Source organism: Pogona vitticeps, chromosome 3, assembly GCF_051106095.1.
Source record: "Pogona vitticeps strain Pit_001003342236 chromosome 3, PviZW2.1, whole genome shotgun sequence".
Lineage (NCBI taxonomy): Eukaryota > Metazoa > Chordata > Lepidosauria > Squamata > Agamidae > Pogona > Pogona vitticeps.
The window spans coordinates 150,660,977-150,733,065 of record NC_135785.1 but is presented as its reverse complement, the minus strand read 5'-3'; positions in this window follow the sequence as shown (position 1 = coordinate 150,733,065).

The following is a 72,089-nucleotide window of genomic DNA, read 5'->3' as shown; positions in this document are numbered from 1 at the left end:
TTCACAATTGCCAGCAGCGGTTTTGATTGGAACTGACCTCTCTGAGCATGTAAAGAGGGTTTTAGTTCTGACTCGTTCCCAACAAGAGAATGCAGGGACAGCTGAGGAAGGAAATGAAAGTCATATGAAGGGAATGACTGACAGTAATGATTCAGCCGAGCTAATTCAACTTAATAGTCCCCAAAGAAATACATTCACTCAGGAACAAAAAGCAGATTCCACGCTGAAACGCTGCTTTGAGAACATTTCTGAAGAACAGTTAACCCCTGAAAGACCTGAAAGGTCTCTTATTGAGAAGGACTCATTGTACAGGGAGTCTTTGGTAAACCCCAGGAAAGGAGGGGAAAATGTGCAAAAACAGTTAGTGGTTCCTTTGAAACATCACCAGAAAATAATAGAAAGGGGACACTCAGATGTATTTTCTGCTCATCTAGGCATTTCCAAAACCAAACAAAGAATATCACAGAATTTCTACTGGCCTGAGATGGGAAAGCAGATAAAAGATTTCTGTCAAAGTTGTGATGTTTGTCAAAGGCAGGGGAATAGCAATGATAAAACTAAAGCCAAGCTATGCCCTTTACCAATTATTTCCTTCCCATTCCAACGCATTGGTATGGATATTATAGGACCATTGCCTAGAGTCACCCAAAGGGGGAACAGATTTCTTCTGACCATTATTGATCATGACACGCGATACCCAGAGGCCATTCCTCTGAGGAATATTGAGACTCATACTGTGGCTGATACCTTGCTGAGTTATATGAGCCATATGGGCTTCACGTCTGAAATAGTAACTGACTTAGGATCATCCTTTACCTCAAACCTCATGCAGAGACTGTAGCAAATATGTGGGATCAAACATTTAACTACTGCCCCATATCATCCTCAAACTAATGGCCTTACAGAGAAATTTAATGGTACTCCTATGTGCATGATTAGGGCTTATTCTGCTGAGAATCCTTACAATTGGGATAAGAAATTACAACTTCTGTTATATGCGTATAGGTTTGTACCCCAAGAAAGTACAGGATTTAGTCCTTTTGAGTTGCTGTTTGGGAGAAAAGTGAGAGGACCCCTTGACTTACTCAGACAAAGTTGGGAGAAAATGCAAGAATTTGGTCCTGAGAATGTGATATCATATTTAGACAACCTGATGAACACTTTGAAAAGAAATTTAGAACTGGCAGCTGAAAATTTACAAGGGCAGCAAAATAAGCAAAAAGTCTGGTATGATAAGAAAGCCAGAGAAAGAAATTTCAATTGTGGAGATGAGGTACTTGTGCTAAGACCTCTCAAAGGGAACAAATTACAACTAAATTGGGCAGGACCTTTCAGAATAATTGCCAAAATGAATGAAATTAATTATACCATTAAGGAAGATGGAGAACCAGGCAGGTCCATGCAAATATGATCAAACCCTATTATAGGGAGGAGAACAGAGTGTTGTTTGCCATGAAGGAAGCAGACAATGAGAAACATGACTTACTATATTGGGAAGGGAGGGGGAAAGCTAGATATAACCCTGAAGGTGTCAAAATTAGCCCTTTACTTTCCCATGAGCAACAAAGTGAATTGAGGGCCTTGGTTATGAAGTACCAACAGGTTTTCTCTAGCAAACCAGGGTTAGCCAAGGGAATGGTGCACAAGATTGATACCGGAGATGCACCCCCACAAGCAGTTACTCCTTCTAGAGTTACTGGGCCATATGTTGATAAGGTGCGCAAGGAGCTAGATGATATGTTGAAAGAAAACATCATTGTTCCTTCATTCAGCCCTTGGGCTGCTCCTATAGTTTTGGTTGATAAGCCGGATGGCAGCATTCGATTTTGTGTGGACTATAGGAAGCTGAACCATGTAACCAAGCCGGATGCATATCCAATGCCCAGATTAGACAACCTAATAGAGACCATAGGGGGATGTCAATACATATCCTGCCTAGATCTAACAAAAGGGTTTTGGCAAATGAGAATTGACCCCAAAGATCAGGAGAAGACAGCCTTCTGTAGCCCTTTTGGTTTATACGAGTTCTGTGTCCTGAGTTTTGGATTAAGAAACTCACCAGCAACATTCCAGAGACTTATGGACAAAACTTTACAAGGGCATAGCAACTTCACAGTGGCGGGATCTTTAGTCACTCCTGGAAAGATCACCTTTATCACTTAGAGAGAGTGCTGCAAAGAGTGAAAGCAGCTGGGCTAACAGTGAAAGTGTGCAAATGCCAGCTGGTTAGCCCTGAGCTGAAGTATTTTGGTCATGTAGTAGGGGGAGGTAGAATCAAACCCCTAGCAGCCAAAGTGGAAGCTATTAGTAACTGGCCAAACCCACCACCAAGAAAAAGGTCAGATCTTTTCTAGGGTTAGTTGGCTATTATAGACAGTTTATTCCCAGATTCAGTGAAATAGCCGCTCCCTTATCTGACTTAACACGCAAGAAAAGTGCGGATAGTATCCAGTGGACCAGCAGCTGTGAGGAGGCGTTCGGGAAGCTGAAGGAGGCGTTGATGACCAACCCAGTCTTAAGACCTCCGGATTTCCAGCATGAGTTTACCATCTTCACCGATGCACCCAACACCGGGTTAGGTGCCATGCTGTGCCAGAGTGACGACAACAGAGAACTTCATCCAGTGGCGTACCTGAGTAAAAAGCTGCAGGCAGGTGAGAGACATCTTTCTACCATCGAAAAAGAGTGTCTTGCTATCGTGTACACTGTTCAGAAACTTAAGCCATATGTTTGGGGAAGACATTTTGTCTTGTGTACTGACCATTCCCCATTATTATGGTTAAGAACTATCAAAGCTAACAACAGCAATCTGATGAGATGGGCCTTGATCCTGCAGGACTTTGATTTTGAGGTTCGAGTAATTAAAGGGACTCAGAATGGTGCTGCGGATGCCCTCTCAAGAAGACCAGGAGACTAGAGAAGAAATGAATGGACTCATATAATGGTGAAAGTAATAAAAGGTTAATGTGCACATTAAGAAATGTTATATGTTGTGTATTCAAAAGAAATTATATGTATTTTTCAGTGTTATAGTTTGTTATGTATGCGCCTGAATAAACATTTGAAGTGTTAATGTATGTAATGGATCTGGCAAACAGAGTGTAAGGTTGAAATATAACATGCAGGTAAGATGTGTAATTAATGTTTATGTAAATGTTTGGTAAGTGTGAAGGTATTGTTGGGATAATGTAATTTTGTCAAGCTCCTCGTTGTTCATGAGAGGAAAGCACTATAGCTTTTCCCCATGAAACAACTTCTTAAGGGGGGGAGGTATGTAGCATTTAGCCTTGCCCTCACCTGTCCGTCACAGCTGGGCAGTGGAACATCAGCCAATGAGGGGACGGAAGGTGGTGCAGAAGTGGGAGGAGCTGGAATATATAAATGGGTGTATGATGTAAAAAAGAGGAGAGAGAGAGATTTTGGGGGAGAGTGAGTGATGAGTGTGTCTATGGGCCTGTGAGCCAAATAGTCAGTGAGGAAAGAGTCTGTGTGTGTCAGTGAGTGAGAGACCTTGATTAACATCTTGTGATTTACTTATTTTATTTTGTTAAACCAATAAACAAGTTTTTGTTTTGAAACAACACTTGTCTTTTTTAAAATATTGGATAAAATTGGTGGCAGCAACTGAAGAAGAGTGAGCACTCCTGGAGGCCTGAGTTGGTAGAGGCTTCAGCATGTTCGCTACAACATTTGATCAGACACTTGTATTGTGAATGCAAACAAAACTTATTTATTATAGTGAAGTCTATTTAATAAATACAGAAATTCTTCAGATGTACGTACTATTCTCTTGCCATATAATTCTCTTGCCACCTTCTCTATCTATCTTAACCAGTCTCTAACTCAATCTCTATCACCTCTGCCTCTGCCCCTGCCTCTGCCTCTGCCTAATTTACTGACTTACTCCTGACTGACTGACTCCTCCTCTCAGGCTCCACCTTTTAACCTTTCTCTCAGCTCAGCCTCTCCAACACATTTGCATAGAACATGAAGAATACATGACTTATACCTAACAAAGGGTGAACACTACAGTGATTCACTAAATATTTGCTCTCCACTATACATCCAGCTTCCTCTCGCCCATGTCGGGAGACCAGATTATCTTTATCTTTCTGATCATCCATAGGACCGCTGGGTATTCATCATTGCTAGGTGCACTGTTGTACCTTCCAGCTTGGTGCAGGACAGATTTAGTGGATGACCCACAGAGCTAAGAGTGTGCCCTTGTGGCCAGGGAGCAGTTGAATCATTGCAGCACATGCTGTTTTATTGTACGTATGTGGTATCAAGATATCTGCCTGCAATACTTGAGCCCCTTCCTTTTCTCCCACTCTGGCTGGGGTGACCCGGATAAAATCTGGCACCTGCTGAGTGGCACTAATAAGGAATTTACCCAGACAACAGCCAGATATATCCATTCCATGATGCAGAGGCGTCACATTATGCTGTCACACACCATTGAGCCCTAACAACGTCATCTGGGTACCCCCTGGCATATATGGCATATATGTTTTTAACATACCATATCCTACTCTCTTGTACTGTATGCTAAACAAAGGTTCTGAAACTGAAAAGTACTAAACTTTGCAAATGTCTATATATTTAGTATTTTAAAAAATTAAATGTGGGAGCTACATGGTGATGATTTAATTTAATTTAATTTAATTTAATTTAATTTAATTTAATTTAATTTAATTTAATCCAGAGAGTTCCAGAAAAATATCTACTTCTCCTTCATTGACTATGCAAAAGCCTTTGACTGTGTGGATGCCTGCTTCTTGGGAGGAAAGCAATGACAAACCTTGACAGTATCTTAAAAAGCAGAGACATCACCTTGCCAACAAAAATCCGAATAATCAAAGCTATGGTTTTTCCTGTAGTGATGTATGGAAGTGAGAGCTGGACCATAAAGAAAGCTGACCGCCAAAGAATTGTTTCCTTTGAATTATGGTGATGGAGGAGGCTCTTGAGAGTCCCCTGGACTGCAAGGAGAACAAACCTATCCATTCTAAAGGAAATCAAACCTGAGTGCTCACTGGAAGGACAGATCCTGAAGCTGAGGCTCCAGTACTTTGGCCATCTCATGAGAAGAGAAGACTCCTTGGAAAAGACCTTGATGTTGAGAAAGTGTGAAGGCAAGAGGAGAAGGCGATGACAGAGGATGAGATGGTTGGACAGTGTCATCGAAGCAACCAATATGAATTTGACCCAACTCCGGGAGGCAGTGGAAGATAGGAGGGCCTGGCGTGCTTTGGTCCATGGGGTCATGAAGAGTCAGACACGACTAAACGATGACATGCTGGTGATGTGCTGAGTTATATCATGTGTGTTGTTTCATGCCAATGTACATGGGACGGAAATATATGCAGGAACAGGTACTTTTATTTTTCCCCTTTGGTGATAAAAAAATTCAGCATCAGAGGTCTGAAACTGGTGTAAAGCTGTTCCATTGGCAAATTTAATATCCATGAACTGAATGGTTTAGATGGAGTATAAGTGCCCACATTCCCTATGTTGCCCGTGTCCTGCCCATATGTTCACCCTATTTTAATTATATTACAAGCATACTTGTGGTGTTCTGCTGATGTACTTTTTGAGTGATTTTGGTGTACATTGCCCTAAATGGAATGGTTAGTTATTAGTATAAGATGCCTTGATTAATTAAATTTGGTAAACCAATATGTCTATTAGTTTTGATATATTTTAATTGGGCCTAACAACTGAATGTACATCTTTGTATTTGACTTCCATGTGGGAGCTTCTGCCAATTTCCATTGTTGGGATAATAGGGCAAAAAATGTAAATCTACTGTAAACCAAGAATTTATTTAAGGAAAAAAGTTTTAGAAGCAGCAACCATGTTTGTGCTAGCACATCAGGCAAAAAGAAAAGATTAATAATAAAAAAAGACAAAATGTTGTGGCAGACTAACTACTATATTTTAATGTGAACTTTTGTGGACACATAGACTTCCTCAGAGATCATTTAAAGAAAAAGATGCTATACTTCCTCAGAGTTAGTTTTGCAGTAGAAAAATCATGCACTGGGGGGGGGAAATCATGCACTAGGGAAAAAAATCATGCACTAGAAAATTTCTTAACCCAATTTAAGAAAGAAAGAAAGAAAGAAAGAAAGAAAGAAAGAAAGAAAGAAAGAAAGAAAGAAAGAAAGAAAGAAAGAAAGAAAGAAAGAGAGAGAGAGAGAGAGAGAGAGAAAGAAATAGTATTTTAGCTTCTGCAAGCTACACTTTCATTCTATCCCATGTCTGGGACCTTGAAATAATAGTTGTGTTCTTGCACTTCCCCCTGTTAGATTTCCCAAGAACAAGTATTCAAAGCAGCCCATTAGCAAAACAAGTAAGACATCCTTTTACTGCTTTTCAAGGGGGGTGCTTTGAAGAAAATATCCCAAAAACCTCCCTCTGAATTCTGCTCAGAGCAGCAAGCCTTTACTCCCACCTTTTGTGGTCTTCAGAGTCTTTTTTTTAAAAAAAACCCTGGCTTGTCTTTTGTGATATATGTGAATGCTGAAGAAGATCTCAAAGAAACTGCTTGATTTATAGATGGAAGAACAGATGCTTCACACTCAGTTTTAACGAGATTTAAATAAAATTATTGGGAATACAGGGACGTGGTGGCGCTGTGGGCTAAACCGCAGAAGCTGCGCTGCAGGGTCAGAAGACCAGCAGTTGTAAGATCAAATCCATGTGACAGAGTGAGCTCCCGTCACTTGTCCCAGCTCCTGCCAACCTAGCGGTTCGAAAGCATGCAAATGCAAGTAGATAAATAGGGACCACCTCAGTGGGAAGGTAAACAGTGTTCCATGTCTAAGTTGCACTGGCCATGTGACCACGGAAAGATTGTCTTCGGACAAACGCTGGCTCTATGGCTTGGAAACGGGGATGAGCACCGCCCCCTAGAGTCAAACATGACTGGACAAAAATTGTCAAGGGGAACCTTTACTTTTATCTATTGGGAATTCTGCTTAATGGTCAGGACATGCCTCTCCTTCCCCTGTTTGTCTTTTGGTGTCATAATCAGCAAATCCTTGATAATACTGGATTCTTATGTCATCATCCAAACAATCAGAGAGAAGCTGGGCGTCATCATTCAGCCTTGTAAAAACCTCTTCCTAAAGAAGAACTAATGTGACTCTTTGAAAGAGCAGGAGGCAAATGATATCTCCCAAATGGTCCATAACACTTCAAGAATCTCCACACGTCTTCTCTAATAATAGAGAAAATGCATCTAGACTTACTTTGTAGCCTTCATTCATTCTCTTCATTCTTGATTAAGTAATAGTGTTTTTTTAAAGATCCTTTATATATTGCCATTAAGTAACATGGCTGAATATTTTTTTTACTCCAAGTCAAATGTATCCTTGCATCTCATCCAAATATATTCTGCCTCTCCCATTTCTGTTGTCATGGTTTCACACTCAAGCCAAAGAAAAGAAACTTACCTTTCTATATAACAGATTTACCTTAGATCATGCTACATTTCTATTCATTTCCTTAGTTTTATTGTGCATAATCTATTTTTATTAAAATCATCCATATCCCCAAAGAGAAATGTTACCAACTGAACGGAAGTTTAGAGATTTGAAATATAAAATCTATAAAATAACTCACTTCTCTTTTACACATTTGCAAGTTTATTTTCTCTTTATGCTCCCCTCTGCTTCAACATCTTAATATTGCCTGCAATTCAAAGCCCCTGACTATTAAACCACATTAAATTTATATAAAAAGATATGGCTTCAACACAATGCAGGGTGATTTAGCCATGTGCCTCTCATTATAGATAATAGAAGTTTCACAGCGTTTTTGGATATTGTGCTGAACATGGATCCCTGAGGGTCTAAAATTATGTCAACCTGGAGAAACTAGCTAGGAGATTTGACATTAAAATGGTGAGTATCTCTTCAGTATGTACGTATTATTTTGGTAGAATACAGGGAGAAACATTCAATGAAACTTCAGCAAATTACTTTTACACACTATTTCTCTGCCCTACAATAATAACTTGTGTAGTATAAAGTTACAAAACTAGTATGATTGAAAGTAGGGAATCTGGGTTTTATGTGTCATGCTGCAGTGGTTAAACTGTAGTACTGCAGTGAAGATTCTGCTCATGCCCTGAGTTTGATCCCAAGCTTGAGGTTCATTCAACCTTCCATCCTTCTGAAGTCGGAACTAAGCTCATTCGAGGGGCAATGTGTAGCCTGCATAATTAAACTGTAAACGACCCAGAGACTGCTTTAAACAATATGGGGCAACATATAAGCAGCAACAGAGCTATATGCCAAATTTGGCATTAGAACTAAAAAAAAAGGAATGTGTAAAAGGAAAAAAAGAAAAGGAGGGAAGATAAGTAGGGCTGGGTGGATGTTGTCCTCCTTCATGTCATCTACCTTTTTCCCCCAATGGATTTCTAGGGAGAGAGGTTTGAAGACATTTGCCCATTCCTTTATTTTATCTATACTTCAGTTGTCTCCCAGTAAAAAGCATGTAAAGGCCAAATGCTGACAATAAGTTATAGTGAAGTACAATAAATTACAGCTTTAAAAACAGATTTATTAGCCAAACTCCCATTCCTGCAAATTTATGCCATGCAGGCTGAATGATGTAATCATAGGATGATGTGGATATTTAATTTCAAGTAACTGAAAGCTTCCTATTCCCACTTTTCATGTTCCAAGACTCCGCAGGGCTCCATTTTCCTCAGTCACTGTTGTGTCATGTTATCATGCTCATGTGACCATAAAAGGGAGCTCAGATTTGTGGAATTAACAGATTTGTGCAAATTAGATCTTAACCATGCAGATAAGATAGGGCTCCTCCCCATTTACTTTAATGATCTTTAAGGAATATGGCAATTAATAAGCAATCAAACTGATCCTTGATTCTATTTCCAGTTACTACCATTGGTATCCTTGTAATATAAAGAGCCATGCATTTCACATACAGTGGTGCCTCGCATAGCGAGGCTAATCCGTTCCGGATTAACCTTCGCTATGTGAAAACTTCGTTAAACGGAAAGTAAAAAGCCATTCCAAATTGGCTGAAAACTCACAGCGGAGTTTCCTGGGTCCGGCAGCCATTTTTGTGCCCTCGGTAAGCGAGGGGAGGGGGCGAAAACACTGCGCACGGCCATTTTGGGCATCCAGCGGCCATTTTGGAGCCACTGAACAGCTGATTTTTGGGCGTTGCAAAGCAAAGATCAGTAAGCGAAACACTTACCGATCTTCGCTACGCGAGTTTCGCCCATTGGGGGCGACGCGATGCCTCCGCATTAGCGATCCCGGAAAGGGGATCGCTATGCGGATTCGTCGCTATATGAGGGGCTCGTTATGCGAGGCACCACTGTATATTACATTGACGGGCTTCTTTCTTTTCTTTACTTCTTGTGTGTATTTATTTTTAAGCAGTTTGGTTTGGTTTGGCTTTTCCTTCAGAAGATGACATGTTCAGTTAGTGGAACAGCCTGTTTTCCCGTTCCAGTGAGTAATGTTTTGTGCTTTTTGAAACATTCAGACAATTCATGTCATTTTTATTTATTTTTTTCACAAAAATGTTATTTGTAGCCTCTCACTAATAACAGAGATGTCGTGCATGTGAAGAGGCTGGGAGGATAATAACAGCTAACATCATTTTTGGAACAATTCCAAGCTAGTGATGTTCTTTCCTCTGAGGTTTTATAATTGATTATAGTGGCTGGTGTTTGAAAGATTTAGTTGAGGCTATTTGTTAAGCCCTAACACTCTGATTACTTTCCACTGATTTCTAAAAACACAACACAAGTGGCTATGGTAGCTGCACCAACTCGACTTCTTATTGCAGATTGTTTTAAGATACTTTGGTCTATGGAACTAAGCAGCTTTAGCTGCAGCTGTATTCAGAGAAATCAAAGCACTAAATACAGAGCAACATATACATTACTTCATTTGATGCTTACCTGCAATTTTCATAGGCAATCTTTCTCTTTGGATACAGTGCTATAGTTGGATTCAGAGGGGGATAAGACCCAGTATGTCTTGTAGCTTTCAAGAATATAAATAACTATGGATCAAAAGAACCTCAGTTTCTCCATCTAATTTAATCTTTCAAGTTATTTTTAGAGAGATATGCATACGTTTAATGCATGTACATATCCTAACATTCATGTATTTGCCAGTTTGACATTTATTATACTGGAACTGCATTGTCTGTCTCTTTTTTTCCTTTTGTCATTGTTAACATCACATTGTACTTATGACTTAGTTCATTGCTTTCCTCTTTCGTTCACGCAAATGAGATGTTCTAGTTCTATTTGTTTACAGTGCAACATTGCCACACAAGGGGAAATATAGGCTCTGGTTAATCTAGAGTAGAATGAGAAAAATAAGTCTGTCATCGAAGAGCAAGTCAATTGTCCAAACAGTAATTCCTACTCAGAACAAAAATACAAAATTTCAAACCATGACAATGTGGGAAAAAAGGGTATAAAGGAGTAGATATAGGAAATCAAATGGCTTTAGGTTTATCTGAAGTTTGGAAGATTTGGACAGTTAGTTGTTTCTCGGTGATGTCCACAACTTTGAAAGCATAATTATAACAGCAAGAATGCAAGAATGCAAGAGTAGACTTTGTCTAGAGGGGCGGGGTATAAGTCTAAATAAAGTGAAAGTAAATAAAGTTGAGGCGCCAAGAGAAACAGCAGGAAATGAGGTGATAAGCTATATGATAACTTATTTTTAGGAATGAGAAAAAGATCTATCAAATGTGGAGTGGTGTCTGCACATTGTAGCAAGTAAATGGCTCTTCAGCTAGCTTCATCCAGAGACTTGAGATAGTATGAATTATGGAAACTTACTTCTTAAATATCTCATTTACTATAAAAATCCTATTAGGATCAGTGTAAGTGACTACCAACTTAACAGCACATAATAAGACTGGTACTTATGGTTCACAATTAGCTCTGTTAGATGCTAACTACACGGGCATTTAGTCCACTGTTGTGTCTGCTCCAGGAATGGGCTTGTTCACGCCTGAAGATGACAAACAGGCTTAATAAAGCCACATGAGGATATTGACTAATTAAACACTTCCTCTGCTGTTTAATGGAGGGGCAGAGGAAGTGAAATTTCTTTTTTATTTTCCATTAGAGCAGTGAAAATGAGATGCATCGGTTATTATTATTTTTTTTTTAAAAAAGAAACATTTTCCTTGTCTTAAAGAGTTGGTTGAGAAACTATCTCCAACTGAATCCACTGCCATGGCGGTTTCTCAACCAGACGTTTAAGGAAGGAAAAGAAGTGCATTTGTGTATTAGGTATGTGTAGTGAGTATGACCTCTTTAGGAGAGACCTTCTATTAAACATCCAGCTGAGAGCCTGCCGCAGGAAAGTTGGGAGTATTCCTGTGGCAGACTCTTGACCAGACTTTTAAGAGAATTGTATTATGTTCTTTTAAAGATCACTCATAATACACCTATCAAACACCCATACACTTCTAAAACGTGGATCAAATAGGGTTGCTTGAGGTCCGTGTGTCATTCAGATGTGAAGATTGCACCAAATGGCATACTGGACCTCTACCAGATCCCAAGTTTGGACATTGTCACTTAGGGGTGTACCCACTTTTGTTGCCAGCAATTTAGACATTAATGGCTGTGTGTTGTGTTATTTTGAAGGGACAGAAAAATTACACTGTTATACAAATGGTATACTCATTGCTTTACATTGTAGCCAAGTGTCATTTCTTCAATGTTGTCACATGAAACAATATACTAAAATATTTATGAAATGTGAGGAGGTGTACTCACTTCTGTGATATCCTGTATATATATTCCCAAAGGGAATATCCAGTGGAATAAAAATGAGAATTTTTTGTTGTGAAAATAATCAGGTGTCCTCTAGCATGTTATTTACTGTATTATAGCAGATGCTTTCACGTTATTTACTGTATTATAGCAGATGCTTTCATGTACTAAACCTCACTTCATCTCATGAGGAGGGTCAAACAATTCTGGAAACTCAAGCTACAATAAATATCTGTGTCTTTATGATACCATATGTGGTGTTCACCCTTGTGGCCCCTATTTTATTTGTCCTCACAAGGCTTATGCTCTTTCCTCCTCCTCACGCTGCCACCAGATGTTATCTCTGTAACATCAATTAAGTACTGGGCACTTATGCTGCCAAACACAATCAGTTTATTGAACAGGGTAGGGGTAATAATCAGTTGGAATTTGCAGTGTAAATCACAGGAAGCGAATCACATATATTAAACAAGGTTTTATTCATTCAAATCACTCTTTTATCTCTCTCTCTATCTCTATCTCTGACCCTCCTGGTCCAATTCCCAATCCTACAGCTCTCTAACTCTTTCCAAAACTGCTTCCAAGCTGCTCAACTGTCAAAAACTCTCATCACCGGTCTTTTCTTCTCCTCTCTCCGCCTCTGGCTCTGCCTTCCGCTCTCTCTATTGGCTCTCCCATCAAGGTTCCTCTGTAACGGGCAGGTGATGTCAGGGCTGTTTGCTACATCATAAAACTCTGGTAACTGTTGGACTGTTACCCCCATATGGGCTGTATTATTCATACGGCTGACTAGGCTGAAGCCTAGGGACCCTGCAGGGACTAGGGTCCCATCCATTGACCAGGCTATCAGCTTTAGTGAGGTAAAAGACTGAAGTGCCAGAAGGGGCTGAAATACCTAAAAGCTTTTGGGGCCAACCATGAATTAATATGACCACCAGCTCGCATCATTCCTCACCATTGGCTATGGTGGTTCAGGTTGATGGGAGTTGCAGTTCAACAGCAGTTGGAAAACTACATCTTTGTGTTCCTAAATTAAACACTTCTTTCAACTTCACTGTCAGATAATACAGTGATAAATATAACAAGTGCTAAAATGTTGGAATGGCCTTTGGAAAATCCAGATTCAAATCCCCACCATGGCATAAAACACACTGGCTGAACTTGGGCCAGTTATGGAACCCCAGCCTGACATATATCAGAGAGTTATTCTGAGAATAAACTGAGAAAGAGGAGAACTACATACATTACTCAGCTCAATGGAGAAAAGATAGGATAGAAATGTGACTAACAAACCATTAGGAAAACAAACACCACAAATGAATGCAATGCAGACCATTTTGCTGCAACAGCTGTATGAGTAGAAACACCACGCAGAATATGTGTTAATGCATCCATTTGAATGGGCAACTGGATCTTTATAATGGACTTACCCTGAAGAAGTGTATTTAGGCTAAGGCTCCTTTGCTATATACTAAAAGACTATGGAACCATTTGTACATGTCTGCAGAATCAAGGATGGATATCAGCAGGGCTGAGGAACTAATGGAACCTGCCAGTCCTGTCAGAAATGGTAAAAGCTGTTGCCAAGTCTGTGCCCAGGAGGAGACTGAATGAGATGAAGAATGAGTGAAATAGATGGCAATCCAGAGAGATAGAGTTCATTCAATTGTCCTGCTTTTTTGTCCTCCTATTGTCTCTCTTTGTTTTTCTCCAAGAAGTGATCAGAAGGGTGGTAAATGACATGAATGTTGGGAGGAGCTCTCTAATTAAATTTGAAAGGGGTTACCTAATGGCGCTTTCAATCTCCCTTGTTGGTTAGAAAATTAAGGCTACACAGTACAATCACTCCAAAGAATGCTCAACTGAATGAAGTAGGATTAGTCTCTCAGAAACTTAAGATTTTGCAGCAAAGGTAGAAAGGGACACATCTATCTCAAAGCCATGTGAATGTTTTTTCATAACTATGTCAATCAAAATTACTCATAATGATTAACCAATAATAATAATAATAATAATAATAATAATAATAATAATAATAAGAAGAAGAAGAAGAAGAAGAAGAAGAAGAAGAAGAAGAAGAAGAAGAAGAAGAAGAAGAAGAAGAAGAAGAAGAAGAAGAAGAAGAAGAAGAAGAAGAAGAAGAAGAAGAAGAAGAAGAAGAAGAAGAAGAAAATTTATTCTGAACATCAAGGTCTTATACGTACACTATATATGTTATGTTATGAAAGATACAAGAAAGACAAGTTGAACATCTGGAGTTTTGGGAAATTTTAGAGAGTGGTCAGATGGACATTGGTCCCACACTTTGGTCCATTGCAGTTCACTTCTTTTTCTAGTGATCACATAATACAATTGCTAGAGTGTACCAGTCTGTCCCCTTCTATTTTTTTGGTGCAGGTACCATTGCTCCAATGTGGTTTATTTCCAGCACATGCAATTTCAGGAAATGAACCAAAGTGAACTTGCAGATGTCAATTTGCCCTCTACTGGCAATGTGCCAGTATCATGAAGTGACTTAAGTGACTTAAGAAGAATGCTTAGCCACTCCATGATACTGAGAAATTACACACTTCCTCTGATCCATGGAGAGGCAGGGGGCTTTTATTTTAAGCAACCTGTATCATGTCAGTGCTGTTGCACTGCATCACTTTGAAAAGATATAAAAGAAAAAGAAAAATATAAAATTTCCTCCTGGAAGCAGAAGGAGACAAGTGTGAAGAAACTGAGAAATTGAGGGACATAGGATATGGGCACTTCTGGAAAATGCAGAGTATTTTTGTCTGTATCTGGGAACAGATGGCTAGGAAAAGTGGGGGGTCAGTCTCTGCCAGTAACAAGAAGGGAGTAACACCTGCAGTTTATCTTTTCCCAGTGTAGCCTTCAAGGCTTGTATGTATATATATTAAGACTATTACATCAACTCCTCTAGTGTGCGTCTAGTGTGGCCTCCTCAGCCACACTAGACACTGCACCAAGTCCCCCATACAGAGCACATTACCATAGTCTTTCGAGACTGAAGGATGCTTAACTAACATCAACTCTGCAAAGTAAAACTGCCACCGTACCCACAAACCCTCTTAGCCAAGAACCCAGATATAGATGTGTGTGTATGTGTGGGGGGGGGGCATGTGTGTATTCTTGGCTAAGAGGGTTTGTGTTACTTAAAACCAGGTCTTGCCTTGACCAGCCACTGGGAGCTTTGATAGTTTGTGGGTGTGGTGGCAGTTTTACTTTGCAGAGTTGATGTAATAGTCTTAAGCACTCAACCTTGTGGATTTTTGGGAACTCCCTGCTTAGTTTATAGACAGACTGAACTGTTGGGAGGCACCAGGACCAGGCAGGTTCACTACCCATAACCACATTGTACTCTCCTCAGTTCATCCACTCCAGGATCAACAGTGTAGTGTGGCTGAGTGGTCAGAGAGGGACTGCCTTAACTTCTTCTCATATACTGACAGAACAGGATGAGACAAGGAGGAAGACTTTTGACAGAGTAACATAACACATGCTAAAAAGGCAACAGAGCCGGGGGAGGAGGAAATGTGTTTTTTTAACTAATTAGAACAGTGTTGATGTTCTGGATCATTTAAACAAAATAAATTTTTAACATGAAATCTGCCTCCTGGAAGTGGGAGGAGACAGGAGTGGGCATGGACAGAGATTTTTAAAGCCTTTTTAAGAAGCCAGACCAAATAGGGCTGCTTGAGGTGTTTATACCATTTGGATGCAAGTCTTGTTGAAAATGGCATAGCAGCCCACTACAAAAAGCCCATGTAGGTAAGCCCTTAGACTCTGGATTTCATTTTCTTATAGAGGGGATATTCCACTGACTTCTAAATGGAATGCCAAATTTGCTGCCTTTGGGGATCCTCCTGCTGATGCAGCTCCTGGATATCTTTCCCTAGTAGTGCCAGATGGCACCACTACATTTGCTGTGATGGTACCATGACTGTAATTACTGAAGAGCTGACTCCTCAAGCTCATGTAGATTTCATTTTCAGAAGCTATTATACATTAAGCACTTGAGTACTAGACTTCCTTAGATCAGTAAAAGATGTCTCATTTTATTATTTCCCACTTTGCCTCCAATTTTCTACACAATGACTCTTACATCTCTTAAGTGGTAACCTTATTAACTTTACCCATGAAAAAGCCCATGATTATCAGAGCTTGGAAGTAACTACTTGGAAACAAGAATGAATCACTTGTCATTCATTGGACAAATCCACTTACCTATTTATCCTAGTATACTACACATGGTGTAACTTTTGGAAGCTAATTGGCCCAAGTTCAGAAGTCAGGATAGACCTTATTAGTTGTATACTGAATTGTATGACTCAGTGTACAACTGACACTGTCTACACAGATTTCTTAACCTGGGCCAATTTTCCTCCAGAGTTACATTTGAATAGCTATACTGGAGGATTTTAGCCTCTGTGTGTGTGTGTGTGTGTGTGTGTGTGTGTGTGTGTGTGTGTTAACAGCAAAAGGTAGAATGTTACAATACAAAACCCTACACTTTAATGCTAGCAAATTGCAAAACTACTTTAAATTTCTACACATACAAAATAAACCACTTAAAGTATAATAAAATGTGAATATGGAAAAAAATGGGATCTTGTTTTTCTTTGTTTTCAACTATAGTGAATAATTAACAGTCACTGGAGAAAGAAGGAGGATTAATTCACATAAGCTATTGTCCTGGTCAATCACTAAGGTCTTCAGTGTTTTAAGTCTCAGTGTATAATGAATTCTGATTGAGTACAGTATTGCAGATTGCATTTTTGTAAGCAAATGTTTATTAGTCCTACCTGCTGGAATAGACAATTTCAAAACTGAATGGTTTTTCTATATGATTAACAATTGCTTTGAGGGGGTTGGTAGGAGGCATGGGGGAAATGATGCATTGCCTAGTTGGTGGGGGTAAGAGGTATTGTGACTAGTAACTGGAAAACATTGTTATAACCTCCTACTCTAAAGTGAGAGAAACATTAAGGAGAAAAATAGCAAATGAAAATCAAACACAGATTACATAAGGGGAACCCCCCTTTGGAGTTTGTTTCATAATTTGTGAGCCATGCAGCAGTTCTTCAACATGATGACAACTGGATGGCAATTACATTTTCCTGCACTCTTTAGCTTTCTTCCTGGGCTTATATTTTAAAACTGAAATAATAATAATTTTAAAAAACCATTTCCCCCTCCAGTATAATGCCAATACGGTTAGGCCAGGATATATATGCAGTCACATAATGCAAGACCTCACTAAAGTTAAGCAAGTGTGGAACAGATTGGTACCTAGCTGAAGACTCCTTGGGGATTATTTCTACACCATCTTTAGATTTACAGAAAAAAGATTTTCTGGCAGCGTGTTGAATTCTGGTTAAAACCCTTTAGCTATGCAGCAGAAAGTGCAGAGACCTACCAAACGAACGTAGTTTCAAGTCTCCTCAGAGCAGATCACCCATGCTGATTGTCACATCAACTGCTAATTTCAGTCTCAGTAACTCATTCTGAGACATTGGTAAGAGAAAGAATAAAAGGCTCAATTTACTCAAATGTCAGAACAGACCAAAACCCAGCATATTGTAGAAAATGAATATGAACAGGCCTTAACTGATCCATAACTGCATATTGACCAACTGCATAACTAACTGACTAAGAAGAGATGGAGAAATTTTTTTTTGTGAGACAGAACTTCTTTGAAAATGCAAACAAGCCAGGAAGATGGTTAGCATATAGAATAAAAAAAAGAGAGAGAAAAAACAAGAATTACGGAAATACTAGATAAGCAAGAGAAGGAAATCTACACACAAAAGGAGATTGAAAAAGAAACAGCAAAATTCTATGCTGGCCTCTATAAGAAAAGAGAAGTAGAGCAGGAGAAGCAAATGGAGTACTTGAACAAAACTCCAAAATGGAAGCTTGACTCCCAACAACTTGAGAAATTAAACAAATCAATTACAATGGAGGAGACTCAAGAGGCTTGGAAAAAACAGAAAAGTGGGAAATCCCCTGGACCAGATGGACTACCAGCTGAATATTATAAGGCGTTTGAAGAAATCTTAAGTCCTCAATTTCAGAAGTTAACCGAAGATATCGAGTCTAAGGGGGTAATACCAAATACATGGAAAGAGGCACATATCACATTAATACATAAAGAGGGGACTGAAAAGAATAAAATCAAGAACTACAGACCAATCTCTCTTCTAAATGTTGATTATAAGATCTTCACAACCATCTGGGCTTCAAGACTAAAGGAAATATTGGGATAATACATAAAGACCAAACAGGTTTCCTCCCCCAAAAGAAATTGTCATCAAACATAAGGACAATAATAGACATTTTAGAATATTATGAATTACATCCAGAAAAGCAGATGATGCTAATCTTTTTAGACACAGAGAAAGCCTTTGATAATGTCAACTTGGAATTTCTGATGCTACAACTAAAGAAAATGGGAGTGGAAGGAAAATTTCTACAAATAATCAAAGCAATATACTCTAAGCAGGAAGCCAAGATTAAGGTCAATGGGAATTTAACAGAGAGCATATTGATTGAACAAGGCACAAGACAGGGTTGTCTGCTATCCCCTCTTTTATTTATACTAACTTTGGAAATCCTAAATAGGCAAATAAGAGGTAATGAAAGAGTTAAAGAACCAAAAATTAGAGGTGAAGAATTAAAGGTGCAAGCTTATGCAGACGATCTGGTGATACTACTTGAAAATCCTCAGGGAGACCTAGAGGAAGTATTGAGAATCATAGAAGATTATGGACAAGTGGCAGGTCTTAAAATTAATTATCAAAAAACAAAAGTTATGATTAAAAACATAAAGAAAGAATAAGTTGGAAAACTGGTGAGGGAAAATTATTTCGAAGTAGTACAAAAATCAAATATTTAGGAGTCATCATCACCAAAAAATCCAGCAACTTAATGAAAGAGAACTATCTTAGAATACAGAAGGAAACTCAGAAAAACCTGGAAGAATGGAGTAAGCTACAACTGTCATTGATGGGAAGAATTGCAATGATAAAAATGATGATCTTGCCTAAACTTTTATTCCTCTTTCAAAATCTACCAATATTACTAAATTTCAAATACTTCAAAGAATTGGATTGCCTGACAACAAAATTTGTATGGAAGACTAAGAAACCAAGAATAAAACTTAAGCTATTACAGGATTTGAAAGAAGGGGGGGGGTGAAGGACTACCAAAGTGGTTATTATATTATAAGGCGTGTGCTATGACATGGATAAAGGTGTGGATAACTCTAGTAAACCAAAGATTACTGAAACTAGAAGGGCATGACTTAAGCATGGGCTGGCACGCATATGTGTGGTATGGGAAATATAAGGAACAATCACACTTTACAGAATATATTGTAAGGAAAGCATTGGGTCTAGTGTGGCATAAATTTCAAGCACAAACATACAAGAAAATTCCATTATGGGTAGCTCCTATAGAAGCTTTTACGTTGAAAGTATTAATTCAGAAAGGAATGTTACTAACTTATAAAGGTTTATTTGACAGAGAACAAAATATATAAAAATAAGCAAGAATTAGAGGAACTAGGGGTGGCGACAGATTGGTTGTCATTGAATAAACTAGAATCAAGATATAGAAAAGATAGCTTTTTTGAGGGTGAAGTCCAGGTGGACAAACTGTGGATTTACACTGATGAGAAAATAATAAAGAAAATATATACATTCTTACTGGAATATGATCTGGAGGATGAGAGGGTAAAGGAGACAATGATAAAATGGGCAAGTAATTTTGGTTGTAATATTGATATTGATCACTGCACAATGATGTGGAAAGACTGTTATAAAATGATTAAGCCAGTAAATCTAAGAAAAAATATCCTCAAAATGTTTTACAGATGGCACTACACTCCTGCAAAACTGGCAAAAATGTCAAAAGGTAGCAGCAATATCTGTTGGAAATGTAAAAAAAAAAAAAAAAAGGAACTTATTATCATATGTGGTGGACATGTGAAAAAGCCAGGGGTTATTGGCTACAGTTGTGGGAAATAATAAAAGGAATCACTCAAAAGAAATTAAATTTCAAACCTGAAATAGCACTGTTAAATATTATGCCAGAAATTACTGACAAGAAAATTAAATATTGTTTGATGTGGCTAGGTTGCTCTGGGCCCAAAAATGGAAAAGTGAAGACATACCTACAATGGAGGAGTTCCTGAAGAAGCTGTTGGACATTACAGAATTAGATACACTTTCAGAAGCACTTCGAGAACAACCAAGAGACTATGCAAAACAAAGTTGGAACTTAATATATATTTGGGCCCAGGGACAGATCTAAGGAAATGGCAAAATGATTCATGTGCTTTGTTTTTCCTCTTTCGCTTTCAGTGCTCTCTGGAAACTCGGGAAATTTGGGATTCAATGAGGTCTGAATCTCTGTCCTCAAAGGGGGGGGGAGGGCTTTGTTTTTTTTCTTTCCTTTTTTTGTTCTCATTTCTTTTTCTTTTTTTCTATTGTATCTTATATTGCACATTTGTTTGTAGTTGATAGAATTAATAAAAATGATTTAAAAAAAAGAAATACAGTAAACTTAAGATACTGCTGTCATGAAGGCTGTATGAACACCCAGGGTTAACTCGATAAGCACAAGGAATATTAGGTGGTGCCATACAGGGAAGCTTGGTTGTTTTGTGCTGGAAAATAAAGTAATTTTACCTCAAAAAAAGAAAATGAATATGAACAGGCCTTAACTGATCCATAACTGCATATTGACCAACTGCATAACTAACTGACTAATGGATAGTAGACAAAAAGGAGAGCAAAATACTCTTAAGCAGGGTGGTGTGGCTCTCTGCAAAACTAAAGGCAGAGAGGGAACAATTGGTTACTGCTAGACTGATTTGCAGCCAACCCAGCCCAAAAAGGTTCCTCCCAGCCAAACCTCCCAAAGGCAGCATACAAAGATTGCTAAAACTCCAACATTTGGGGCCCTATTCAGCCATTTTTGGGATGAAGGGGAGCAATTTTTCCTAAACTAGAAATTGCTTTTGTTTTGAAAAGGGCCTCTTCTTGGCCTGGAACAGCTTACAGCTTATGCAGAAACATGCTGGGATTTGTCCTTCCAGCCACTGGAGCATGGGAGGGGACTTTCCTGTTTGTTAAAAAATGGGTGGTGGGTTTAGGGTGCAGAAAGGGCTCTGGCTCTCCAAGAACCAGTAGTAGATAGGTGAAGCTTCTGGAACTCTAGAGGTTGCTCACCTCCCCTTTAATTATATGTAAATATAGATATTAAACATATCTTAAACAGCATATTAGACTCCTTTTTAGAGGACAGCAATTGTCAGGCTTTTAAAATTGCAGGTACTTTAAGTATTTTAGCTACTTCCAATTTTGCTGCCACCAGTACTTCTACTCTCAGTGCTGAGGTTGCATATGCCATTGCTTTTCTAGGCAAAATGATAACACTGGAGGGAAATATCTGTAGGCTTGGGAAATCTATGAGTACACAGAAGCATAAATTTTTTAGAGGAAAATACTTAAGGGATGGTGGGAAGGATTTCCTGAACAGTGAGCATGTTCAGTGACCACAGAATATTAGCTGGCTGCTGGAATGGAAAATCAAGGGAAGAGAGAATGGAATAGATTGGCTGAAATTCTGGGGAGGACTTTATATTGAAGCATTGGTTCCACTTGTTTTCTATTGTATTATTTACTGGCAGCTTCCCATCTGAAGATGGCACAACAGCATTTCCTCAGTGCCTTTAATATTCAGAAGCGCAACACCATCCTTTGAGATATTCAAGCTGCACTTGAATTATCATCTTAGTTCAAATTGCTTAATTTTTTGTTGTTAATTTAAGAAAGCTACTTGTGTACGTTTCATGATATACATCCAGAATTTCACAGCAGATCGGTAGCAGTGTTTTTTTTAATGACACCAGCTGCCTTTTAACAACCTCTTTTCTGCCATAAAAGATAGCTATGGCTCATAACATTGTTAACAAATTAAAAAGATTTAAGCACAACTTTACGGAATTCACATTATTGCCTCATTGTCTTCTTCTTCCTTTTCTTTTCCAGATCACCTTATTCATACGAGCCCTGAGTATATGGCAATTTGCAGTGATCCAGATTTTGAGGTGTAACAGTAATACCAAACTGTCTCCACAAAGGTATTATTAGTTGAGATAATTATGTTTCTAGTTTTTTGTTTCCACAAAATTACACTTTCTTGCTGAGCTAGAGATTGCAGAGAGGAGAGGGAACACAAAGCATTTAGATGGCCTTAATATATATATAGGGAGGAGCCTTTACCTCTTTATGTTTTGCAATATATGTGAAAAGCTATGGGAAATCTTAACATATCTGCTGAAAATACTGAAGAAATGAGAAGAATTGGACAGAAAATGTTCTCAGTGGAAAAGATAATGATACTGAGAACAAACTATTCTATGAACCTTAGAGGTGCTTAGTCCCATAAGGTTCAGCAGATTAAAGTATTATAAACTATCTATTTTAAGCCAGCATTTATCCATAAACAATTTCCATGGTCACATGGCCAATGCGACTTAGACATGGAATGCTGTTACCTTCCCACAGTGGTGGTACCTATTTATCTACTTGCATTTGCATGCTTTTGAACTGCTAGGTTGGCAGAAGCTGGGACAAGCAACGGAAGCTCACTCCGTCTCGTGGATTCGATTTTACAACTGCTGGTCTTCCGACCTTGCAGCACAGAGGCTTCTGTGGTTTAACCCGCAGTGTCACCATGTCCCCTTGTAGTACTGAAAGTACCCGAAGCCAAATAAAGAGCCCTGGAATTTCTCTAGGGCTACAAAGTCCATAATACTAATTCTAAAATCTAACATAACTTTCCCAGGCCTATCTCAATGTGAACAATTGCTTTTGTTTATTACTTTTACAGGAATTAGAATGAAGACAAGAGATGCTATGAGAGAAGGAGAAAAAGGAGAGTGACCTTGCTGCTTCCATGCCCTTTACTGATGCTTCTGAATCACCATAAATTGGGGGGGGGGGGGGGATTAATAAGGAATAGAAGGAGGAAGCTTGACAATACTGGTAGTGGATGGTTAACATCACCCAAAATGGCCTGAATTTGCAAATGGCGGAATTCACTGCATTTTAGCAAGTGACAGTCAGTTTGACCAACTCTATAGTCTTTCTCCTGCCTTTCAATACATGAAAACTACAAGGATGTAGGATCAAGCTTGCCTCCCTTTCCCCTCCCTCACTTCCGTAACATCTTGTATAACAAAGGTATTGATGGTCTCAAAAGCTTATACAATGTTTTGGTCCTTTCTGGTTGGCCTCATATAAATCATATTATGATACCTTTCAGCTGGAGCCTATATTTGAAACTGGCCAAATTAAAACTTTGTCCCATCCCTAGCTACAATCAAAGAGTGTCACAATCTTGATGGGATGGCAGTTCCTGTTGGGACTTTATATTGCTATCTGGAAACAAAACAAAATAGAATTTTAGGATTTCAGCCCAAACTTCCCTCTTAAGATGCAGAATCATCACTTAAAAAAAAAAAAAAACAGCTTCAAGGCCCAAGAAAAGGAATCTTATCTGTACTGAGTGATAGCTTTTACAGTTGCCTGCTTTAAATTTCTTTGATTATGTGAAGTCTTGACAGGTCACATCCCAGTTGTCTGCAGGCTGAGGGCAACCCAGATACTATTATTCTGCCCTCAGGGAACTAACCATAGTCATCTATAGTGAAACTGAGAGAATCAATTAAGTTCACATCAACTTATGTTCACTGATTTTCTTGAAACAAACCTTATCTGGAACTACACTGCATACTTCTCTCTCTTTTTACAAGCTTAGAATGAACTTTGTGAGTCATCCTCATGTCTGATCATATCTTTTATAAAGAAGGATGACAAGCAGCACATAGACAGAAACACAGACTGCTTGTTGGATTTTAAAATATTAGTGTGAATAAATGGGCTTATATCCAAGACAGAAGAAGTTTGTTTATAATGAACTAAAGCTCTTAGCATTTTGGTCTCCAATTGGTCCATATTACTACCTCACAACTGTGGTTCCATGATGGCTGAAATCCTGTTGTTCAGCTCTCCCTGTGCAAAAGGAAAGATATCATAATCACCAGCAAATCACCGCTTATTAAAGCTTCCTTTGGCAATTTCAGGGTATGCATGAGTTCATTGCATTGTGTACAAGTCTCACACATGCCCAAATCAGCAATGGAAGCCTTTAATCAGCAGTGATTTGCACCTGTTCATGACAACATTCCTGTTCCACAGAGCTATGCGACAGGATTTCAACTGATAAGCATATGTTCTAAGCATAAATGCTCCCATATAAATTCCAAAAATCAAAGAAAATTAACGTGTGTGCAATGTATACTCTGACATATGAAATTTTGACTTCTGCTAATTGTGAGCTACAGTGAGGAGCTATAAAACCCAACAAAGACCTGCTCAAAACTATTGAAATCATTTTTCAGCCCCTTCTTTTGAAAGAGTGGTGGACTAATAACAACAAAATTATTCTCCTCATCCACAAAGAGGGCAAGATATTTTGTGGCAGTCTTAACAAGAGAAAAGAACAAGAATGAGAACAATTCTTTAATGCAAACTAATAACATTTTAAGACAAATAATAGCTTAAAACTCACTGTTTTCCATTCCATAGTCTGGGAACTAGTAGCAGAAACACTAGAAATGTTGCTTCTGTCTTTTTTTCCTTTTCCTTTTTAATGGGAGTGAAGCAGGCTGAAGGCACAATCCTAGTTTGAAGCCCCAAGGTGGAATGCCCAGTTTCTTAATCGCAAGGAGGTCTCCACTTGATTAAGTAGTCTCTTTTTGGATGGACCCTTCCCCTAACAGCTTTTGCCTTGTTTCTGAATCTCTTGTTCTGGACTGCCTGGACGTTTGATGTCTGCTTCTTGGACTATGAACTGAAATTTCCCTGCATGAGTGTCTACTTGGTGAGTTTTACAGTTTTATAGCTCATGCTTCTCCCGTTTCATCCTTTCCTGGGACAAACAGAAAGATAAGGGGGAGGGAAATAGCATTTTAATGCATTCCTCCTAAATACACACCTTTGTATACATTTAATCATTGAACACCCTTCTAATATGCATTTTAACATACCACATAGCACAGTAAGCAAAATAGTTGAAGAGGAGCAAAGATGACTTCAGGATTCAGCCCATTTGGAACTAAGAATGACTACCTGGCCAAACTTTCCATTTTGTAGAGAAATCACATCTATGGTTCTCTCTAAGAAAATAAGAATACTTGCTTTTATTAGAGAAATACATTTAAGATTTAAAAACATGTGGAAACCCTACTTTTATCCAACTAAATTAGAGATGGGAGAAACTATGGCTGCACTTTTCATCTTTCGAGGACAAATATGTGTTTCTTCAGAGGCACAGAAAGAAAGGTGCATGAGAAGCAGAAAAAATGCACCAACAATTGTAAATATATCAATCTAATGTGAAAAAAAGTCAGCACTGGTCAGATCAGGCAAATGACAGTCTTGAAAACTTAAGAAAGTCCTCTCTCCTCTTCTCCATGCAAAAACATGTATCTGCAAAAAGTCAAGTGATTGATCCACAATTTGAACGAAAGGCTGGTTTCCTTAAATATGCAGACTGAATGAAATCTTTGAACATCTAAATATAATACTATATCCTGCATTTCCTCACCATTTTTGTAGGATACACACTTAAATAAAGTGATAGTGAAATGTTGCAGAATTAACTGAGGTACCATCAGGGTCATGAAGGACATATAGAAGACAGAAGGTAGTTGAGCCAATGGCTTTACCACTATCAACAGGATGTGGTGAGGTATATAAACTAGGAATCAAATTGCAAGGCCTACCCAAAATGGCACAAGAATATTCGAGGAAGAGGTTTGACTGGGCAAATCATTAAGTAAATAGTAAGGGTATATCTCAACCACAAACATTCATTAATTCATTCTAGTGATGGGGACACCAGTTTTATATGGTCCAGCATTTGAATTTTTACCAGTGTTTTCCATTCTTAACATGTGAGTTGTGTTTGCCTGCATCAAATTCTAAAAACATAGCTGTTCTCACCATAGAGAGAACTCTACTGTACTTCCCTGCTGCAAAGGTGTTAAAGATGAGAAACCCTTCATAATAAAAGCAGCAATCCTAATTTGGCTCCAACATAGCTGAAAACAGAGATTCAAGTCATCATTTAAGTGTTAAAACACACAAACCTTGAGACCTTTTAATTTCTTTCCAGCATGAGCACAAATAATTTTGCATTTTTTTGTAACCTCATGAAAACATAAATCTCACACACACCCTATGGTGAAATCTTGCTTTTTAGAAATATTGACAAAGAGCATTTAACTGAGTGATTCCTTTTGTATAACTTCTATACCTCATGGAATATGCTGGTCTCTTTATAAAAACAAGGAATAATACTGTCAGTAATTTGCCTGGTCTTTACATTTGCACTCCAGGTTACTAGCCATGCAAAAGGTGTTTCATACCAGCTTATCTGTATGTACTGAAAAGTCCCTCTGGCTCAATTACTGTGACTAAAGATGGCTCAGTCACTCCAGGCATCACTGTCCATCCTCTGTCAGTGCACATCAGCCTCCGACAAGGCACTTACCACCTTCCTACTAATATGGCAGCTGATGGAGCTCTATTACTTCCCCTGGGAAGATGTTTCACAACCTAATAAATCTCCCTCTTTTCCTCTCATATTCTCTTTTCCCTTTATACTCCAATGGCGCAGCCTGGAAATGGAGCATCCAAAAGGAGGGATCTGCTGTCCCTCATTTTAAACAAAAGGAGACTGGAAAGATATTAGGGCTGTAAGTTGTAGCCAAGAGGCAAAACCTTGCTCAAGAAGGAGACAAATTAATCTGGAAACAACTATCAGCATTGAAGCAAATGCTACTTAGATTTATATAACTTTGCTTCAACCCTAAGGGCAGTTGTACTTCCCAGAGCAGTGTGAGTATGCTGTGTACTGCAGTTGGTTCCTTGAGTGTTATTTTCAGCCTGCAGCAGTATATTTTTTACTCTTTAAAACTTGCTCCCAACAGAACATTTTTTTTATCGTTGTTGCTGTTTGAGGTCACATTGAAAGTGGAAAATGAAAGGCCCTCCAGACATCTAGGTCGTCTGGCCTGCTGTTCACATTAGCAATGGTGAGGCGATGGAGGGGATGGCAATCCAAGACAATCTAGAGAACCATACTACCCCTGTCCCTTTCTGACATGCATCTCATTGTCTGGTGAAGAAGATATACCTACAGTATCCCCCAACCATCTGTTAAGGGGTATGTGGAGGCTTGCCCCAGGCATGAGGTTTGGTGTTCCATTAAATGTGCCATTAAATTGTTAAAATGTCTTTACATTTTTATCACCAATAGTGTAGGGGTGAACAATGAGGGTTTTGTCTGAAGGTGCCTCTTTCTCCAATCAACAATATGTCTTGAACTTTCACTGTGGGCAGAAAACTGGTTTTATGGTGCATTGGGTATCATATTTAGGTGGTTGTCATCAATGGAACTAAAGCCTTTCTGAAAACAAGTGTCTCTCTCCTCAAAATGTCCTGCAAAGCTATCACAGCAAACCTTCATAGCTGAATTAGGGTCACATTTGCTGGGGTAGCTAATAATTAAAAACCTCCATGCCATGGAACACTGTGAAATGTACATGTTTTACAGCCCCTTTTGTCATGCAGTAGGTGGAATTTGCACTTTAACAGCTGTTCAGTTGGCCTCATATATCCATCTTACACCACTATTGTTTCTCCATCATTGATTGCACAAAGCCCTCCAGAAAAACAGGGGACAATCAGGGCTTCATAGCATTGGAAAAGATGCTCAGAAATAATAATATAAAGACTTGCCATTTCTTGGATTTCCATAGCAAAACGGTTTAGGACCTCGATATTTGGTGGAACACCTCCTCCCACCAAGGTCTACCTGGATCACCCATACGTGTCAGGAGGTGAGGCTGAGGAGCCTGATGCCGAAAGAGGCTCAGAAGGAGAAAACACGAAACCGAGCCTTCTCGGCGGTGGCTCCTCGCCTCTGGAACAATCTCCCTCTGGAGATTCGCGCGGCCCCCACGCTGGGCACCTTTAAAACCCAACTAAAAACATAGTTATTTATCCAGGCCTTCCCTCCAGCCAATTCTTGATTTCTCCCTTACTTTTCCTTCTTTATTTTACTGGTGTTGCTGTTTGATTATTATGTATTTGTCTATGTTTTTATTATCTGATTTTATATTGGAAGCCGCCTGGTCCGGTGGGCCAGATAGGCGGGGTATAAATAAATAAATAAATAAATAAATAAATAAATAAATAAATAAATAAATAAATAAATAAATAAATAAATAAATAAATAAAACTAAACCATTGCCCTAAAAACATCAGCCTGCACCACATGATCCTCTCAGGTCCTGCTCCTACAGGTGCCACATTGAGGGAGACCAGGAAGATAACTACTAGAAACTGGTCTTTCTCAACAGTGCCCCCATCCCTATGGAATGGGCTTCCAGTGGAGCTACACCTCACCCCCTCTTTCTACCTTCAAGAGGATGCTCAAAACAAGGCAGTTCACTGAAGCTTTTGAGAGTACTCTCTCTTAATGTGTCATGAACTGGCTATTTTGATGTTTCCTGTTTTGCCATTTTTTCCTTTTTTTATTTATTAGCTGATCGTTCATTCGATTATATGTGATGAAATTTCAGTATATTATTTTAATTTTTCTTTATGTTAATAATACTTTGGATGTTAATCAATCAATCAATCAATCCCCTAGTAAATGGGGGAACATTCCAGCTGTATAGTTCCAAGATGATGATGATGAAAACCAAATTTCATGAGGAAGAACCTGAACATGCCAATGGGGTTACTTTAACTCCTCTTAAGTCCAAACTATTTTTTCCATGTCATGATTCGAACATCAGACCAAATATACTATCTGTCCTATGGATTTAGTTAATGAACAACTGAGAAAACTCTCATGGAATCCACGAAACCTTAAACATTGTTCCACTCCTTGTGGCTGCAGAGTAACGCACAATTCTCTTGGAGTTCTCCAGCATCATGTTCGAGCACGCTTCAGCTACCTCAGCCAGAAATTCTATTAGGCAGCAGGACAGGTCATATACAAATGCCACCAATCTGTCTCTCTGACTCAACCTGAGTTAGGGATGGTGCATAGCTGGCCTAAGGGAGTATAAACTGCATACATGACACGGAATGGTAAAAGCAATCACAGGAAACTTCTGTTTGTATTATGTAATTCTGATGTCAGGAATAAAGCAAAATCACTGATATGTCAGCCATTTCTCATTTATTTTACTTTTTTGTCCTTGATGTTAAATGTGGACACTAGAGTAATACACTGAGACAGTTTTCGAATCTGATTGAATCATATAACATAAATTTGCTGGAAAACATTATGAATAACTCTTTCCCCTGAATTAAAGCCAAGACCCTGAACAAAGTATCTATGTGACACCAGCTGCTGTTTGTTTGCATATCAGCACCATGCAATAAAGAGGCGCATGTGCATGATCAGAGCCCAACACACACGAGAGATGCAATCTAAACATGTACATGCATCATCCAGTGTCTGGTTGTCCAATGTGCTGAATTCCCTGCATTATTTAGAATGGATCCCAAAGGATTGGAAAGGACTGCAGTCCTTGGTCTACAACCACTGATACTTTTGGAATGAGCTTTAGACAAACTTCAGAATAAACTCCGCACTTTAAAACAAACAGTCCTAACATTGAAACATCATTTTTAAATATCTCACAGTCACACATACATTCAGCATTACTATGCAACATTTTTGTTTCTTCTTTAATTGTTGCTTTTGAACTGCTGCATTATTCAGGTTATATTGTTCAAATGACTTCCACATCCAGAAAGAAATGAGGATGGGGTGTGTTTGTGTGCTTCTGGCAACTGAGACTTGAACAACAATTCCAAATAGCAACAGACTCCCAGTATAAGTGCAAGAGCTGGCAATGTTGTTAATTCCTTGCCACAAGACAGATGGCTACCAGCAGGATCAGCACCTGGCAGGTTCATTAAGCATGCACCAACATATGGGGAAATGATAGCTAGGCCACCGTCAAAAATCTTGTGTCTTCACTGGCACTTTAATCAGGCAGAGCAGGCGGTGGGGGGGAGCAGAAGCAGCAGTTTCCCAACAGAAAGGACAAGATCAAGTGCCTTGATCTCAAGCTCAAAGAAAATGGTGAATGCAAATGCTTTCCCTTTGAAAAGTTGGGGTTGCAGGGGATTTTGGATTGATGTTACCTCTCCTTCATTGTTTGCTCAGCAGCTGTCATGCTGTGTAGAACCCGAGGCCATGTCTGAGGAGTAATGTGCAATGATTGGTGCAGTATTTGGTAGGGACTAAATTAGCAACACATTTGTGGAATTCCAGGATCTGCAATATATGCACACAGGTCAAGCTGTCCTGGATTATAGCTGCATGGTACTGCAGCTATATAATTGTACAACCACACAAACTGACAATGGAAACTGTCTTTGGACAAGCGCTGGCTTTATGGCTTGAAAAATGGGATGAGCATCGCCCCCTAGAGTCGGACACGACTGGACTAAAAATGTCAAGGGAAACCTTTACCTTTACCTTTACAGATCAACATCCAAATTCTAAAAATGGGGGCAGCCCAAACAAAAATTAGAACATTGAAACAGGGCTTTGAATCATCACTAGATTTGACGTAGGTGTAGCAGACAGTCTGCTGTTTCTCTGTGCCAAACATGGGGATATTTGGGCAAAAGTGCTTTGAGTTATGATTTTTAAAATAATAAAATTGTTTCACTTCTTCCCCTCCAGTCCACATATAGGTGACACTAAATTTCTCCAGATTTAAAATAGCTCATATAAATTGAAAAGACCAGTCTTGTTTATATTAAAAAAGAATTGTTGGCCCTAACCCCCCCCCCCTGTATTTTTTAAAGGTTTGGAAACAGCCCAGGCTTAAGGGGTTGAAACATTGGTCCTCAAAAAAGCCCTTTGAAAAGGGAAAAGTAAGCACTTTGTGATAAGATTGAGCATGCATGGAACAAGCTTACCAGGAGGAGCCTTCCAAAGTAGATACATTGCTGCAGCTTTGTGAGTTGGGAAAGGAGATGTTTGTCATGCATACAGTCAAAAAGACCAGGCTTGCTTTAAAAAAAAGTAATGGAATGGCAGTCCCCTAGAAAAGGGAATATTTTGCCACATATCTCCAGGGAATTGGTATATAAATTTTTAAGGTCTGACCAGCCTCAACCTAGGTTTGCCACTTTTCAAAATAACTTTCCATTAAAGGGCTTGACCTCAGCCATTAACTACACTAGACCCAGTGATTCAAGAATGAAAAATGGAATTTTCTTTATAATAAGGTAACAACAACAGAACAGAACTGGGCTTCAATATTTCTTCAATTATAGCCCAACAGCCCAAAACACGCCCTCCTTTGTCCATTACACTTTTCTCCTCCTCCCCCTCATTCCAGCCCTCCAGGTCCCCTCCTCCTTTGGACTCCCCCACATAGGTTGGCCACATGCATCCAGCAGCCAATCATGTTTTCCTGTAACCAGGCAGATTGGACACAGTTTCCATCAGATGAAGCATCTTCAAATATTTCTGCATTACAAAAGCATAGTGCAATTGTGTCTGTCCGAGCTTTAAATGCTTTCAGCAAACCTTCTCTCAAGATTTCTGAGACCAGACTCCTGATACAAGTATTCAAATCAGCTCCAGGTCTCAGGCAATCTAAATATTTTACCATGTCAGTCAGGATCCAATTAACTGACTCCCAGGAATCATGACATCAGTGAATTAGCACCCCCCCCACACACACTTCATGTTCCTTAAATGTTTGTATTCAGAGGAATACTGACTCTCATCTTGAAGATATTCTATAGCCAGGTGCATAGCAAGCATTCACCACCATGTGATCTATGAATATATGTGTCTATGAAAACCATTCAAGCTGGCAGCTATCACTACATCATGTGGTATTGAAAACCAGAGCGTAATTACTCTCTATGGGTTGAGGGAGGGTGCTTATTTTGTGTCCTGAATCTCCTATCACCATTTGTTATTAGTGGATAACCTTAGACAGAGAAAGAATTCTCCCTACCAAGCTTCTCCATGCCATGCATAACTTTGGACTTCACCATCATGTTTGCCTCTTTGTCACATTTTTCCCTAAATTAAAAAGCAGTCTAGTGCAATTTAACTTTTCACTTCATATATTCATATACAAAAACATAAACACAAGTTAGTCTCTCAGACAAATCGGCCAAAGTTTGTGTCAATGGAATAACACTGCCAGATATAATCCCCATTATAGCGCTCTTCAGGTATAAGCACAAAGCTAGTGGTTGTGATCAAACCCTAAACCCATCATTCCACGTCTTGCCATATTTCTGGGAAAGGTCTGAAAAAATTATGTAATGTCACTGCAGCTATTGCTGTTACAGAGCTCCACACAATTGAAAGCCTTTCCTTGTCAGACTTCTACTTGTGTGGAACCCCATAATTGGATTCAATGATTATGGCTCCTTTTCAGACTTTCTGACACAAAATGGGGTGGGTGGATCAGAAGGGGACAGTTTGGAGGGCATTCACCCTTCTTAGTAAAGGTAAAGGTTCCCCTTGACAAATTTTGTCCAGTCGTGTTCGACTCTAGGGGGCGGTGCTCATCCCCATTTCCAAGCCATAGAGCTGGCGTTTGCCCGAAGACAATCTTCCGTGGTCACATGGCCAGTGCGACTTAGACACGGAACGCTGTTACCTTCCCACCGAGGTGGTCCCTATTTATCTACTTGCATTTGCATGCTTTCGAACCGCTAGGTTGGCCTTCTTAGCTCTCTATATATGCTTACACAAACATCTGAGCAGGGCTCATGAGACAGAGCTTCTGAGAGCTCCTGAGAGATCAGCTTGTTTCCGTCTCTGAACCGGCCTATAGAATAAAGGGTGAGTAAGCAAGAGGCATATTCTCTTATGGGTCATCTTTAGCTGTGGAAAAGTTTGAAGTCAGCTATGGCTGTGGGCAGAGGAAAACTCTGGCCAGCAGATCTTTTCACCTCCACCTTCCTTCCCACCTCACAAGCAGCTGGGGAGGCAAGACATCACACCCTGCAAGGACTGTACTGATCATCCAGATCCACAAGCTGCTCACTCCTGTAGTAGAATATATGGACCCAATGAATACAGAAAGTGGGCATCCCTATTCTGTATCCCTGAATGAACTAAGAAAAGGGATTTCCTTATCTCTCTGGAATTACTAAGGAGGATTATTGACCTTGCTTTCTTTCCACCAGCACAAGCAGCCTTTCCTTTCTTTTTACTCAAAAAAGGAGCTTTGTGCACATGTTTGCCAATAGAAATTAAGTCTGTGTGAGTATCAGGTTACCTGCTTTCTTGTTCTTTGGGACCCACTGGGCAATTATATTCTATAGCAAACATAATATTCCACACAGCAGCCATTAGCAATGAGCACAGCTTATGGGAAACACACGCACTATGCTCTCTGGGAAGCCGTTCTGAATAAACAGGCAGCTGCATTTTAAATTAACTTGCTTCCTGTGTGATCCTGCAGTCCCCAATATATCTAGCACGAGTGCCAGAGATTCAGATAACAATAGCAAGGCAACGTTTGCATTCAAAAAGATATACCAACTATGTAAAAATAACCCAGCCAATTATTCACAGTTTTTTGGGGGGAGAACACAGCACCTGCTTTGATTAGTCTAAAGAAGAGCTGGTTCCACCATTACCACATGCTCCCTCCACACAGCAGGCTAAACTTGTAAGTGGCACCACTGAAACAAAGAGGATCAGTTCTTCAGTGTAAACTGCACTTTGGCTCCTATATGTCACAGGACTAACCAAATTGTCTCTTAAAATATTCTTCCTTCACCTAGTTCTCTCAGTCACACATGAGCGCGCGCACACACTTGATGCAGTTCAGTAAATATTTCAGCCCATTCAGAGAGCTTCTACAATAAAACATTGCTACAGCCATAATAATATGAAACAAATTTCTGACATAAATCAAAGTAGGCACTTCCTTTAAACAAGATTGCTGCTCCTGTCTATGCATTTAATGCTACTACAGTAGTGCCTCACAAGATGATTTTAATTCGTTCCAGGAAAATTGTCATCTTGTGAAAAAAAATTGTCTTGCGAGGTTCCCTATGCATAGGTCTCAAAAAAAAATCTTGCAAAGCATCAGTCTAAAAAAAAAAAGTCTTGTGAAGCATCGGTCTCAAAAAATGCATCTTGCAAAGCACAGTCATAGAAAAAAAATCTTGCGAGGCACCATAGTGATCGCAAAAAACAATCGTCTTGTGGGTTTTTCATCCCACAAGGCAATCGTCTAGCAAGGCACCACTATATGTTTATAAATTGCTGCGGTCTTATGGATATTTGTGGAAGGCAGTAAAATAGGCCCAGTGTCCCAGTAGGGTGTAGAGTGATGGACTACAATTCAGGAGGCTTGAGTTCAAATCTCTGCTCGGCTACAGAAACTCACAGGGGGTGTGGATCTGGTAAAATCACTAATTAAATATCCCACTTGCCCTGAAAGCTCTATCACAGTCACTATAAGTTGGTTTCAACGTAATGGCAGAGGACGACAACAGTAAAATAGGATATCTAAACTCTGTCATGTGGTACACATGCAGTCCTGAATCAGGAATGTCTGAAAGTGGAACTTAGATGTGGAACTGTAGGGTTTTGATTACCCTTTTGCATACTTGATTTAGAATTGGGTTGAAGGAATTGTCAGTTGCATCCAGGAAGACTTCTATATGCTTGCAGAATTATTGATAGAAAGAACTCAGCTGAACATATATTTCACATGGTGAAACTCCCAGCCAGGTTCAATCTCTGGCATCTCTAGCTAATTCTGGACTAATTGAGCTAAATGGACTCAAGGTGTGTCTATTTGCAAAGAATCTCTTCAGGACTGATTGATTTTTGCATGGCCATTCCAGAAACCTATAGAATAAGCTGCATTTCAGCACCATCTCCCATGACCTACTATACTATTGTTATCCAACAAATTATGCCAATTCTTTTAAAGTTAAGAGTTTTATCACAAACGGTTGAATGGATCCTCGAGGGTGCTTACCAGTCTGCCCTTCAAATCTCTAGGTTGTTTAGGCACAAACGTTGGTTGTCCAGACATGTAGGAATATTAAAAAAAGAGGTGCCAGTGTTTATTTGATGAAGGGTACCAGAAGTTTTATTTATGCCTTGAGTATTAATGGATCAGATCTCATTAAATTTCTAGTGTTGGGCTTCAGTCTTCAACATACTTGAAACTTCAAAAACTCTAAGGGATTCAAAAAGAGTCACATATGCCTGATAACTTTTTGCCTCCACAATAAAAGATCTAATTGATAGCTTGCAGGTATGACTCATTTAGGGAATAATTAATCCAACAGGGCAATTTCCAAGAAATTAATGATATAATTCAAACCTATGACATGATTAACAATTACATATACTTGGGGTTTTAGAGGGGGAAATCACAGAAGAGTTCAAAGGCTGGACACCTGATTTTGCAGGACACTAAGCTAATAGCTTCCATTTAAAAGAAGATGTTTCCTTTTGATATGTTTGTCAAGATATTAGCCTCACACAAAATGAAGTTACTTTCAAACAAGAGAGAGCAGCTATATGTCCCCCTTTAAAAAAATCTCTCTATGGTTGTTAAACTGAGAAACCAAATGGTATTAGCCATAGCATGGAGCACAGGGCCTTTCTTATTAACCAAACAGTCTGGGGACTATGCAGTACATCCTCATAACAGGGCTCATTAACTGGAATATGTGGCAATAAATGTCCCCTGTCATAAGACCCTTGCATAAAAGATTCTTTCCCAGCTGTCTGAGAGCTTCTGCCCATTTCTGCAGACCTATTGTGAGCAATTTGTGTTGTGAGGCAAGCACTTTTGTAGAATTCTGAGACCTTCAGAGCAGGATAAATCTTTAATTATAAGACTTTTGTGACTTCATGTATTAGCTGTGATCCTAGTCAGAAGAGCAAGGAGAACCAAGTTAGAATGATGAGATCCTTAATAGATTTCATTTTGTAAAGAAAAGAAAAGAAAAGGAGAATGGAAGGAAGAGGTGGAATAACCACGTACACCTAAGAATGGATTCAAACACTTGTTAAATTCTATATACTGTATGTGATAATAATTTTTTCATGACTGAGCATCCCTTAGATAGGAATATACAGAACCATAAAAGGAAAAAGAAAGGCTAAGGGTGACCTGGATCTCTATCAATTTTGACTACAGAATGTTGCTGTTCAGAAAAGATAGAAGTGTCTACTGAAAAGGTAAGTGTCCTATGTATTTGTCCGTAAATGTGTTTGTGTGCGTGGGAGAAATTTAAAACTCTATTACGGTGGTTGAGGATCAGATCTTTTATCCTAAAGTTTTGAAATCCCTTGTTTCCCAGCCCTTGCACAGTTGCATAGGGACAATAAGACAGACTGAAGGAAAAACAAGCAGATTGTTTTTCTAGTTTGCAATGAAAGGTGTGCAAAGAGCTTTTGGCCTCTAGCCACAAGTCAATGAAATGTTGTGAAGAGCCCAGGTAAGTTAAAACTATTTAATAGAATTTATTTTGAAAGTTCTATAAAATGCCAGCATATCGTAGTTTCGGGCAGGTTTAGAAGAGATCTTGTAAATATTGTTGTTGTTGCTGTTGCTGTTGTTGTTATGGAACTTCAACTCCAAGAATACTGCAGCCAGCATGGCCACAGGCTTACATTTTGGGGTGGAGGTAGGGGAGATTATGGGTAAATACAGAATTGGCATAGTCCCCCATACCAACTTGACAGCCTTTTGACAGCTTTTGATGAATGAAACCCAAAACTAACCAGGAAATTTGTGAAAAATCACCATTCATTGCTTTGGATCAATTCGTAAACCGGAGAACCCAGACTTTTCCTTTGGGATTATTTATGAACCTCCTAGAAAAGCCCCTGATGTTGGAAAAGTGTGAAGGCAAGAGGAGAAGGGGCTGACAGAGGATGAGATGGTTGGAAAGTGTCATCAAAGCTACCAACATGAATTTGATCCAACTCCGGGAGGCAGTGGAGGGCAGGAGGGCCTGGTGTGCTCTGGTCCATGGGGTCACGAAGAGTCAGATGCGACTTAATGACTAAACAACAATATGACCCTTCTTGTTTTGTTGCCCCCCAGCCTCTACCATTCCTTCCCACTCCCCCTGCTCCTTTCCCACTGCCCCCATCACCCCCTAACCTTGTCCTTGTCCACCACTGCCACCACCATTGTGGCCGCCGCCACCACTGTCACCTTTGCAAACAATGGCTAGCTTTCCCTCTGGCAACCCTACTTGCCCCATCTGCTGAGCAGCTTGTGGATCTGGATGATCAGCTAATTGGTGGGCCATAGGCATACAGGGCAGGCTAGGCTGTTTGAAGGAAAACTTGAGAGGCAATGGAGGTAGTGGGAAGGGGGCAGGCTGTGTAGGCAGGAGGGTGTTCAACTTGGTTTTGTTTGTTTTTTAAGATGGCCACAGACTGTCTAAAAAAAGCAATGATGAACCGATTTGTGGTTCGTTGGTAAAGCATCTTTAAATTTGTGATTCATAGGTTGTCGCCCATGACAAACCACAAACCAAGATGAACCACCAATTTGGGCAGTTCTTGCTCATCTCTACTTGTCACTGGAGATGGGCACATATCAGAAAAATGGTGATTCATTTTGATTAATGATTCATTAAAGTAAAAGGAATCACGAATTACAAATTTAATTTGTGATTCCTTTTACCTTTTTTTATGATAACTTTTGAATTTACTCATCAATTTGTTTTTCACTTTAAAACCCTATACAACAGCATGTTTCAGACATCCAAGTTATACATCCACAAATTAGGTCTCCCTGGAAAAATTTCCTTTAGGAGATGGCTTGGGAAAACCCAATATTTACCAAGCCTGGAAGAATTGTAGCGGAAAGTCAAGGGGAGCATCTCTATGATTTTTGTGTTTCTAGGCACCTGGGGAGAACTTTCCTCATGTGGCCCTCTTTGTGAGTGTATAATCCAAAACCCAATAATCACCAAGGATAGAGGATTTGTAGAGGATAGTCAGGGGAAGCTTCCCTGCAATGTTGGTGTCTCTAGTTGCTTGGGGGAGCATTTAATAGTCCAATGATTCAATGAATTAAAAAATCACTAAAAATTCTTTGATTTGTATTTATTGGGGGCATTAGTTTGTACAAATATGAATTCACAAATTAGTGGTTTTTGAACAAATTTGGTGATTCATTTTTTCATTCATGTTCATCTTTACTTGTTAACCTATGGATGGCTTTGAGTATGATAATCTTGAACAACTGTGTTCCCTTCTTTCCTGTGGTGATGCTGCATCTTACTGTCTGGAAGGAGACAATGCATGATTCACACATGTCATATGAAACTTTCTTGTTCTTAACTAAACCTACACTTATGGTACACATTGATCACATCCCAGGTTAGTAAGTGCTTTTAGAGATGTGTCTATCCCCAAAGATCTTCAGCAGTGAACTGTTAGAAGGTTGTTATAAAAATAAACTGAGGTAATGAATCTTGATCTCATAGGACAGCATAAGATGGAAATGTGAAAATATGAACTGTAGCTGCTAAGCGTTATTAGTCATCATCATTATATCATCATGTTAAACAAAGTCATAACTAGCTTTGATCAATAGGTTAAAATGTCTAAATGATCACAAGCAGTCTCACCACACCTATCTAAAACTAGTAAAATTGATTTCAGAAATGCCTTCATTAAAAAATAGTAATTTATTTTCATAGCAACAGATAGCAGTTGTCACACAGATGGAACTGGCAATTCCAAATGACCCAAATTAATCTCAAAGAGCAAGAAAATCAGGATCCCTCAAGATATTATGTATATCTAGCCATGTTATAATCAACTTCACCATCCCCCACAAAGCTGAATAAGTAACAGTTTAATATATCTCAGCAGGAAGATGTTGGAGTGTTTTTAAATAACATTTGCAAGTATGTTGAGACCAGAATGAATACTTGCAGCAGTCACTATCTCCATCTAAGGTAATTTCAGAATAACTCCTACACAGTGTTTTGATATAAATGATGCCTTTGGGACCAGTCAAAAATATTGATGACATTTCCCTATATTTTGTGAAATGTGTACATATCCTCCCCACCATCCTTATATGTTAGGTCTTTAAGAAGAAGAAATGTAATTAACAATTGGTTAGTGCAGGTGGAGTTATTTAGTCACTGCATACATGACAAGAAGGACACAACCATGTGGAATTAACTCCCATGAAATGAACCACTAATTTGATTGGTTAGAGGTAGTATAAATTAAGAGGCTGGTTAGTATGCCTTTCACAGTTCTATTTTGACTGTCATGCTTATGTTCTGTCCATTTGACCACTGAATACCTATGTTTATATTCCTGTGAGCACTATGTAAATATGTAGAGCAAGTAAATATTCTCTGCACTTATTCCTGGTGTCTTCTTGCGTGCCCTACTATGCTGGAGCTTCTGGTCCAAACCTTTGTAAGGAGAAAATCTTCTGCTGTGGTTTTAAACTGCTAAACAGTATAGAGTTCCTGTCCATTATGATGTACTCTTCCAAACAGTAAATAACCTTCAAGGTAGAAAATAAATATATAGCAGCCATGTCAAGAGAGACTGAAGAGGTTATATCAGCTGTAAGATGTCAAATGCACACTAAAATAACTTGTGCTCCCTTCCTATAAAACCCACTTAACTGAAACAGCTTTGCTAGTTTCAGAGCTAACATTTAAACAGTTGCACCCAAGACTATGGGGGTAGTTTACTATTTATATAAATATATATACACAGTAGGGGCTTTTGATACAGACATGTTAGTCCCTGTTCCCTTCAGAAATGCTGTCATTGTGGTTTTTAAGTATCTACCATTTTAATTAATCCACTTTATATTTTTAACTGCATTCATTCTATTCAATTTTATTGTTGGCCATTATGAATTTTGCTTGGAGAAAAGCATACAAACCTGATTATATTATTAATAATGTGCTGTACAGTCAGTCCTGCTTTATGGTGATGTCTTTTGGGATTTTCTAGGTAGAAAATATTCAGAAGCATTTTTCCAGGGGTGCGCTTCTAGGATTCCATTATTTTTTTAACAATATATTGCAGTAGTGAAGGGTTTAATCTGCTAACATTGAGAAGTATCAGAAGGGCTGCAGATGACCCCAACTCTCTCAGCAAGTAGACGTATCTTGTTTTTGTCATGGTGACCATTATCCTGTAAGAGAAAGCTCAGATAAAGGCAAGAGGGAGAGAGAGCTCAATTTGTTATAATCATCCTAATGGGTCAAAAATAAGGTTGTTACCAACCAGAGGTAGAAGCATCATGGTGAAGAAAGTTATAGCCTTATTCAAGTATGACTGAAGTGTTAATTCAAGTGTAGATCAAAACAGAAGAGCTGTGTATGAAGAGCAGACATTATTTTATCTATTGAAAGCCTCCATATGAACAAGAACATGTCGCAGGGGAACACGTGGAGGCCCTCCATGGTTAGAACAGGGTGTCCTCTTCAGACACATTACTTCTGTTAGCAAAGTCATCATGGAGACATGGGACTAGCATGTTCCTTTTATTGCGTGTTTAATCAGCACACTTCAAACAAGCCTTTGAAGGGTTTTTGACTCATGATACTCTATCTGGGCATATGCCACCCAAATTCTGCCACAGCTTCCACTGTTCTCTATAGCAAAAGTAGACTGGACGAGTAAAAAGTACAGGGCGCAGGTGCAGCAATGTATTTCCAGAACTCGAGATACAGAGCTTCAAGGTCAACATTGTTTACATCTCATTAAGGTGAAAGCTAGATTGTTTTACTGATATATACAATACTTTATTGTATATAATATTTTGGCTGTCTGGTTTCATTTCTTCATTCCTTTTGGATATATGTTCATTGTTGTTGTCTAAAAACACTTCTTAAATTGAAACTATATGTAAAATAGATGCCATAGTCCTGTGGATTGTCTCCCCCCATTTCACTGAATATTCATTAGAAGAAAAATTATGGAGATGATGATGATAACAATAACAACAAAATTAATGCTAAACAATAATAAACAAATTATGTGCTTACATTAACAGCTTAAAACACTTGAAATATTTAAAACTTAAAAATGAAAAAGTAAAAGCCAGACTATGAAAAATATATGACCTAGAAAGGAAAACAGTTGTTGAAATTACAGAAGAATTAAAACAACGGGTAACAGCTACAGCAAAGAAAATTGAAAGATATGATGGATGCTGGAAACAATGTAGGGGAAAATGAGATTTCAAAATAACCAGAGATTATTCTATAAATTGCTTGGAGAAAATAGAGAGCAAAAGAAATTAGGCCAATGTAAAGATGATGTTCTAAAATTTCGGAAAGAAATTTGGGAAAGCCCAACCGGACATAACAAAAATGCCTCATGGATTAAAGACATTTGAAAAAAAAAACCCTCAAGGAAAACATATGGATGATATTCTAATAACAATTGAAATGACTGAGAGGCAAGTAAAGGCTGTGAAAAACTGGAGTGCACCTGGTCCAGATGAGCTTCATGAATTTTGGTTAAATATTTAACAAATTTCCATCAACATACAGCAGTGCAATTTAATCACTTACTTTGAAATTCTAACTGAAAATTGAATTATAATAAAAATAAAAACAATAAAATAAAATAAAATAAAATTGAATGATAATAAAAATAATAAAAATACAATATAATAAATATAAAATATAATAAAATATAACCAAACGGTCAATGAACCTAGTAATTATTTACAAATTAAATGCCTTCCAGCAATGCTTAATCTTCTCAAAGGAGTATTTGCAAGATCAATATATAATTGAAATCTCTCCTATACCCACCTGAAACAAACTGAACAGAAATGGAACTTCAAAAGGTCAAGCCGCACAAAAGACAAGCTGCTTATTAATATAATGATACTAAACAACACAACAAGACAAAAACCAAATCTTAATATGGTCTGGACAGACTATAAAAAGATATTTCACTCATTGCCACACAGCTGGATTAACACCTGCCTAAAATTATTTGGGATTAGTAAAAATATTCAGAAGTTTCTCAAGGAAAACATGGAAAATGGAAAACAGTCTTAATGGTCCATGGTGAAGAAACTGGGGAAGTTAGCATCAAAAGAAGAATGTTCCAAGGGGATTCTTTGTCACCAATGTTGTTTAACATCTCATTAATCACCATGTCTACAATTTCGAATAAAACTGGATTGGCATACCATATTTCAGAACAAGCAGGAAAAAAAGCAATAATCTGTTATACATGGATGATAGAAAACTATATGCAAAAAATTCCACTGAGATAGAATCACAGCTAAACAATGCAAATATTTAGTGAAGATATTCAAATAAATTTGGAATTGACAAATGTGCAGCTCTGTCTATACAATGTGGCAAGATCCAAATGCTGGATAAAGTAGAGTTAAAAATGGCAATATTATAAAATCATTATCAAGTAATGAAAATTATAAATACCTTGGAATACTAAAAGCAAGATAACATCCTGCACACAAAAGTTATAGAACTGACAGAAAGGGGATGCAACAAGTGACTGTGGAAAATCTTAAAATCAAAATTAAATGGTTGAAATACCAACAAAGCCATAAATACATGGGCAGTTCCAGTAATTAGATATGCAGCTGGAATAATAGATTGGACTCAAAATGAATTAGAAGAACTGGATCGAAAAACATGGAAACTAATGAACATACACCATGCGTTGTGGATTACTGCAAAGCAGTAGGTAGTAGAGGAGGAAAAAAGAAGCCTAAATGACTATAGAAGTACAAGTAGAGAAAAATTACTTAAGGTGGTGAAAAGGCATAATATTCTGAAAACAGAAACAACGTCTCAATATAAGAAACAACCATTTGAAAATAAATTAAACAGTTAAAAATAAACTACTACATAGACAACACCTGAGAAATACTGATGGAAAGCATGATAATAATTCAATATGGGCATGGCTAAAACTGGGACTATTAAGAATGAAACTGAAGGCTTGATTTTTTCTGCACAAGAACAAGTACTCCAAACCAATGTGTTGAAAGCTAAAATACAAGGAATTAGTGCTAACAGCAAATGTCAACTCTGTCAAGAAGATGAAACTGTGTCACACCTTATCAGTGAATGTCCAAAGACTGCAGAAACAGATTATAAAATTAGACAGTCAGGATATCTAAAATCTGCCATGTAACACAAATCTAGTCCTGAATCAGGAATGTCTCAAAGTGGAACACTTCCACATGTTTTTCTGTTTTACAGTAGAATGAATTACAGCTCAAAAGGTAGATATGCTTCCAAATTAGTTAGAAAGATAGCATATTTCTTAAAGTTTTGTATCTGAAAACTGAATTTTTGAGAAACGGTAGAGTGGCAAAATTAGTGTATTGGTCATTATGCAAAAAAACATAACTTGACCGCCTCCAAAAACCATGGGAACAGCAGGTATAGAAGGTGTCAGAAAATGAGGAAGTCAAGATCTTCTGGGATTTCTGGATCCAAATTAATAGATACCTTGAACATAACAGACCAGATGAAGTAATAATAGAATGAAGAATGTCTGGATCATAGTACTTGGTGAAGTTTCTTGATACTGTTCCCACAGCCCCAATGACTACAGGGACCACTGAAGTCCAGAGGCGAGATGTTTCGATTGCCAGTTCTCTGTACTTCGTTAGTTTTCCCAGTTCTTTATTTTCAACTCTGGCATCCCCTGGAATTGCAGTGTCAATGCAATAGAGAAAATAATCACTCAATTTCATTGTGTTCAGTTTCTGTCAATGAAAATATTATTCATTTAGTTTTCATGTTGAATATTTCTGTTAAATCTGAGATTACATAGTTGAACAGTGTTAACCAACTGACAAAGCAATAATTGTAAATGAATGATGAGTATAATACACAGTTCTCTGGGTTGAAACACAAATATCATTTTTATAAAGCCATTTTCTTAAAAAAAATGGCAAGGAAAAGAGCTAGGAAAGGAAAGTTAAATCCCATTCAAGAAACCCTCACAAAACTAAGATCTATAGCAGGCCACCTGTTTAGATTTATGTGAACTTCTGGAACTGCTTGTGACAAACCCAGACCTACTGGGATATGCCACAGTTTCACTAAGCTGCCACCAACCATTCCCTGTAAGGAGTCACACAGACCAAGAATGGATTTTTAAACAAACAAAGGAATAAGGTTTATTTAAATAACACACAGGGAAAATAAAATGATCAAGTGAATAGGATACAGTAACGTGGCTTAGTCTCAATCATACAGACACCAGTTTGGTTCACACAGAACACCTTTCAATAAAGCACAGACCCTGAACCTATCAGTTCTGGCTACCCATACAGACACCTGAACCTATCAGGTTGGTACTGACTGACACACAGTAGTACCCTGTCTGACACACAGACTCCCACACCAGCTTCTTCTCTCAGCTCTCCTTCTCAGCTCTCCTAACTTCTCCACACAAACTCCACATATATATACAGTACAGCCCCTCCTCCTGAGGTCTCGCCTTCCACTCCCCATAGGATGGAACTTTCCCTCCAAACCCATGACAGACAGGTAACATCAGTGCTGTATGTAACACCTCCCCTCTTTATAAGTTGTTTTGTAGGGGGAAAGCTAAAGTGCTTTTCTCCAAAAAACAACCTGGATCCAAAACATACAAAAACATTTATACAATAACATACACTACCATACTTACTTATACTTACACTAGGATAACCATATCAATTAGGCATTTAAACATTTACCATTTACAATACATCAAGTTACCTTTATTCATACAAACCACGCATGTTTAATAAACAAGCACATTTAACCTTTTTGGTCACCAAAGTATATACATAGTCCATGTTCCTTCGCCGTCTTCAATCTTCAGGTCTTCTTGACAAGGCGTCAGCAACACAGTTCACTGACCCTCTGACCACCTTCACTTCAAAGTCATAGTCTTGCAGGTTTAAAGCCCACCTCATAAGTTTACTATTGTGGGTTTTCATTGTCTTTAACCATTGCAGTGGTGAATGGTCAGTGCACAGAACAAAATGTCTTCCCCAGATGTAAGGCTTGGCCTTCTGGATCGCGTAGACTATGGCCAGGCACTCCTTTTCCACGGTTGCCAAATGTCTCTCACCTTTCTGGAGTTTCCTACTCAGGTAGGACACTGGATGCTGGTCACCATTTTCATCCTCCTGGCAAAGAACTGCTCCTACCCCGCTGTTAGACGCATCGGTGTAGATGATGAACTCCCGGTCGAAGTCTGGAGCACGCAGCACTGGATAGTTGATGAGGGCCTCCTTCAACCTCTGGAACGCCTCCTCACAGTCGCTGGTCCACGGGATGCGGTCATCAGTCTTCTTCCTCGTCAGATCGGTCAGCGGAGCCGCAATCTCGCTAAACCTCGGGATGAACTTTCTGTAGTAGCCCACCAACCCAAGAAATGATTTGACTTTTTTCTTGGTGTTGGGTCTGGGCCAATCACGAACTGGCCTCTAGGGGTTTGATCACTCCTCCCCCTACCATGTGACCCAAATATTTTATTTCTGGGCTACCCAGCTGACACTTGCTCGCCTTTACTGTTAGCCCTGCTGCACTTAACCTCTGCAGCACTAACTCCAGGTGTTTCAGGTGATCTTCCCAGGTATTGCTGAAGATCCCTATGTCGTCAATGTAGGCCACTGTAAAGTCACTGAGCCCTGCTAAGGTCTGGTCCATCAGCCTTTGGAATGTGGCTGGTGCATTTCTGAGACCAAAGCTCAGGACTCTAAACTCATAGAGACCAAAAGGGCTGCAAAAGGCTGTCTTTTCTTGATCCCTGGGATCAATTCTTAATTGCCAATATCCCTTTACTAGGTCCAATGATGAAATGAACCGACAACCCCCTATGGTTTCAATCAGGTTGTCTAGCCTGGGCATTGGGTAGGCATCAGGAGTGGTTACGCGGTTTAATTTCCTGTAATCTACACAAAACCTAATGCTCCCATCAGGCTTGTCCACTAGGACTATCGGAGAGGACCAAGGACTAGAAGAGGGGACGATTATGTTCTCCCTAAGCATCTCGTCCAGCTCCTTCCGCACCTTGTCCCTATAGGGTCCCGTCACTCGGTATGGGGATACTGCTTGCGGGGGTGCATCCCCTGTGTGGATCCGATGCATCACTCCCTTCACTATCCCCGGCTTATTGGAAAACACCTTTTGGTATTTGATGAGCAGCATTTTTAGTTCTTGCTGCTGGTCTTGGGTGAGTGCAGGACTGATCTTTACCTCCTCTGGGTTGTATTTTACTTCCCCTCTACCCTCCCAGAAGGGTAATTCAGCTTCCTCACTCTCAGCTGCCTTTATTGCAAATAAAACCCTCTGTTCCCCTCTGTAGTAGGGTTTTAGGGCATTCACATGTACCACCCTCCTTGCTTGGTTCTCCTCCTGCTCTATAAGGTAGTTCAGGTCTGACATCTTGGAAATGACCCTGTATGGTCCTGCCCATTTGAGCTGCAGTTTGTTCTCTCTGCAGGGCCTAAGCCAAAGCACTTCCTCCCCTGGGTCAAAGTGCCTCTCCCTGGCTTTGTGGTCATACCATGTTTTCTGTCTGACCTTCTGAGCTTGCAGGTTTTCTGCTGCTAGCTCTAGGTTTCTCTTTAGGTCATTCATCAAGGTGTCTATATATGTCACAACATCTTGTGGGTCATCCTGGGTGATCTGCTCCCAATTTTGTTTGATCAAATCAAGGGGCCCTTTCACCCTTCTCCCAAACAAGAGTTCAAACGGACTGAACCCGGTACTGGCTTGTGGCACTGATCGATAAGCAAACAAAAGGGATTGCAGCTTCTGGTCCCAATTGTTTGGATTCTCTGCCAAGTAAGCCCTAATCATGCGCATCAGAGTCCCATTGAACTTTTCCGTTAACCCGTTACTTTCAGGGTGATAGGCAGTGGTTTCCTTGTGTTTAATTCCACAGATTTGCCATAACCGTTTCATGAGCTTCGATGTAAACGATGCGCCCAAATCTGTGATTATTTCTGAGGCAAATCCCATCCTGGACATATACCCCACCAAGGCATCTGCCACTGTGTTAGTTTCAATGTTAGTCAAGGGTATGGCTTCAGGGTACCTCGTGGCATGGTCCACAATGGTGAGAATGAACCTGTTCCCCCTCTTTGTGGCCTTGGGCAAAGGTCCCACAATATCCACCCCTATACATTTGAACGGAGTGTCAATCACAGGCAAAGGGCACAACTTTGCTTTGGTCCTGTCACGGTTATTCCCCTGCCTCTGACACACATCACATTGTTTACAGAACTCCTTGATCTGCTTCCCTATTTCAGGCCAGTAAAAATTCTGTGTGATTCTCTGCTGTGTTTTGTTCACCCCTAAGTGCGCAGCAAACATGTCAGAGTGCCCCCTTTGTAAGATCATGGGGCGATACTTTTCAGGTACCACTAGCTGACTTCTGATCCCATCTCCCCCTTTTGAGATATTCCTCAGGGTCTCTCTATATAAAATCCCCTTTTTCTCACAAAATCTCACTGGGGTTTCAGGTGTTAGCTGGGCGTCTGTCACCTGTTCAAAACACTTTTGGAGAGTGGCGTCTGCCTTTTGCTCTTGGCCAAATCGGCTGTCTGTGGTTAAGTTTTCCACCACAGCTTCTGAACTCCCCTCTGCTTCCGTCTCGGGCTCATCAGTACCCCCCTGAACTGTCCCCGTGGTGGCTTGTGAGCGTGTAATCACTAGCACCTGTTTCACATGTTCAGCCAGGTCATTTCTCACGAGCACGGCTGCTGGCAGAGTCGATGAAATCGCTAGCCGCCAAACTCCCCTCCAGCCTTGAAAGTTCACAGGTACCTCAGCTACTGGCAGCGAGATCACCTGTCCCTCAATCCCTGCCACCTTCATGCTCTCATTCGGGATTATATACTCCCTAGGAATAATATCTGGATGGCACAGGGTCACCTGGGAACAAGTATCCCTCAGCCCCCTATACTGATGGTCAAGTATTCCTACGTCCACCCCTGCGGTTTCAAACAACTGCGAATCTGTTCTCACTAGCAAGCAGCGCTTGACCTCCACAAGAGGACCATTTTCCTCAGCCTGATCAGCAGATGTAACTGTTCCAGATTGAGTAGCCATGGCAACAGGCTCCCTCAGTGACAAGGAGCTTTGCTCTTTCTGGACACAGAACACAGCTTTTGGCTTGGTTCCACTCAACTCATGAGGCACATTTCCTTTTAGCTGCTTTAATTTCTCACACTCTGAGATTAGATGGCCCTTTCCTTGACAGAAATAACATTTTCTGCTGTACTTGGAGTCTTTCTCATCTGGTTTTGGTTTTCCCTCCAAAATCTGAGGTCTTGGTTTCATGTCTGAGGGCTTCCCTTCACCATGGGCTCCTCCCCCTTGCTGGCTTCTCCCTGGTCCCTGAGAGTACTTGCTGTAGGTTTCTTTAGGTTTACCTATCGATTTCCCCTCACCTAAGGGCTTTCTTATTTGGGAAATAAAATCGGCGATTTCGGCCGCCTCTGCCACAGATTTCGGTTTCCTTTCCCTCACCTGGAACTTCAGTTCCCCATGCAGGACTGAATAGAACTGTTCCAGCACTATCAGGTCTTTGAGCTGCTGGAAGGTCTCTGTTCCCTCCTGAGATAGCCATTTCTCTAGCAGCCTCACCAGTTGGGCCCCCACTTGGGTAAAAGTCTGCTCTGGTTTCTTGGTGAGTGACCTGAATCTTTGCCTCAGCTGTTCCGCATTTATCCCATGTCTGGCAAACACCAGTTTTTTAAACTCTGCAAAATCTTTCATCAGTTCCTCTGGCATCTCTGCATAGACTTCTGCCAGGCTGCCACTGATTAAAGATCGCATGATGGTCATCTTCTCAGTTTCCCTTACTGAGAAGTCCACAAACGCTCTTTCCACTAGGGAAAAGAACACCTCAGGGCAATCCCCCTTGTGGTACACAGGGCATTTCTTCAGGTCAGTTTTAGACAATTGGCCCCCCTCAGAATCCCTATTGTTATTATTGTTCTGATTCATCAGTTCCAATTTTCTTAACTCAAACGCCATTTTCTCTCTCTGCAATTCCAATTCAAATTGTCTCTGTTTCTCCCTTTCCCTTTGCTCCATTTCAAATTGCCTTTCCCTTTCCTCCCTTCTTTCTCTCTCTAATCTTTCCTCCATTTCCCTCACCCTCAGTTCATGCTGTTGGACTATGAGCATTTTCCTGAGTTCTGGGTTCTGTTCTCCCGTGCTGTCATCCTGCACTGAGCCAAATTCATCCTCAGAACCTTGGTCCACCTGTGGGTCTTTCTCTTCACCCATTTCTGCCATTTGGCTTCGAGTGAAGGGCATAATCCCCCCCCCCAGAACAGGCTGCTTTCAAAAGTCAAGCCTCAAAATAAAGCGACCGCTTTTTTCTTCTTTTTTTTTTCTCTGTTGCCTCAGAACCAGCCTTCTATAGATTGCTGCTGTTCTTCAGCACTAACTTGCAACTGTTGCCAGCCAGAGTCCACCCCCCTCTGCTAGGCCTCTCAGCAGACAGGCTAGATCACTGCTACTTCACTCAGCTTTGCCTCAGCCTTTTCCCGCCAAAACAGGTTGCCTCAGAGCTCCCTAATCTAGTCCCACCAATCTGAGGTCACACGTTATTCCACTAGCGTACCTCCCCGTGAGGTAAGCCTAGAAGATTACCTACGCGCTCTCAGATTGTCCCTGACTAGACCCCCCTTGCTCTGGGCACACTTGCCAAGGCTTTGATGGACCACTGGACAACTGGACCAGTCGTATCCCACACGCTGGACACCAATCAATGTGACAACCCCAGACCTACTGGGATATGCCACAGTTTCACTAAGCTGCCACCAACCATTCCCTGTAAGGAGTCACACAGACCAGGAATGGATTTTTAAACAAACAAAGGAATAAGGTTTATTTAAATAACACACAGGGAAAATAAAATGATCAAGTGAATAGGATACAGTAACGTGGCTTAGTCTCAATCATACAGACACCAGTTTGGTTCACACAGAACACCTTTCAATAAAGCACAGACCCTGAACCTATCAGTTCTGGCTACCCATACAGACACCTGAACCTATCAGGTTGGTACTGACTGACACACAGTAGTACCCTGTCTGACACACAGACTCCCACACCAGCTTCTTCTCTCAGCTCTCCTTCTCAGCTCTCCTAACTTCTCCACACAAACTCCACATATATATACAGTACAGCCCCTCCTCCTGAGGTCCCGCCTTCCACTCCCCATAGGATGGAACTTTCCCTCCAAACCCATGACAGACAGGTAACATCAGTGCTGTATGTAACACTGCTCTGCAGTTGTACACTATTTTTATAATTATGAATATTGTTATAGGGCCCTCGCTTAAACTTCTGGGAAATCCACGGGGAGTTTGTTGTACAAAACCTCTTACTATGAGTTGAGCATAATGCATGGGTCTACATCTAGCCCCCTGTGTTCTTCTCTAGCCTCAGGGACTCCCTCAACAGGGAACAAGGTCTTACTGCTAATGTGCTAATCAGCACATTTTTAAATATTAAGAAGCTGTCCTTCTTGAGAAAGGACAGTGGTGCATAGAAGCTTATGAAGGATTTATTTCTGTTTACTTATCAATTTACCATGTTTACTTCAGGCACTTTTCAGTTTCTCTTGAATTTTGTTTGGAGGTGTTTTTGAGTAGCCATTACCATTATGAGGTGGGCAGAGCTATATAAGTCTTTTTGTTGGACTGTACATTTCTGCATAACAGTGTTGTCTTTTTCACTGCCCACACTTCCAGACCTAGAAAGAAAGTTTTACAACAGCTTATTTTAGTCTGTGATTGAAGTGAAGGAAACTAAATGGTTGTAAAACCATAACTGTGCATTCTCTTTCTCTCACACACAAATCCACAACATAGATACCCCCAATATCACTGAAAAATCCACACAAACCTGAAATTGTCTTCTCTTTTGATTTCATTTACTATTTTATGTTGAATTAAATGAGAATGGTCACCAAAATAATGGAAAATAAGGTAATTTTCTAATGCTGTCTGCCTAGGAACAAGGCCTTCCAGGGTAAGGGTGGCCAGATGTTGAGGCCCAAAAGATAGCCCTAACATCAAGGGCCTGCTTATTGAAAATCCTTTCATAGCGGTTGGGCCTCCAAACAGAGTGACCCAGGAATACTCAGTTATTTAAGATTACATGATATAATTGCAGTACAGGAAACCTGGAGCATTGATCATATTAGTTTGAATGCTATCTGATGCTTAACAGCTATGCAGTTCCTAGCAGTGGAAGGGTCGCCCAAAAGCGAAGATGGCTCTAATATTTTCTACTGCTTTGGAGGCTAGGGTCAAATGGCTTCCACCTAGTGACAAAATTGCTATGGCTGCCTGACTTGTTTGGCTCATTTTCTTGTTTTCAGGTCAAGCACTTATCTGATTATCAATGCTTATATTCCACCGTTGTCTTCCAAAAATCAAACTCAAATGTGTAACCAATTGGAGCTTTATATTACAAATCCATACCCCCCAATGCATATGTGATATGTGAGACCTGAATGCAAGAAACTGGATCAAATAATTACATGTTTTGCTCTTCCAATTCCTGGGGTACAGACTCTGTAGAGAACCACACTCTGATGAATTATAGAACAAGATCTGAAGATCAATTATAGTGGGATATGCCTGGCACGGATGGTAGAACACCTTACTCTTTATATTGTAAATGGCAATGAACTGTTTGATAATTGCACAGAATTTACTTTCATATCAGGGATGGGTAGCAGTGTGGTAGACTATGTGTTAACTTCTCCATCTTTAACCAGTTTGGTTAAGGAATCCTCTGTCGGACATAGAACAGATAGCGATCATTTATCCCTACTTTCAACCTTGTCATTTTTATAGCCAATACATCTTCCCCCTGAACACCATTTAGATGATGATGTCTTATCTGTATGATATAAACACCTAATTTGGACAGATGATGTTAATGTAAAAGTCTCCTGTTTCTTAAAATCTCCTCCCAGGAGAAATTAAGAAAATTAATAACAGCACCTAGGGATTCTACCTTGGCTTCCATCGGGACAAACTACAACTCCCTGGTTTTAACAATACAATCTGTTCTAATTCCAAAACAATCTCACACCCATAAACAACTGGGAAGGTACATTCCTAAATGGTTTGATAAGGAATGCTCCCTTACAAAAAAAAAAAACAACTTAGAGAAATATGCATTTATGAGTTACTGCAGGAACAGCCTATTAACAATTAACTTCAAGAAAACCAAAATAATGTTTTTTTTTCTAGGCATATTGAAGTTAAAGAATGGGTTATTGAGGGCCAGCCTATAGAGCAAGTTAAAACATTTAAATACGTGGGTATTGTCTTCTCACATACCCTCTTCTGGTCTCACCGTAGACAAGCAGCAGTGAAAGTGGCTAATAATACAAGCAAAGTTCTTAGACAATACCACTATGTCCAGGGTGGGCAGTTCATCCCTGCTTCTCTACAGATAGTTAAGTATAAATTTCTTGCACACCTCCTGTATGGTATTGCTATTTGGATAAATGGTTTCAATCCCTCAGTTGTAACTGTTCTATCAAACTCCCTGTAACTCCTATTCGCTATGCCAAGATGTGTCTCTTCACCTGCCTTGTGTTTGGATGCTGGCCTTCAATCGGTGGCATGTCGAGCTTGGCTGTATGCATTTCGATTCTGGTTGAAGGTGGTATATGCTCCTACAACCAGTGGATATTTACATTATTTACAAAAAGATGTCTTTGCTAGCTCATGGCATAAGGGATTTACTGACAAATTACATCTTTTAGGCTTCTCTATGGACTTCTTTCTGAGTCAGCCTTATGACAGTATCAAGTCAATGGTTGTACAACACATTAAAGACATAGATCTCCAGTATTCACTAGCATGTGTACACAGGACCTGCCCACCAATGTACTTTGATTTAAATTTTAACTTTCCCAAGTTAGCAAATTATCTATATCAAACCACAGTACCAAGTTATCGTTTTGTCTTCTCAAGGGCTAGGTTTAATTGCTTTCCCTCAGCCTTGTTAAAAGGGCGCTTTAATAACATTCATAATGGAGAAAGGATATGCCCTGTGGGGAAGAAACAGTTGAGTCCTTGGTACACACCATTCTAGAATGTAGCTTATATAGGTTTGAGCATATCCGTTATCTCTACCCAATAATGTGTGAATGTACTAGTATACTTCCCACAGACTACCTGAAGTTTCTGCTGTCCAGAGAGAACCAATTAATAACACAGTCGGTGGCTAAGTTTTTATTCTCAGTTTTAAGAATTTGTAAAATGCTATATTAAGACAACCACATGACTCAAGTTTTATACCATTGATATGGTCGAACAACTTACTCTGTATATCTAATATAATGTTTTTATCTTTGAATTTTTGGATTTATGGCAATATAATAATAAAACTCAAACTCAAACTCAAGCTGGTTGATTCAGGTCACCTTTGCTACCATGAAAGGACAGTTGCTAATGATTTTTTACTTCCAGGGAGGGGGGGAAAAGAGAGGTGTTAAGGAGATTTCCTCATGTGCCTAAATAACATGGCTAACCTTAAATGTTGCGCATCTTGACATGGGAGGTGGTACCATTTGCTGTTCTGTCTCAGACAATGAAGTGTCTTAGGCTCGCCCTGTTGTTGAGAGACTGGAGTTAAAGAAACTTTTGTTCTTGGTGTCTGTCTGGGGCTGCAAATCCTGGAAGGCAAAAATAGGATGGCTGTCAAGTATCTCACTGGCTGCTATATTGTATATGGCTAATGGGTTTTCCATTTGGTGGACTGGAATTTGTGGAAGCCTAGACTAGTAGCAGCATAGAGCATGAAAGGTTAAAGAAACATCCACATTGTGCAAAACTGTATTACAGAGTTAAATGAGGCTGATCTAGAGGGGCATTTCAGATTCAAATTGGACATTTCCTCTCTCAGGAGGTTCTGTCCTTCACTACCTCATAAAAAGTTCACAGTCCTGTTGGTGGAAGTCTTTTGAGACAGTGTTCTGATGCAGAATAAAACAGAATAGTGTCATAAGAAATCTACATTGACAGCACTTAATTAGTCAAGAAGATCGCCTATGGAAATGACATTAAAATGTCAGAATGCATCTGTAAAGATACTGTGATGATGTCAAATTGATGGCTGAAGATTACAAGATATATTGAAGAAATCTGATAGAGTGCTTAGGCTTGAATTAAGAAAATAAATTATTACAATAGCATGTGATATCTGTTTTATAACTTAGCTCACATGTGTGGGTGTGCAAAAGTGAACACACTTCTGGCAGAAACTTATTGCCACTTTACATGTATGTAAGCAAAACTGTGCAAGTCACAGTCATGAATCAATCAATCAGATTACGAAGATTAAAGTGGGGAGAAGAGACATGTACAATAGATAACTAGAACTTCACATGACTCCTACAGTACTTGGATTTACATTAAAACTATGCGCACTAAGCACATGTGTGAGCATAATGGAATTGAGTAACAGGTGCTGCACTCTTGTAGAAGTTGTTGCTGAAGAAGGGTAATGTAAATGGACATTCGAAGGCCACCGCTCCATATGGATGTAATGATACACTTTATCTTATTGTTGTTGTGTCTGTGATGGCAATAGCTATCTCTTTTGATGAGCCCATTGTGACTGCTGTCCATCCAATCCTATTTAAGGAGGAACCAATGCAACATATAGTGGCCAGGTGGGCCAAGATTGTTGAAAGTAACATCTTTGTCCTAGTATGTATGGATGAATATGAGTATATTGATTATTTTACTTTCTGTTTTAGGACTATGGGTTGTGTTTGAAGGGATGTGCTGCAGTGGTGGTATCATTGGGGGATTCAATGATAGTAACTCCATTGAATCTATCATGAGGAAAAACAGGTATGACAAGAAACTAAGATACAGATGTTTGTATTACAATGGTCTACACTTACAATGATGTCACTTTCTGTGGCCCATTCCCCAGACCTCAGGTGCCAAGTTGCTCTTCCACTGAGCCTTCTAGGTTGGTACTGTTATTGTTTAATTCTGTATCAGTCTATAATAAGACTGGATTTATTCAATATTTATTCAATATTTAATAATGAATGAGACAACTGAGCTGGCGTATATTACTGAGACTTGGCTGAAAAATTTGGGCTTTGCCCTCACTGATAAATAATGTTGCCCTCAGTGTTGCACCAGTACAGGCTGAAGAGTTAGGAAGGATAGGGTTGCTATAGTCCATAGGAGCTCCACTGATATTTTGGACCAAAGAGACAGATTAGGGGTACGGTACGATAGTGTACTGACCATTTTGCTCCCCAGTAACCTTCTTTCTGAATTAACTGAGGCAGTCTTTGCTTGATGGAAGCACTGGAGATTTCAATTTTCATGGTGAGGCTGCCCTTAGTAGACCAGCTCAGGACTTCATGTATCCCATGACCCTGTAGGTCTCTCAAGTTGTCACTGGTTCAGTTTAACTGAGCAGGTGACATCTTTGATATAGAATGTGTCATAAATTCTGAAATATATGACCTAAAGATGTGGAGAGAGTTTTAAAAAAAAGATCCATCCAATGTCATGATCAAACTGTTTTCTAGTAAGATATGACTCATGGCATCAACTTCCCCTACAAAGGGACAGTGACCAATTTGGACAGAATAATTGAAATTAATAGACTAAGCTGGTGGAACCTTGGATTTCCTGAGGATTTTCTGGTGGATAGAGCATACAATTTTCTTGAGGCCCTAGCCTTACTTTGAGATGGTCAGGTATGAAAGGTTATAGACATGATTGCTCCTGAATGCCCTCTGGGGTAGAAGTTCTAATCTTCAAGAATGAAGTGAGCAAAAATGTATACCCATAGTCCAGATGAGAAGACTACTAGCCTGTATGGAATAGTGATGCCTGCTGCATTCAAAATGTCTGTTGTGTGACCACTGCTCAAGAAATTCTCTCTAGATCCCTCACTGTTGGTAACTACCACTTAGTTGAAATAATGTTTTTTTTTGGAGGGGGGAGATATTTCAGAGAATTGTAGTAATGCAATTGTAGACAGTTTGGGATTATTATCTGGATCTATTTCAATCTGGTTTTAGGACTAAATTGGTCTTTGTTTCTTGTCCCAATTGATTAGCTTTAGCTAGAGATAGAGAGATGCAGGAGCGCATCTGTGTTCTTGCTCGATCATTCAGCAGACTTCTCAGTTTCTTGGTCACTTCTGAACATGTAGCTATATGGAATCCAGAAAAATACTTGGGTGCAGTAGTTGGCCATATGAAGTTCAATAAACTGAGGCCAAATTCCAGCTAAATGACTTTGTGAGTGAACAGATCCCCTATCAAGGAGAAGCGTAGATTACTTATTGTGGATGAGGTTGAGCTGCTCTAAAGGACGAAGTGTGATATCTGGGGGACTTCCTGGACATATCTTTTTTTCCTGAAGGCTCATGTGACTTCTGTAGCTTGAAGTATTTTTTATCAGTTTCAGTTGTACATCAGTTGCAGCCATTCTTGGAGAGGGAAAGCTTGACTACAGTTATCACTTCAAGACTGCACTACTACACTGCTTTCTGTCTGGGTCTGCCTTTAATGTTGGTCCAGAAGCTGCAGCTGGTCCAGAATGCTTCAGCTAAATTTTGGAGTTGGCAGCCTAATGGAAATAAACAATGCTTCTGCTGAAGGAGTTGCTTCAAGCAGTCAGCACAATGGTCTGAGTAGATGTTAAAAGAAACATCTGGATGATGGAACAATGTGCTGTGAATGGCCTTTACGGGAGGCACTTTCCAGAGAGACATAAGGCTGTTCAAGCAAAATTATTTGGTGTCAAAAAACAACTGTCAGACATGAAAGCAGAATTGGAAGCTACAATAACCTGTGCTGGCATCTCCTCAAGTCTCGATATGCCAGAGGCAATGAAGTATTTGTATGCAGAAGGAAAATACTTTTAGATGTCCCAGATCATTCTGGAAATCACTTCATTACAAATTGATGGTGCACATACCGACTCAAACCATATTAAATAGGCCTCAGTATTAATAGGACTCAGTATCGTCTTGCTAAATAAAGTGCCAATTGAGCCAAATGATGATCTTTAGTGTAATGTAACTATCTGCATAGTTCAAAACGAAGCAGGGCAAAGGCTAATAGAGTTTTGTCAAGAGAACAAGCTGGTCATCACAAACACTCTTTTCCAACAACATAAGAAGTGACTCTACACATGGAAATCACCAGATGGGCAATACTGAAATCAGATTGATTATATTCTCTGCAGCCAAAGATGGAGAAGCTCAATACAGTCAGCAAAAACAAGGCCTGGAGCTGATTGTGGCTCTGATCATCAGCTTCTCATAGCAAAATTCAAGCTTAAACTGAAGAGAGTAGGAAAAACCACTGGGCTACTCAGGTATAATCTAAAGCACAACCCTTATGAATACACAGTGGAAGTGAATAACAGATTTAAGGAACCAGATTTGGTGGACAGAGTGCCTGAAGAACTTTGGATAGAGGCTCGTAACATTGTCCAGGAGGCAGCAACAGAAACCATCCCAAAGGAAAGGAAATGCAAGAAAGCAAAGTGGCTGTCCAATGAGGCCTTAGAAATAGCAGAGAGGAAAAGGGAAACAAAATGCAAGGGAAATAGGGAAAGTTACAGAAAATTGAATGCAGATTTCCAAAGAATAGCAAGGAGAGACAAGAGGGCCTTCTTAAATGAACAATGTCAAGTAATAGAGGAAAATATTGGAAAAGGAAAAACCAGAGATCTGTTCAGGAAAATTGGAGATATTAGAGGAACATTTTGTGCAAAGATTGACATGATAAAGGACAAAAATAGGAGGGACCTAACAGAAGCAGAAGATATCAAGAAGAGGTGGCAAGAATACACAGAGGAATTATACCAGAAAGATTTGGATATCCTGGACAACCCAGATAAAGTGGTTGCTGACCTTGAGCCAGACATCCTGGAGAGTGAAGTCAAGTGGGCCTTAGAAAGCTTGGCTAACAACAAGGCCAGCGGAGGTGATGGCATTCCAGTTGAACTATTTAAAATCTTAAAAGATGACGCTGTTAAGGTGCTACATTCAATAAACGCAACAGTGGTCAGAAGACTGGAAAAGATCAATCTACATCCCTATCCCAAAGAAGGGCAGTGCCAAAGAATGCTCCAACTACCCTACAATTGCACTCATTTCACATGCTAGCAAGGTTATGCTCAAAATCCTACAAGGTAGGCTTCAACAGTATGTGGACCAAGAACTCCCAGAGGTACAAGCTGGATTCTGAAGGGGCAGTCGAACTAGAGACCAAATTGCTAACAGGCACTGGATTATAGAGAAAGCCAGAGAGTTCCAGAAAAACATCTACTTCTGCTTCATTGACTATGCAAAAGCCTTTGACTGTATGGACCACAGCAAACTGTGGCAAGTCCTTAAAGAAATGGGAGTACCTGACCACCTTATCTATCTCCTGAGAAACCTATATGTGGGACAGGAAGCAACTGTTAGAACTGGATATGAAACAACTGATTGGTTCAAAATTGGGAAACGAGTACGACAAGGCTGTATATTGTCCCCCTGCTTATTCAATTTATATGCAGAATACATCATGTGAAAGGCTGGACTGGAGGAATCCCAAGCCAGAATCAAGATTGCGAAAAGAAATATCAACAACATCCGATATGCAGATGATAACACTGTGATGGCAGAAAGATGCCCAGAGTGGTAGAATATACCAGATGGGCGAGATATAAATTGAACAAATTAATTAATTAATTAATTAATTAATTAAATAAGTGAGGAGGAATTAAGGAACCTTTGTAATGAGGGTGAAAGAGGAGAGTGCAAAAATTGGTCTGAAGCTCAACATCAAAAAAAAATAAGATCATGGCCACTGGCCCCATCACCTCCTGGGAAATAGAAGGGGAAAATATGGGGGCCGTGACAGAGTTTACCTTCCTGGGCTCCATGATCACTGCAAATGGAGACAGCAGCCATGAAATTAAAAGATGCCTACTTCTTGGGAGGAAAGTGATGACAAACCTAGACAGCATCTTAAAAAGCAGAGACTTCACCGTGCCAACAAAGGTCCACATAGTCAAACCTATGGTTTTTCCAGTAGCGATGCATGGAAGTGAGAGCTGGACCTAAAGAGGGCTGACCACCGAAGAATTGATGCTTTTGAATTGTGGTGCTGGAGGAGATTCTTGAGAGTCCCCTGGACTGCAAAGAGAACAAACCTATCCATTCTGAAGGAAATCAACCCTGAATGCTCACTGGAAGGACAGATCCTGAAGGTGAGGCTCCAATACTTTGGCCATCTCATGAGAAGACTCCTTGGAAAAGACCTTGATGTTAGGAAAGTGTGAAGGCAAGAGGAGAAGGGGACAACAGAGGATGAGATGGTTGGACAATGTCATTGAAGCTACCAGAATGAATTTGACACAACTCTGGGAGGCAGTGGAAGATAGGAGGGCCTGGCGTGCTCTGGTCCATGGGGTCACGAAGAGTCGGACACGACTAAACGACTAAACAACAACGACAACTATCTGCAGAGATTCTGTCCCGATTTAGACTCTGTTACCTTTGTGGGATGCGGTGGCACTGTGGGCTATACCACAGAAGCCTGTGCTGCAGGGTCAGACGACAGCAGTCATAAGATCGAATCCACATGATGGAGTGAGCTCCCGTCGCTTTGTCCCAGCTCCTCGCCAACCTAGCAGTTCGAAAGCATGTAAATGAGAGTAGATAAATAGGTATCATCTCGGTGGGAAGGTAAAATGGTGTTCCCTAGTCACGCTGGCCACATGGCAATGGAAACTGTCTTTGGACAAGTGCTGGCTCTACAGCTTGAAAAACGGGATGAGCACCGCCCCCTAGTGTCGGACATGACTGGACTAAAAATGTCAAGGGGATCCTTTACCTTTACCTTACCTTTATGGCTAAGAAAACAGTGTCCAGAAAGGTTTCAAATGTAGGGGAAATAGAGGCAAATGGCAAAAAAGGCTTTTTGCCTGAACAGCAGTCTAGGAGACATTTTGCTTTGTTTGTTTTGTTTTGTTTGGCATATAAGACTTGTCACATAATAGCAAAAATAAACAGTGATAGAAGTTATTTTCTTTATACAGTTTCCAAAGAAACTCCCCTCTCTATACAGTTGTTCAAGGTGTGGAATCCTGATTCCTTTGTATGAAGTTGTAGAGTCTATGATCTACTCAGCAGTCAAGAAGATTCAATCAATTCTTCCTCCTTCAAAATATGCCTTAATTGTAGGGAGGGAGTGTATTTTAATGTACTTCAGGGAGAGAGATATTTTCAGCTTCCTGTGTGCTGTAACTGGGGACATTTATTCAATCCCTCCAAAAAAGGAAGTTCATATACACAAACTGACAGAATGTTTATTGCTCCTGAATGGAGATGGCATTCCATTGTGTATGCCATACACAATTGCATATCCTGCCCATTCATAGCCAAGAACGGGCTATTCTACATCACATCAGGCTGTTTCTCATTGTTCTTCCTTGAAAAGAATGAACCAGGATATTGGCTATGATCAAATGCCCACACTTACTGGTGCTCTGAATTTTTTGCTGCACAATTGATATAATTGTACAATACTCTTTTTCTTCAAACCATTGTTGTTGTTGTTTTCTGGCAGATCCATTACATCTCTTGGTAAGCCTATTGCATGTTGAAACCAGTTCTCAACATCAAATATGTGATTGTCACTTGCGTATGGAACATTGCATCTATTCATAGCATTCCTAAATTTAGGGCCCTTTATTATTGGCATAAGAAGACTGGGACACTTTTGGGAGAGATCTGGAAACAGGAAATATATAGTGTCTCCTCTACCTACCGCAACACAGAGATACATACTTTTCAAAGCACTTTAGCATTAATGCACTGGTGCTGACTCTTGATGGCCATCTTTAATGGTTCAAGGATTGGATATTTTATTTTACAGTGAAAAGACAAATAGAGATATAAAATGAAATTATAACCTAGCTGTCAAACAGTACACATGTTGATGCTTGTTCTTCATCAGTATTATATTCTGTAATTTTGTCACTAAGCAAATAATCACTCTCTTGGATGTACATCTTATGGTGAGGGGCTTTGAGTGTATCAGAGAAGCCAAGAACAATGCCATCAGGAGGCTAGACTCCATTATAAGCCTTGACTCCTAGCAGGGTCATCCAAGGCAATGTTCACAGCTGATGCACCAGACTAAATGTCACGTTCCCAGGGGTTTTTAAAAGGCAACAATCCAATAAACCAGCCCAATATTAGAAGTCCAGAAAATGCAAAGGAGATACCAAAATGCCAAAGCCAAAACACAAATCATAGTCAGTAGTCAGAGTCCAAAGCCAGGGGTCCAGAGAACAGGGTCCAGGATAAGTAGGAGCATGGATGCGAGCCAAAGTGTTTAATTTGTTGCTTCCACAAGCTTGCAAGCATCTGGGTGCAGATTTTATAAGCAACAGCAGCCAACTAAACACCTCATCCTGCTAATACTCAGGGCTGGTCGACCTGATGTTCCTATGGAAAGCATTCACATGGGCTTAGGATCTTTGTGTCATGAGTCCTTGCCGAAGTTTCTCCCTCACTCTGGCTACTGGGGGAGGAGAATCTGGTGGTGATTCAGCTGCCTGTGATTCTGATTGTCCAGCTGTAACCCCTCAGATTCCAGATCTTCTTCGGCAGAACTCATGACACTAAGATGCATCCACCCTCTTCAGGAGTAATGACCACATCAATGGCATTTAGAAATCAAAAAAGCAAAAATCATCTGCATACTTATTCTTAGCTCTAATATTGTCTTTTAATGATGTATGATGCCTCTTTACTCATTATTCTTGGCTTTAAATATGATCTTTTACTGATGCTAAGCTCTGTTGCATACTAATTGTTTTCAACTTTCAGTGTTGTAAGCTGCCTTGGTTCTTTTCAAGGAGAAAGGCAAGGTAAAATATTTTAAATAAATAAATTAAATAACTTCAGCAGAAGAGAATGAATAGTTCCAATGATGATGGGGGAAGAGAAATGTCTAGAGGGCAGCTACTGGGCAGCAGCAATAGTGAAGAATGAAACTGGGGTAGGATCTTTCACAGACAATGACATTTAAACTACCTTTTGTTAGTATTGTGGAGCAGAAGGAAATGATAATAAAACAAGATACTGTACTGGAAGATGAGACTGCCAAGTTGGAAGGCATTCAATCATCTATTGCAGAAAAACAAAGGACATATCTGCATAACACTGTTGTTAACGAGACAACTACATTAAAGCCAAAATGATATACAGTGGTGCCTCGCTTAACGATTACTTCATTAAACATCAATCCACTTGATGAAGAGGTTTTTGCAATCGCTTTTGCGATCGCAAAGCGAAGTTTTAATGGGCAAAATTCGCTTCCCGATGATCGGTTCCCTGCTTCAGGAACCGATTTTTCACATTACGACGATCAAAACAGCTGATCGTCGGGGTTCAAAATGGCCACCCGCTGTGTAAAATGGCTCCCCGCTGTGCTTTAGGATGGATTTTTCGCTGCACAGGCATCGGTAAATGGCCGCCCTATGGAGGATCTTCGCTGGATGCTGAGGTATTTAGCCCATTGTAACGCATTGAGTGGTTTTCAATGCGTTTCAATGGGCTTTTTTATTTTGCTTGACGAGGATTTCGCTCTACAGCGATTTTGCTGGAACGGATTATCCTCGTCAAGCGAGGCACCACTATATAGTGTCTGACATGTACATAGGTCTAGTGCTGCATGACATATAAAATTGGAACATGCAATGTGAGGAGTATGAACCAAGGTAAACTGGAAACAAGGTAAAGCAAGAAATTTTATGTTTGAACATTGCAGTATTTGATGTGAGTAAATTAAATTGACATGAATGGCACACTTTCAATAGACAATTACGAAGTGTTCTACAGAAATGAGAAAACAAGAAGAAACTGTGTGGCTCTAATAATGATGCAAAATGTAGAACAGGCATTTAGGGACTATAATGCAAAGTCTGACTGAATAATATAAATCAAACTTTTTGGAAAATCTATCAACATTACCATCATTCAGGTCTATACTCCTACTGAAGAAGGATGCCTAAGTAGAAGAAATTGAACAGTTTTATGTAAGCATTCAAGAGGAAATTGATAACACAATGAAGCAGGATATGTTGATAATTGTAGATGACTGGAATGCAAAAAGTGGGAAAAAAACTGGAACCAAACACTGTTGGATAAAATGGCATAGGAGACAGAGACAAAGCAGGAGAATTGTTTGTAAAATTTTGTGAAGCCAACAATATGTTTATTGCAAATGCATGCTTCAGGAAACCAAAGGAACAACATATATTTATATAGCGCCATATCAATAATCTTCCAGAATTGATATTTTGTGAGTGGTGCCCCTCTACATATTGGAAGACATACCCGATTTTTTCAACCCTAATTTCAATGAATTCTTGTACAGCCTGCACTGCCCTAGGACTAATTGCCTACCTTTTCCTTGTTGATACATTTTAGGCTTCTTCACTATGTTCCTAATGTTTATTAATTTGTCTTGTGGCAGCCTAGAAGTCTGTTGCAGTGTATCAAATTCAATCTCTAGAAAATTAAGTGTCGTTGCCGATCCCTCAGTTTTTTCTTTCACTAATGGTAAACCCAATTTCCTGGCCAGTTCCCGGAATTTATCCACAATGAGTTGGCACCTTCCAAAATTTGCTCTTCCACAGAAGAGGAAAGCAACCAGGTAGTGTGCTGTAGAATTACAGCCACTTCTCTGTCCAATCTGCCATTCAGTAACAGTGCCAGACCTTTCAAAAGCTGAACATGAAGTTGAGCCCCCCCGGGTAGGGACCTAGCGATATAATATAGCCCTAGAAATTGAAAACCTAACAGGGTAACGTCTAAAGAATGAACCAATAAAATCCTAGAAGCTGATTAAGCATCTTTTGCGAGTTCATCACCAGTTCCACCATACCTAATCATTTTGACTGCCTCGTCAAATGAGGTGTCTAAAATTCCCCGGGAATAGCATCATTCACCAACATCCCCTCTGGGAAGGATAAATGAAGTATTAGCCTATATTCACCTAGTGCTTTCTTTCTTTCTTTCTTTTTTAATATAACCATCCCTACATGTGAAACCTTTAGGTTATCTGTGGGTGGCTCTCTAAAGGGTCCCAAGACCATACCCTCTCCAACCTCCTTATTGATCTCCTCCAATATTGTACTTTCCATGCCTTTTACCTATTTAAAATATTTTTGCCATAAAGGCCGCTCTAACACTTAACACTGGTATACGGAACTCGTATTTGAAACCAAATTTCAGGTATTCTGCCTCCTCTCTCCTTGGGTAACTCACTAATCCCTCCTCCCAGACCTAATTCTAATTGGTGTGGGCCTCCTTTTCCGGAGCACCACCACCCCTTTCTGATTTCTTGTTGTGTCCCACTGTCTTGTTTTGCTATTGCTCCTCCACTTTAAGACAGGTGATTTTAGGGTGCTTTCCCCCACATGTGAGACAGTCATGACCAAACCTGCATGGGAACCTGGCATAGAAACCTTTGTTATTGAATTCATAGCAAGGCAGCCGGGGCTGAACTGCCTGCCCTGTCCCCTGGTCCATTAGTGGTCCATGTAGATTTTATATTCAGATGCCCGCTGTCAAATCTATCACCTAGATTGCAGTTGGCGGGTGTCATGTGTTGCAACCAAAGCCCAGAGTGTGGCTTGTCCCATCGTAGCTCGGGCCTGATTGCGCTCCTCATTCTAAATACTTCATCATAACAAAGCCACGCCAGGCCTTCAAATTCTGCTTTTGCTCTACACAGTATATCGAAATACTGGAATAGGGCTGATGCCCTCCAGGGTTGGGTTTTAACCATGGCCCCTGCATATATAGTGAACCCAGTAACCCAATTTGTCCAATTTCTGTCAGGCCTCTTCCTCCTGTATTTTTCTTTCAGTGTCTCATCACCTTTATCTATTTCCTGAAACTCAACCTGCCGCTTCAGCGACTCATAAAAATCTATGTAATTTCCCTTCCATATCTACTCCTTCACTGCCGGGGTTAAATGATCTCCCAATGGCGTGCTACAATCTGTATACGGAAGTGCTGCCATCGGGACCATGTTGTACCCAGTATCAGGTACTGAAGGGTGTTGCTTAGTTCCTGTGTCCTTACTTGCACTAGATGTTCCTGCTGTAGCAGGATTTACATAGGGCATGCCCCACCCAAACCATTGTGGGCTTATTGGGGGCCAGAAACCACTGGGCCATGCTATGGGTGGTGTTGCACAAGAGTTGGGGGAAGCATATGGATGCTGCATGCCTCCAGCCCATGGCCAGGTGGCAGTGTGACCTTGTGTATTGTGCATAGCTGTGTGCTCAGCAAATGCAGCCGCCGATGTTCCTGGAGCCTCCAATGCCCTTGTGAACTTGTACAGGGTTCGTCATAGGGCTCATGCCCATATGATGTCCCCTCTGTGTTGTCTTAGCATTCTGCCACCTGCGTCCTTCTGCGCTTTCTCCCTCCTGGCCCCCTTTCAGCTGAGGCTAATCCTTCATCCATGATTTGCTCCTCCATGAGCCTGCTCAGATTCAAGGGAATCAAAATGTTTCATGAGTTCCTCTGTCAGTGCCCTCATCTCTGCCTTACGCAGGGTAACCTCACGCTGTGGAGAGGTCTGTCTAGCTAACTTTTGAGCCTCCAGGTTTGACACTTTGGTTTGCAAATCCTGCAGTATAGCCCAGGACTCCTTGTCTGATGATGAATGTGGAGGAGAAACCTGGGGCACTATCTTTTTCTTCGCAGGAGCTTTATCTTTTTTGATTCCACCTCCTTTCTTAGGTGGCATTTTGTTATTTTACCCTGGGTGTCTTGCTGTTAACCTAGTGCCTCAACCAATCCTAAAACAGCCTTGAGCCCATCAAACCTCAAGGCCCCCTTACTCCACTAAAAGGCCGCTGTGCGGCTTTGCCCTCTCTAGCTTCTGCTTCCAACAATTACAAATATCACCTAAGGATCACTGTGTTATCCTTAATAAATTCTGACTTTATAATCTCTTAGTCAGTCTTACTGTTTTTTATTTATTTACATTGTGTGTGTGTGTTTACACTTTATTTATTATCTTTATTATTTATTTATTTATTTATTCTATTTTTATTATTTATTTATTTATATTTATTATGTATATGTGGCTATGTATATCCAATAGTACCACTCCACCATGAAATTAATTTATTCCCTTGTTCCTGATCAGCCCTAATGTGTTAATCTATCAAACCCCCCTTGCTAATGAAATGCCTCAAAATAAAAATTAAATTCCTTCCAATTGTAAGCACCCCTCAATTTAATCCTGCCTAATTTAACCACTAAAAATTGTATGCAATCACTTTCTTCCCGACTTTTTTGGACCAATTTAATAAATTATTATTATGCCCTTTCCCCCTCAAAATGGCGGACAGGGTCTGCAAAAAGCGGGACCTCACTAAACAAAATGGCACCCGCCCAAATGAAGAGCCCACAACTTTGTTAACCCAAAACTGAAAGTAATTCAAACACCCTACACAAATAACCTATAAGTCCCCCGTCTCCCAGGCAGGAAGCTACCAGCCAACCTCCCTCTCCCCCGAACCCTTTAAAATACAAAACAGAGGGATGTGCAATAATGGGGTGGAGAAATCAATAACTGGGGGGGGCTTAAGAAAACTCAAGCCAGGTCTCGAAGCTCCCCGACGTCCCTACAGAAGTGACAGCACTGCCAGCCCCCAAGCTTAAGCCACCAGCGATCCAGGTAATCAGCTCTGCTAATTGCAAAATAAACCAGGTGGGGAAAAGCAGACGCCTCGCCTAATCGTCTTCCCAGCCTCTGTCTCACTCTATCCCCCCCCAACAGAAGGAGAGGGAAGCCCAGAAAAACTGCTCCCTTCTTCTTTTTAAAGGAACTGAAGCACACTATGGAGGGAGGAGAGGAGGTAATGAGCTAAGCTGCTGACTCTCGGCACGTGGCGAGGTGCGAACGCCTGCCGCATGCTACCCTCCTCGCCCTCCTTAAACAGCTAATGCCTCCTGGTCCCAATCTACAATTAAATCAATACAGTCCACCACGCAGCCACTGGATTAAATTAAATAAGTAACAGGGAGGGGGCTCAAGGCTACCCCCCCTCAAACTGTCATCCAAGCCTTGCAAAACAGCCAGCCAAATCCGTCTTTCTGTCTCTGTGCCAAAAGCAAAAAAGGCCGAGTGAAGGGCTGGTGCCTCCTTAAATATAAGCACCAGCCCTCACCCCCTTCACGTGGCCCAGCTGGCTTGCTTCTTCTGGGGCCGGGAGAGCAAAAGCTGGCTGCGCAGTTCGAGGGCTTCGCAACGCCCTCCTGTGGGAGAAACCTATCAATCAAGAACAAGGCCAAAATCATTAACATAGCCGCATTTCCAATTACTATGTATGGATGTGAAAGCTGAAAAAAGCCAATGAGGCGTGGGGCAGAATAGATTAATTCAAAATATGATGGGTTTTGTGGGTAACTTGGACTGCCAGAAAAACAAAAATGTAGGTCCTAGATCAAAACAAGCCTAAACTCTCTCCAGAGGCAAAACCGAGGCTGTTGTATTTTGGGTACGTCATGAGAAGGCAAGGCACATTGTAAAAGATAATAATACTAGAAAAAGTTGAAGGCAGCAGGAAAAAAGGAAGACCAAATGTGGGGTGGATTGATCCCATAAAGAAAACTGTAGGCTTTCAAGAGTTGAGAATGGCTTTTTGTAATAAGACATTTTGGAGGTTACACATTCATAAAGTCACTGTAAGTCAGAGATGACTTTATGGGACATAGCAGCAGCAGTAGCAGCAACAGGCAGATAATATGTGAATTTAATATGCATATCCAGTTTTATGCAACTTAAATAATTCCCACTAAACTCAGTGAGTGAGTGAGTAAGCTAAGTGAGTGCACAAAGAAGTGCTGCCTTAGGCTGCTTTCCTACATACTCTAATCTGGGAGTAAACCTTTTTGTCCAGAATGCTATGGGTGTTTGAATAAGGTTCATGAAAATTACTGTGACTTATTGGGGCTAATTGATAAGGTGCCAAGTTACACAACTGGGTGCGATATGAGGCAGGCAACCAAAACACTTACCATTTTGTCATTTAGCTGCAATTAGCTATAATAAGTTATAAAGATCTTGCATGAACACTAAGAAGATTTTGGCCATTGCATGCAGTTGGTATTACTTCTGCATGCAGTGGATTTCACTGCTAATCATGTAACATATTTACTATTTCTCTCTGTGTGTCTTTTTTGACAGACAACAGTTTTCTGTGTCAGGAGACTATGGGAATATACCAATATGCAATGCACTGTAAATGTAAAGTACAACTTTCCTGCTATTTTCTGTAATAAATGAGGGTACATTTCTATCTAGTAAAAGCTACTGGTAGGTAAAAGAAGCTCAAAATGAAAACCCCATAACAATGTGATTTTTATTAAAGTATTTTTTTCTTCCATTTCGCCTCTTTTGTTGTATTGTATTGAACAAAAATGATATTTGACTTTTTTCAGCTTAATATCACCGCCATGAATCTAGATAAGTTCTTTGGACCAATGGCCATGCCAATCACAAGTTCCATTCCCTATAAATATAAATTTAAAAATAGTTTTTCTCATTTTCTCTAAAATAAAGCAGGCTCTGACTTTCATACAGTCCAAGTTTGTGTCCTGACTTTCTTGTACTTCTTCAGGTATGACATAATTTTAAAGGGAAAAGTGTTCTAAAATGATGAAACTGAAATGATTCGGGGGTGTATGGATTTTTGCATGAAAACCCTTTCAAAATAGATTGATTTTGTTGAAGCTTGACATAGCATTCACAGTGAATGCTACCTAAAACAAAACTGAAAGAGAACATGGAAGTTAAAAAAGATATTTGCAAATTATTTAAGGAGTTAATTGTATTTCTCTTAATCCCAGTGATGCTGAACAGTTTTGTTGTATGCTGAGATAAGAGTTTAAAATTCTTCCAATATTTGTTCAGGACTATATACGGGAAAATATGGATGATAACATGTGCATTCTAAGAGGTTATAAAAGACCATGAGAAGGCCTGAGCAAGGGACATACCAGAGCAATGTCCTCATGACACCAACCCAGAGGTAACAAAAATGTTCAAAATACTTACGAAGTATTTAAGCAAAGAGAACAACATCTTAAAGGTCTCCAGCCAGAACACTTGTAATTTACCACTCAGTGAGAAATTAGTCTCCTGTAAGGTATCTGTTACGGTATGGTGTGTAGAAGGAGAGATCAGGACTCAGGAGGGGTGTGAAACTGGTAAAACTACTCCTTAAATATCTTACTTACATTGAAAGCCCTATTTCAGTAAATATAAGTCAAGTAAGCTAGCGTACGTAAATCATGGGATCCTACAGCACCTTAAAATTGTTACAAGTTACACTTCTGTGGCTTATCACCCAAGTCATTGCCTGCATGAAGTGTTACACATAACTAATATATACACTTCTCCCTTGAATTACATGGATACAAGTAGCATAGTTTTGGTTATAAATGGACTTTATTCAATCAATCAATCAATCAATCAATCAATCTTCTATACTGTGCTACTATTCATCTTCATGAAGTGGTGTGAGAAAGATGGTCTTAGATTTCCCAAGGCCATTGGTTCTGACAGTTAGTCCTCTTTCCTGGCATAGTGGCTCCATGTGATGGCAGGAAAGTGTGCTGGGGCATGTGGAGAGGCTGCCACAGGTCAGGGGACATTTGTGTGTGTGTGTGTGTTTCAATCAACTGTTTATGCTTTGTAATTAATACTTTTGGGAGGATAAGAGTTACTGGTATATGTGGACTTTGAACTATGCGGGACTCCAAAGTTGATGCCAATTATGACAAAATGAAGCCCCAGAAATGAGTCCAAGACCAGCACTTTTCAAATAGCAAAATGGTGACAAAACAAATTAAGACTGAGGCTTGATTTTAAAAAAAATGTAGAATCTTAAGTAAGGACAGCTGGAGCATATGCCACAGATTTTGCTCTGATCTATCAGTAAAAATGAAGTTTCTGTGTCTCTGTTTATATGGCACACTTCATTAATGAATGAAGAAATAAGTTTGCCCACCACTGATTCATTATACACAAAAGAAATATGTTGAGGGACTGGCAAAGAGGCTGGCAGTTCTGAATTTACTGGACAGAGACTGAGTAATAATGTTAAATAACAAGTGGGATATCACAAGGCTCAGTCCTGGACCTGGTACTCTTCAACATTTTATTAATGACTTGGATGAGGGCATGCAGAGAATACTTATCAAACTGGCTGATTTTTTTTTAAAAAAATGTTTAATTATTTTCCAAAACAAATAGATCAATACAAAACAGTACAAAATACTGACTAACAATCTAAAACCAGTGCACCCCCATTCCTATTGGACCCTTTGGAGTATTTCTTTTATTACTAACCTCTTTTCCAAAATTGTATTGATTGTTGCTTAGAGGCTTTCCCCTTTCCTTTCATTAATGTAAATTCAATAAATCTACCAAAAATGGCATTAAAAATAATTAAACTTATTTCTCCTCTTATCATTTTAAGTTCAGTAGTTAATTTATTGTTTAATGCAATGTCCAATACTTCATTATACCAATCTTCTAATTTGATATCACGTTTGTCTTTTCAGAATCTAGCTATTAATAATCTAGCACTTTTCATAAAATTAAAAATCAATTCCTTTGAGTAATAATCAAGTTCTATCTTATAAAAAATTGACAGCAAAGCAATCTTTTCCAAATATATCACATATTTCCTTAAAAATCAATTTCCAAAATTTCTGAATCAATTTACACTCCCACCATATATGATAATACATACCAATTTCTTCATCACATTTCCAACAGGCCTTAGAATAGTCTGAATATATTATGTTCAATTTCATCAGAGTCATGTACCACCTGAAACTAATTTTTAAAATTCTCCTTTATTCTTACCAACATTAATCTTAGAACTCTCATCTTCCAAATTTTTGTCCAATCCTCTGTTCTAATTTCTGTCTTTAAATCATGTTCTCATATTGATTTTAATCCTTCTATTTCAATCTCATTTTTTTCTGATCCAAAATTAGGTTATAAATTTTACTGACTACTCCCTTCTTCAAAGCATCCTTCTGCATGTCTTCATGTGATGATAGAAATTGTTCATACGTAGTACATTCTCTACATTTCCCATTAATCCTCAACCATTCATTAGTCCATCTGTCTAATTAGATATAATTGTACCATGCTAATTTATTAGTTTGAAGTTTAGCTATAATCTGATCCTTCGAACTCATTTTAACCATCCAATCCTTCAATCTGGCAACTTTTTTTATCCTTAAATCAACAAAGCCCTTCAAATTTGCTGGGAAATTTTCTATTTTAGTCACTAATTTTAGTGGTGAAGTAAAGGGACATAACTTCTTTTTTATATCTGTTCCACAAATTTACATGTTTCTTAAAAAGGGGTTATTCACCTGATTTATTATATTTCTTTTTACTGCATCGAACAAGTATTTTTCAATATTTCCATGTATTTCTGAAGATTCCATATCCCACCAAATTAATCTTCCTTCATTATATATAATATCTCCAATAAATCTTAGTTGATGCACTACATATTTTTTATATTGGGAATATCTAAACATATACTTTTTTGAGTCTTATACCCCATATCTTTTATTTATTCTAGATTTTTTTACCTTTATTATGAAATCCATTAATTAATCCCTGTGAATACTTAAAGTCATCATCTTCTAATTGTATTGGAAGCATCCTAAATAGAAAAGTTACTCTTGGTAATATTTTCATTTTACCCATAGCAATTCTCCCAAACCACGAAAGACTCAATTTAGAGTACTCCTTGAATTTATCTTTAATATCACTTTTTAATTTATTAAAATAGAAAAGCGATCTCGGATGGGAGAGTTTACCCCAGTGGCTGACCAGACACAAATTAATTCTCCTATGTTTGCCAGTACTGCAACCTCCAAGGTAAAATCTGTCGTAACGGATCTAACCAATTCTGCAGTTACTTCCGCAAATATGTTCACTCCTCCAGACGATACCCTTTTGGCAGCCTTGG